Raw genomic sequence first — 72,089 nt, 5'->3', positions numbered from 1 at the left:
CGGGCAGAGGGGTGTGGAGCAGCCTAGGGTACAGAGCTCTGGGGGAGAGGCCCGCTAATGAGGGGTGCTCTCCTGTAGCCGTATGTTAAATGCTAACTAGGCTGTGGTAGGCAAGCTTTGCCAGCTGCTGTCATCTTCAGAAGATAGACGCAGCAGTGAGAAATGTTTGTTTGCTTTTTAATAAAATGTTTAAAAACATACAGCAAGGAATGTATATTCACTTTTTAATAAAATGTTTAAAAATACTGTGGCTGGGAAACTTCAAAGCAGACCCTGTGCTGCATGTCTGCTCCTCCCCAGGCCTCTCGGCTTGGGGGTAGTAAAAATAATTTAAAGAAAAAAAAACCCAGTATATTTTCAGTACCTTACCTAACAGCATTGGTTCCCCGCGCGGGTGTTCTGGAGGATGAGAGGGGTGGTCTTCTCCCAGCCTGCTACTCTCTTGCTTCCTGCCTCCACGTTTATACACACACTTTACCACCTGATCGTTTTCTGCCTCTTGCTGCCACTTGTAATCTTCCTTCCTTCCTCTCGGGTTAAGAGTAGCAACAGGTGACAGGCTGTGAGAAAGAGAGGCTGCCTAACGAGCCCGGAGCAAATGGGAAGAAACTGGCCACAGCCCTACTTTCCCAAGCTCACTGCTAAGACATTCCAGCTAATGGCTAATGCAAGAAAATGGCCAACACCTAAAAACATTTTTTAAATGTTTTGGGTTTTTCTTTCTTTTACTTTTTCTTTCCTTTTTTTTACACATTTAAGCTAGCTCAATGCAGATTTATTATCATAGCGATTTGCAAGTCACATTCTAATGAGTTTTTAAGGCCAGAAAATATGGTAAAAATCACTTAAAATATCAATTCCTTCCATGCCTTAGTTTAACAGGTAGGCTTTATATTTTGCCATTTCTGTATTTTATGTGTTATGTACCTGTCACATAATCCCTCTAAACATTTACAAAAGACTCCAGACTTAATAGCTTCTCTTCTCATAAAGGGGCACCAACGTTGTGTTCAACTGTCAGGATATGATCCTCCTACTCTTTTCCAACCAGCAAGCAAGGAACAGTTTCATACTCTCTTAGCTTGTGATCTTAATTGGCAAGTAGCAATGGCTGACTTTATTGGTAATATCAGCTTCCATTTACCCGCCTTTAAGCTCCTAAGCTTTTTAAAAACTGTGCCTGTTAAATTTATATCTATTGTTATCACTAAACCCTTACTTCATACCACCACTGTTTTTATAAATGGTTCAGAAAAAACTAAAAAGACAGCTATAGTGTGGCAAGATGCCATGCAAAATTGGCAACACACGATCCAGGAACATTTTAAAACTACACAATAGGCAGAGTTAGGTGCCCTAATATTGACCTTCCAAACTTTTCCTCACCAAGACATAAATATAGTTAGTGATTCTGCTTATGCTGTGTATAGTATTACTTGGTTAAATCATGCACATGTGAAAGGCATTACTAATGAATCTCCTCTCTACTAGCTTTGGTTCTTGCAGCGCAAGAGCTTCCCTCTGCCCGTCATCACTGTCTTTACATCACCCATATTCGCTCTCATTCTGGGCTACCTGGTCCCTTATCAGAAGGGGATGCTTGAGCTGATGCTCTGGTATGGCCACAAATGTGCTTTGCAGACTTTCCAGTATTTTTGTGAGCTCAAACTGATCATGCAGTTTTTTCATCAGAATGCCTGCAGTCTTAAACAACAGTTTCATTCGACACTTGCTCAAGCTCACATAAGTATTAAAACTTGGCCTGATTGCCAATGGCATTCTCTTTCCTTTTTCCTTAGGATTTGGTGCCAACCCATGAGGTTTGGTGCCCAATGCTATCTGGCAAACTGATGTTACTCAGTATTCACCCTTTGGATGTTTTAAGTTTCTCCATATTACCATGAACACTTACAGCTTTGTAAGTGTCTTATAGCGTTAATACATGGTACTCCCTAAACAGGAGAAAAAACTATAAATGCAATTGCACATTTGTTTAAATCTATTATGACTTTAGGACTTCCACAAACTATAAAAACTGATAATGGCCCTTACTGTCTTAGTGCTCGACTTACATATGCATTGCAACTTTGGCACATAAAACATAAAACTAGCATCCCTTATAACTCAACCAGTTAGGCCATTATTAAACAAGCTCATCAGTCTCTTAAAATACATCTTAATAAACAAAAAAAGGGGGAATACGGGGCTCTCTCCTTGAGAACAGAACCTATTGTTGGAGAATCGACCAACAATGACAGTGATGATGTGGAAGGCACCTGACATGACCTGAGGAAAGCTACAGAGATTGAATTAACACACAACTAACCATCTTGCTGCCATGGAAGGCCCTTCAACTGCAGAGAACTGGTTTCTTATGTATCAGGTGGTAGTTGGCAAAACATCTGAGAAAGTAAGACAGACATGGATATTGGGGTGGCTGGTAATTCTTGTCCTATGTCAAGTGGGATCAGCTCAAGAACATGTTTATTGGAGTTGTGTTCTAAATCCCCCTGTTTTTAATGTTACTATATGGTGGGATGCTTACCCACTTTTGTCATCTAATGATACTTCTTGGACAGGAGGTCAATAAATATCCCCGTCTTATCCCTTAATTGAACATTTGAAATGAATTAAACTAAATGACTCTTTGACTTTACTGTCTAGTAATCCCTTTTTGTTTCCATGATAGCACATGAAAAGTGTGTCACTCTCATTCCTCAGAGTATCTTTACTCTCAGCCCAAAAAGGATTCTAAGCTTGCAAATTAGACCTTTATTTTTGGTGTTTCCATTAATTTTACTGAGGTCTTTAATAAAGTTACACAAGTGGCTGACCTTCCCATATGCTGTCTGAGTAGGGACTGGCGATGCAAGTTTGAGTACAGTCCATCCAGTAGTCTCTGTGCAGACAAACCTGCACCACATCAAGGGCTGCTGTTTGATAATGACACTTTACTTGATTGGGGCCCCCATAGGGTTATCTTCTGTCTTCAAATTAGACTATTGGATTTAGGAATCCCTCCAATAGTTCTATCACCTGGTCAGAGTATGAGCTTTCAAGACTAATATTACAACTAAAAGGTAAACAAGATTTAAGCCCTGCTCATACCTACATTTGGAGACTAGGCTTTCCTTTTTTGAATGGGTTCTTTAACATGGTAAGTACATTACTAATGGTGGCAACTATACCTTCTCTTTGCACAATAATGTTAGGAATACAGTCTTGATTTGTACTATACACCCTTATATACTTCTTTGTGGGCAAGGTGTTCCTAATATAGAGCAGAATCAATCCTTTTATAGTATTAAAATATCTTCCAGTAGCTGGTATGCTACATCCTTGTCTCATCAAAACATTATACAGTTAAATATAACCTGTGTCATGATTTTAATGCAGAAAGCAGAATTGTGGCTCCCTATAAATTTAACACCGAACTGGGAAGGGTATTCCACCTTGCAGTTATTTAGAAAAGCACATCTGCAAGTGGCTTATCACGACCATTTGTCTTTTCAAATTTTCACTTTTAAGTTTGACTTAAATAAACAACTTGAAAAATGGTGGCAGCAATTACAAACAAACACCCTTCAGCAATTACAAGAAGGCTTTCAATGGTTAAACTCAGAACACTTGGTTGTCTGGGTTAAACATACATATTTGTGTCACGGCCACTATACTTACTCTTTTGTATCTGTTTGCTAGGCATCTGCAAATGGCTCTGTGGTATCCCCATCCCATCTACAGCCAAGGAAGAATAGAAGCTACTTGCATGGGATGACCAACATGCTCTAAGAAGCAAAGAAGTGGGAGATGTAGGGGGCACACAGCAACATATTCATGTTTATATACATGGCACTTGAGGTCAGGCATGTAAAAATAATGAGGCACTGTGTATGTTATTTGTGCATGGGAATAAAACTCCTGACCCTGAAAACAGGACAGGGAGTGGAGAGTGTGGTATGATAAGGAATGCCGAAAACAGCCTCCTGAGAATGCAGTTTGAGTGTGTACAAGGTCACAGGTGCCTCAGCAACTCACCTCAAATGACCATCTAGTGGATGTTTGTAGTTAATACAAGCCCTTTCAACAAATACTTGGTGGACAGATGCTGGGGTGGACTCTCTCAGGAGAGCTACGCACTAGCTCTGCTCAGCTAGAACCGTGTGAGTAGTTCATTCTTGGCAATCACTGCAAGCCGTAAGCTCTGCAACTTTAAAATATTTTATATAAAGAAAACATTGATGGTAACATATATTTTCTAGCACATCTTTAGCATCCCATGAAAAAAATAATTTGTTATAAAATTCACTAATAAAACAAAGTATGTGTCATAAAATAATATGAGACTGAATTTGGAAATCTAGCTGTATTTTTCATCCATTGTCTAGCAACATTCTGAAATTAAGCATATTGCTTACTATGTTGTTTTAAATAAATTTAATGTTTGTTTTTTTAAATTTCAGAATTTTGTTTTTGTTTTTGTTTTCCCGCACTAAGTGCTGACCAACTTATGCAGATAGTTAGGTGACACAGTACTTACTGCATAGTTTCAGAATTGTTCACTTAGTTGGAAAAAAATATATAACTTTATTGAAAAGTGATGTTTTAAGTTTTGCTGCCAAGAAACGTTTAAATAGTCTGCTAAACTTTAATTTATTGATAATCTAAAGCACAGATTTTGTGCTGACTAAATTTTATCTATCTCAACTGAAATAAATAATAGAGATTTGCCTTATTTTTTGGTATTTAGCTTTTCAAACTTTCACTAATTCTGATGACTTCATAGTGTCATTGGCTTACAGCTATACATAAGTAGGCATGTTTCATCATTAACTATAGACGCTAACAAACCTCGTTGATAATTCTCACATTTTAAATAAACTTCCTGTTACATTTAAATTTTTTTTTTTTTTTTTTTTTTTTTTTAATTTCATCACATGGCTAAAACAGAGGATATTATAGAACTAGATGAAGGCTCTGTCAAGGTTTTGTTGTTCACTGGTTTTTACATTATTAGTATTGTATGTAATGTATAATGTGTAACATATAGTGTGAGTGTGAATTTAGGTGTGAATATGATCCATAAATTTGTGTATCTGGGCAAAGGAAAATATAACATTGCAGGAAAATCTGCCCTTATTCATGCTAGAGACCCCCTTTTCTTTACAGCAGCTAGGAGTTACATTACGCACAAGACTGTCTGATACATGGACCAAGGAATAGCTTTTCTGTTAATTCATATACTAACATAAGATATTTTAATATTTAATTCAAAAATAAATATAAATACATAAAGGTCATATTTTTTCCTCACTCTCCAATAGCTCCCCTTCTACCTACTAATGCTGACAGTCCATATACCCCAGTATAGTGCCCAGAGCTCCAATTATAACTAAGGAACCTATTATAATAGAATATCAGCTACATCTTAAAACATTAATTTTACTGAAGGTTAAGTAATTGCTAAAGGCATTTGTATAACCTCCTGTTACTTTTCTATGAGACTGTTCAATAGATTTAAATTTAATTAATTTATTAACTATGAATATTTTTTTAACATATAACATTTATTAAACATATAACAAACAATTGGGGACAGCAAGATAGCCAACTAGACACAGCCAGGAGGAACATCTCCCACTGAGAGACTGGGACATCAGAAAGACTGGCGCAATCCCAGCAGATCTCCAGAGGGAAGGCTTTGAGAGCAGATAGAGGGAAGACACTGAGGCTGGGATGAGGGGGGAGGAAGCTGGAAACCCTGCAAGGGGCTACTGTGCACCAGGACTAGCTCTTGGCCCCCAGCGACTCCCAGTGAAGAGGAGAGGTGAACAGGCAAGCAGTAATGTGTTCTTGCCATGGTCCTCTGGAATCCCAGCAGGAGAGGATACCCATTGACCACAAAAGACACTTGAATTTTTAGGAAGAACTGCTCAGAGAACTAGTAGGAGCAAAGTTCCAGCCTGAGAGGAGTGAAGAGAGTTTGGTGCAGAAGCATCTGTAGTGGAGCATCCTATCCTCCTAGGCACAATTCACCCCCATAGGAAATTTTAGCCCTAGGGAGCTGTCAGACCTGACTCTGCAGGCGGTCTTGCCCATGAGAGGAGGTTGGTCTGATCTGAACACTCCTCATCTGCTGACCCCCCCCAGGGCCCCAGCCTGGCCAAATCTACTTACAGTGCAGCCCTGAGGTACCTCCTGGAGGCCTGCACCATAGCTCCTGAGCTGGCAGACCACACCTGACAGGTAAAATGCTCCTGCGGAGAGACCCTAGTGAATATGCCCAGCCCATCCACACTGCCCTCCACTGCAGCCTCCACCATATCACTTTACCTGAATGCACTAGCCCATGGCCACACCCCATATTACTCTGCCAATGTGTGTGTGTGTGTGTGTGTGTGTGTGTGAGAGCACAAGTGAACCTTGCCTTCCCTCCACAAGCAGCGTATGTGTACACAGGCACTGTTCCATGCCACTGCTGCAGTATGGGTACGCCCTGCATCTCCCTTTCCTAGTCACAATGCCACTATCATTGGAGCATTGGCAGGCACAGAGCCTGCAGCACTGCCCTCTTAGTACACTGCCTCTATGCCAAAACTGCTGCCAGTGTGAAAATGTGCAAGGAGAAAAGTGAGATGCTCCTGCCTGAGCAGTCACTACTACTGCCTACAGGAAGGCACACAGAAGGTTTACACAATCCTGTACCCACAAGTACCCCAACTCCATGCTAATGCCACCACCATCATGAACATGTACACGGTCACTGATGGGTAGCCCTGGCTCCCTGAGCTGTGCTATCAATGACAGCCACAGCTGGAAATACACACATGGAGGCCATCACCCTTGCACCCGCTAGCACACTGACACACTGGGGTACATACCAATGAGCATGTACCCCACCACACTGCAGCTGCTGCTGCTGCTGGTACTTATGAACAAGGAAAGACACCACTGCCACTGCCCTATGAAGTGTTTTGATTGGCATCATCTATCAGGCTGTTGTGATCATTAGTCTGAGGGCATCTCAGCCCTCCTAGTGCAGAAGATTTCTAATCTTGAGGAGCCAAAAGGCAAAGCACAGGACCAATATCAGTCCCCAGAGTTAAATCATGCAGTCCAGGAGTCCTGAACTGGGCCTTAGCCCCCTAAAATTTTACACAAATGGAGCCACTCAACTAATCCCACCTTATGTTACAATCAAACATCCAAGGTCATCAAATAGGATAAAAGAAAATAAAAATCATCCAAATGACAGCAACTTCAAAGACTGAAGGAACATCAGCCCAAAAATATGAGAAAGAACCAGCACAAGAACTCTGACAACTCAAAAAAACCAGTCTTCTTTCCTCCAAATGGCCACACTACTTCTCCAGCAAGCGTTCTTTTCTGACCTGAAATGACTGAAATGACAGAAATAGAATTCAGAATATGGATGAGAACAAAGATTACTGAGATCCAGGAGAACACTGAAACCCAATGTAAGGAAGCTATGAATCACAATAAAAAGATATAGTGGTTGAGAGACAAAATAGCCAGTAAAGAAAAAAAATGTAACTGACCTGAGGTTAAAAACACACTGTAAAAATTTCATAATGCAATCACAAGCATTAACAGGAGAATAGACAAAGCAGAAAAAAGAATCTCAGAGCTTGAAACCTGGCTTTCTGAAACAAGACTGTCATACAGGAATAAATAATTTTTTTAAAAAAAAGAAAACCCTCATGAAATATGGGGTTATGTAAAGAGACCAGATGTACAACTCATTGGTGCCCCTGAAGGAGATGGGGAGAGTGTAAGCAACTTGGAAAACATATTTCAGGATATTATTCATGAGACTTCCCCTAACCTAGCTGGAGAGGAAAACAGTCAAATCCAAAAGTGTTGAGAGCCCCAGCAAAATATTTCATGATAAGATATTCTCCAATATATAATCATCAGATTCTCCAAAGTCAAAATGAAAGTAAAAATATTAAAGACAGCTATAGAGAAAGGACAAATTACCTACAAAGGGAAATCCATCAAGCAAACAAAAGATCTCTCAGCAGAAATTCTATAAGCCAGAAGAGATTGGGGACCCATATTTAACATTCTTAAAGAATGAAATTCCAACCAAAACTTTTATGTCCAGCTAAACTTAGCTTCATAAGTGAAAGAGAAATAAGATACATTTCTTTTTTTTTTTTTAATTTATTTATTATACTTTTAAGTTCTGGGTTACATGTGCAGATTGTGCAGGTTTGTTACATAGGTATACATGTGCCATGCTTGTGGTTTGCTGTATCCATCACCCCACCATCTACATTAGGTATTTCTGCTAATTCTATCCCTCCCCAAACCCTGTTATTCCTCCCCTAGCCCCCCACCCACCAACAGGCCCCAGTGTGTGATGTTCCCCTCCCTGTGTCCATGTGTTCTCATTGCTCAACACCCACTTATGAGTGAGAACATGCAGTGTTTGGTTTTCTGTTCTTGTGTCAGTTTGCCGAGAATGGTGGTTTCCAGCTTCATCCACGTCCCTGCAAAGGACATGAACTCATCCTTCTTTATGACTGCATAGTATTTCATGGTGTATATGTGCCACGTTCTCTTTATCCAATCTATCAATGATGGGCATTTGGGTTGGTTCCACATCTTTGCTATTGTGAGCAGTCCCAAAATAAACATACATGTGCATATGTCTTTATAATAGAATGATTCATAATCCTTTGGGTATATACCCAGTAATGGGATTGTTGGGTCAAATGATATTGTTATTTCTAGGTCCTTGAGGAATCACCACACAGTCTTCCACAATGGTTGAATTAATTTACACTCCCACCAACAGTGTAAAAGTGTTCCTATTTCTCTACATCCTCTCCAGCATCTGTTGTCTCCTGTTTTTTGATGATTGCCATTCTAACTGGATTGAGGTGGTATCTCAATGTGATTTTGATTTGCATTTCTCTAGTGGCCAGTGATGATGAGCTTTTTTTCATATGTTTGTTGGTTCCATAAATGTCTTCTTTTAAAAAGTGTCTGTTCATATCCCTTGCCCACTTTTTGATGGGGTTATTATTTTCTTGAAAGGAACAACCAGTACCAGCCACTGTAAAAACACACCAAACTGCAAAGACCATTGACACTATGAAGACATCAACTAACAGGCAAAACCAGCTAGCAGCAAAATGGCAGAATCAAATTCACACATAACAAGATTAACCTTAAATGTAAATGGGCAAAATGCCCAATCAAAAGACACAGACTGGTAAATTGAATAAAAAGTCAAGATCCATTGGTGTGTCATATTCAGGAAACCCATCTCATGTGCAAAGACGCACACAGGCTTAAAATAAAATGTGGAGGAAAATCTGCCATGCAAACGGAGAGCAAAAGTAGCAGGGGTTGCAATCCTAGTCTCTGATAAAACAGACTTTAAACCAACAAAGATCAAAAGAGACAAAGAAAGGCATTACATAATGGTTAAGGGATTAATGCAATAAGAAGCATTAACTATCCTAAATATATATGTACCCAATACAGGAGTACCCAGATACATAAAGCAAGTTCTTAATGATCGACAAAGAGACTTAAACTCCCATACAATAATAGTGGGAGACTGTAACACCCCACTGTCAATACTAGATAGATGAATGAGACAGAAAATTAAGAAGGATATCCAGGACATGAACTCAGATCTAGACCATGTGGACCTAATAGACATCTACAGAAACTTCCACAACAAATCCACAGAATATAGATTCTTCTCAGCACCATATCACACTTATTCTAAAATTGACCACACAATTGGAAGTAAAACACCCCTCAGCAAATATAAGAATGGAAATCATAACAAACAGTCTCAGACCACAGTGTGATCAAATTAGAACTCAGGATTAAGAAACTAACTCAGATTCACACAACTTCATGGAAACTGAACAACTGGCTCTTGAATGTTGACTGTATAAACAATGAAATGAAGGCAGAAATGAAAATGTTCTTTGAAACCAATGAGAATGAAGATACAACATACCAGAATCTCTGGGACACATTTAAAGCAGTGTCTAGAGGGAAGTTTATAGCACTAAATGCCCACTAGAGATGAGAGGAAAGATCTAATATCGACACCCTAATGTCATGATTAAAAGAACTAGAGGAGCAAGAATTAAAAAAATCAAAAGCTAGCAGAAGGCAAGAAATAATGAAGATCAAAGCAGAACTGAAGGAGATATAGACAGAAAAAAACTTTCAAAAAAATCAATAAATCCAGGAACTGGTTTTTTGAAAAGATCAGCCAAAACCACTAACCAGACTAATAAAAATATTCTTTTCAGTCAATAAAATGCAGAGGACATTCATTACCACCAGGTCTGCCTTATGAGAGCTGCTGAAAGACACACTAAATATAGAAAGGAAAGACCATTAGCAGACTCATACTACAAAAACACTCTCAAATACACAAACCAGTGACACTATAAAGCAACCACACAAACATGCCTGCAAAATAGTCAACTAACAACTTGATGACAGGATCAAATCCACACATAGCAATACCAATCTTGAATATATATGGGCTAAATGCCTCCAAATAAAAGGCACAGAGTGGCAAGCTGAATAAAGAAGCAAAATCCAATAGTATGTTGTTTTCAAGAGATCCATCTCATGTGACAATCGTAGGCTCAAAATAAAGGGATGGAGAAAATTTGCCAAACAAATGAAAAGCAGAAAAAGAGCAGAAGTTGGAAAACTAATTTCAGACAAAACAGACTTTTAAGCAAAGTTCAAAATATACAAAGAAGGGCATTACATAATGATAAATGGTTCAGTTCAACAGGAAGACCTAGCTGTCCTAAATATAAATGCATCAAACACAGGAGCACTCAGATAAATAAAACAAGTTTTTAAAGACCTTCAAAGAGACTTAGACTTCCACACAATAATGGGAAACCTGAACATGACTTAAATCCAAAAGCTGTGTTCTTGAAAAAAATAATAACAGAGACTGCTAGCTAGACTTAATAAAGAAGAGAAGAGAGCAGATCCAAATGAACACAATTAGAAACCACAAAGAATATATTACCACTGACCCCACAGAAATGCAAACAACCATCACAGACTACTATGAACTCCTCTATACACACAAACCAGAAATTCTAGAAGACATGGGTAACTTCCTGGACACATACACCCTACCAAGACTGAACCAGGAAGAAACTGAATCCCTGAACAGGCCATTAAGGAGCTCCAAAATTGAATTAGTAATAAATAGCTTGCCAATCAAAAGAGCCCAGGACAAGATGCATTCATGGCAAAATTCTACCAGATGTTCAAAACAAAGCTGATACCATTCCTATGGAAACCATTCCCAAAAATTCAGGAGAAGGGACTCTTCCCTAACACATTCCATGAGGCCAGTATTATCCTTATACCGAAACCTGACAGAGACACAACAAAAAAAGGTAACATAAAGGCAATATCCTTTGTTAACAATGATGCAAAAATCCTTCACGAAGTACTAGCAACCTTAATCTGTCAGCACATCAAAAAGTATGATCAAAAAGTATTTATCCCTGGGATGCAAGGTTGCTTCAACATACACAGATCAATAAATGTGATTCCTCACAATAACAGAACTAAAGGCAAAACCCACATAATTATCTCAATAGACACAGAAAAGGCTTTTGATAAAATTTAACATCCTTTCATGTTAAAAAAAATTTCAACAAACTAGGTATTGAAGGAACATACTTCAAAGTAAGAGCCATCTATGACAAATATACAGCCAAGATCATACTGAATATGCAAAAGCTGGAAGCATTCCCTTTAAAAACTGGCACAAGACAAGGATACTCTCTCTCACCAATCCTATTCAACAGAGTATTAGAAGCCCTTGCCAGAGAAATCAGACAAAAGAAAGAAATAAAGGACGTTCAAATAGGAAGCGAGGAAGTCAAACTATCCCTGTCTGCAAATGACATAATTCTACATCCAGAAAACCCCATAGTCTCTTTTCAAAAGTTCCTTCTGCTTATAAACAATTTCAGTAAATATTTGAGACACAACACCAATGTACAAAATCAACAGCAAGACTGAGATGAAAATCAGGAATTCAGTTCCATTCACAATTCCCACAAAAAGTGTAAAATACCTAGGAATACACTTAACTAGGGAGGCAAAGGATATCTACAACAAGAATTACAAAATACTTTAAAAAAAAGAAAAAAAAACAGATGTGACACAAACAAATGGAAAAACATTTCATGCTCATGGATAGAAAAAAATCAAAAGTGTCAAAATGGCCATGCTGACTAAAGTAATTTATAGATTCAATGCTGTTAATATCAAACTACCAATGCCATTCTTCCCAGAACTAGAAAAACTGCTTTGCAAATTAAATAGAACCAAAAAAAGAGCCTGAATATCCAAGGCAATCCTAAGTAAAAGAACAAAGTAGGAGGCATCATGCTACCCAACTTCAAACTATACTACGGGGCTACCAAAACAGCATAGTACTGGTACAAAAACAGACACATAGACCAATGGAACAGAAAAGAGAGCCCAGAAATAAGGCTATGCATCTGCAACTTTCTAATCTTTGACAAACCTGACAAAAACAAGCAATAGGGAAAAGATGCCCCATTCAATAAATGGTGTAGGGATAACTGGCTAGCCATGTGTGGCTGATTAAACTGCACCCCTTCATTACACCAGATACAAAAATTAACTCAAGATGGATTAAAGCTTAAATATAAAACCTAAAACTATAAAAACCCTAGAAGGCAACATAGGCAATACCATTCAGGACAGAGGAATGGGCAAAGATTTCATGACGAAGATGCCAAAAGCAATTGCAACAAATGCAAAAATTGACAAATAGAATCTAATTAAACAAAATATCTTCTGCATGGCAAAGTAAACTATGAACAGATTGAAAAGAAAACTTACAGAACGGGAAAAACTTTTTGCAAACTATGCATCTAACAAAGACCAAATATCCAGCATCTACAAGGAACTTAAACAAATTTACAAGAAAAAAACAAACTCAGTTAAAAAGTGGGCAAAGTGATGAACAGACAGTCTTTAAAAGAAGACACACATGTGGTCAACAAGCATATATTAAAAAAGCTCAGCATCACTGATCATTAAAGAAATGCAAATCAAAACCACAATGAGATACTATCTCATACCAGCCAGAATGGTATCATTAAAAAGTTAAAAAATAACAGATGCTGGTGAGGTTGTGAGGAAAAGGAAACACTTATACACTATTGGGAGAGTGTAAATTGGCTCAAGCATTGTGGAAAGCAGTATGGCTATTCCTTAAAGACCTGAAAGCAGAATTACCATTCAATCCATTTATTCCATTACTGGGTATATACCCTAAGGCAGCAGTCCCTAACATTTTTGGTACCATGAGCCTGTCTCATGGAAGACAATTACTCCACAGACAGGACAGGAGGGTCGCAGGAGTGAATGGTTTTGGGATGACACATTTCCACCTCAGATAATCAGCATTAGATTCTCATAAGGAAGAGCTCACAACCCAGAACCCTTGCATGCTCAATTCACAATAGGGTTCACACTCATGAGAATCTAACGCCACTGACCTGACAGTAGGCAGAGCTCAGATAGTAATGCTCCTTGTCTGCCACTCACTTCCTGCTGTGCAGCTTGGTTTCTAACAGGCCATGGACCAGTACTGGTTCATGGCCTAGGGTTTTGGGACCCCTGGCCTAATGGCTATGAATCTTTCTACCATAAAGACATATGCACATATGCTCCTCCTTACGAGCACTATTTACAATAGGCAAGACATGGAATCAACCTAAATGCCTATCAATGGTAGATTAGATAAAGAAAATGTGGAATACATGCACCATAGAATACTACGTAGCTATAAAAAAAGAATGAGATCATGTCCTTTGCAGGAACATGGATGAAGCCAGAGACCATTATTCTTAGCAAACCAAGACAGGAACATAAAACTAAATACCACATGTTCTCACTTTTAAGTGGGAACTAAATGATGAGAGCACATGAACACAATGAAGGGTACAGCAGAGGTTGGGCCTGAGAATGGAGGATGGGAGGAGGGAGAGGAGCAGAAAAAATAACTATTGAGTACTAGGCTTTGTACCAGGGTTATGAAATAATCGGTACCACAAACCCCTGACGTGAATTTACCTACATAATAAACCTGCTTTGTACCTTTGAACCTAACATAAAAGTTTAAAAAGAAAAAACAAAAGACATTTTTCAAAAGAATACATAAAAAAAAAAAAAAAAAAAAAAAAAAACAGCCAAACTTTAAATGTAAATAGTAGAATAAATGTAAGTCTCACAATGAAAATGTTTGAGTGAAACAAAACATTTTTGTTTAAAACAAAAATATTTAAAACATTTCATTTTATTTAAAATATTTTTGTATAAAACAAATAATAATCAGATTTCACTTTGAGTAATTTTTTTTTAGATGGAACTGTGTTGGCTAGGCTGATCTTGAATGGCCTCAAGAAATCCTTAGCCTCCTGATTAGCTGGGTCTTCGATCACATACTACCACACCCAGGCTCATGAGTAAACTTTCTAAATAGTGAAATTAGGCCACTTCTCAGAGAATATGTATCAACTATATTGTCACAAGCTCAGTTGGCATTAGAGTTAAATTAAAAGGGTAGAATTTAGTACTAGAAAAATCTGTGGGTGTTATCAGAATAAAGGATAATAAAAGTTAATTTTCTAAATAAATAGTGTTTGTTTCTTGATAGAAAATGTTTACACAGATTAACCTTTTAAAAAAAGTTTTACTATTATGACACAATTCAATAATGGTCTTAAAGATACTTAGGGCTTATTAGATTATTTATCCTTATACCACATGTTCTCAGGTTATGTTAAACATTTTTAAGCTCCTCTGTTGATAGCATTTGGTCAGATTTCTCACTCCCCTTGTATCATTACATTGGCTCCTAGTGATGTTAGCCCATTTTTAGTTAAGGTTTCCAATTACCAGAGAGCTGGGAAACAAAGTGACTAATCTTGCTACGCTAAATACATTTATCTATCAGTGGATATTTGGCTCTTAGTTATTAGGCCTCCTTCTTTCTAATACAATTTTCAGCTTTTTGTACATGGGCTTGTGTCAGTTATTTTATGCTGGTTTTATGAGACAAGGCTTGTAATGGCTATTTTAGCCACTAGAGAATTTTTTCTCATCTCATTTCAGAGTCTAAAGCTGTTTCCTAGGGATTTGAAATTGTTACTGTCTCAACTCTGGGTAACTGCTAAAAAACTTAATTCATTTAAAAAATATTTTCATATTGTTGATAAAATGAATTATAATGATTTTTGTGTTTTTTTCAAAAAGTAACACGTTCTTTATTTTCAGTCTTGCTAAGACTTTGAATGATTCTGCTTTTTGTGTTTATGACTATTCTTATTATGCCAAATAGCAAGGCAAGTACTTACACAGAAAATAATTATGTTTTACTGTTCCACATATGAAGAGAAAATATTTAAAACACTGAAGTCTTAGTAGTGGGACAGTGAAGCTTTGACTGAAGACTAAATAGGGACTTAGATTCTCATCTAACAGATCCTTGCAACACAAGCAAAGTTCCATTGACTGTAGTAATAAAAGAAGTGAATATTTATGTAGCCATTTCTCTCATAGCCAGATATATTAGTATTTGATTCTCCCCTGCTGAAATTCATCATTAAATGGGTATATATGACCATATCTCATAATCTGGCAACTTAACCCAGGGAATAGATTATGTATAAAATAAGTTGATTTATTAATCAACATATCAACTTCCAAATATCCAAAAGTAGTTATCTATATTGTGGTGAGTTTTCTATAAGAATATTTGAGCTTTACACAGATGTAGAAAATTTTAATTTCCAGCCCTTCTCTTATAAATATTTGAAACAACAAGTTTTAGTTTTACACTAAACAACATGTAACATTTTCATTTGCAAACGTATCTTTGTAAAACAATATGTTAAACCAATACCTCATGTAGACATAATAATCCGCAGTTGGGTTGATAAAAATTTAAATGCTTTGACTTCCCTCATGAATGTGAATGAAAACTTTATATGGAATATAAAACGGAAACTAAATAAAGATTTCCTTGTTCAGTTGTTTTTCTTATGCATGATAATTAATAAAAATGACTAGTATATAATGCATTTGAAATTAAAGAAATGTTAATGCATATAAAAGCAATAATTTCCCCCAATATCTTATAAACACATTGTTGGAAAATAAAAATTCATTGTGTGTTTAACAAGTCATAAATGATGAGAGGATTTTCAATATGGATGAGTCTAATATTTATAGAAAATTGTTATTTTATATACGTATTTATTTCTCTGCTTCTAGAATAATACAACATTTCCTTAAGTAAAGCATTTAGAATTTGAAAATAAGTTCTTGAGAACAAAGTGATTATTTGACTTGTATTTTGAGTTTAAAGGGTAAAAGCTCTGTTTCAGACCACAAAATATATATATATATATATATATATATTTTTCCCATATGCTTCTTGGACATATTATTGTAATTCAAAAAGAGGCTGAAAATAGAGGTATAAAACAGTTTCTGCTTACATGCTGTGAAATTCTCACCACAAGATCTTAAATTGAACTTGCTCAACAGGCAGAGAGAACCGTCTTCTTCTTTAAAGACATACGGACTTGTTCAGTTAGAGGAAAAGGTCTAGCAGTATTTTCCGAAAGGGGCACGTTGAGTGCCATGTGATTCTTGCTCATATGGGCTCCACCCCTATCATCAGAACATGCCAAAGGAGAAGAATATGTGCATGTGACAAGAGTCAGTTAAAGAACAAGCTACCCTAACAGCCTGGAACAAGTATCTAAAAACAATAAGATCATTTGATTTGTACATTTTGTGATCTGAAAGTCCAAAACAACCACCAGTGCTTAGAGCATTAAATATATTTCTCAGTCTGCTATATGTTAAACTAGAAATAAACTTGCTTTCACTTTGAAACAAGGTTTAGGACTTGTGTAAAATTTCTGAGTAGCAATGTGCTACTCCAGTAGCAAAGTACTTTCATCTAAAGGATAGGGAAATATTTGCCTCTATTATTTAAGTTTTCTGTAATAAAAATGTATTCCATTTAGCCCTTGAATACAGCAAAAGTGTTTTAATAAGAAATATGCATTTTTAACTCTAATAAGACTTTTAAATCATAATAAGCCTGTTCTATATTTGGTAGCTACTCCGGCTAAAGTACTGTTTCAATTCATGCACTTTCAGATGTGGTAACTAAAAGAAAAGATCAGTTAGCTCAAACTGAGAATGTTTAAATGTGTCCATGTGACACTTTTTAGGTACTAACTTGCTTGGATTCCGCAACGTGATGGGATAGTTGTGAATTCACAAGAGGAGAAGAGTATGTTGAAGAATTTAGACAAATAAAATGATTAGACAGGACAATCTGAATGTGAGGTACCACTAGAAAGAGATGAAAAATGCCATCATAACAAAATGCTGTGAGCTACTACAAGATACGTAATATAAAATTAACCCATGGAAAAGTGTTGCAAGTAGATTAAATCATCATAAAAACAGAAGACAATCTTGGGTCTAACATGGAAGAAGGATGGTTTACTATTCATTGGAGAAAGCTCATAGAACTCTGACTTAGCCTTCAAAAGTGATGATGTAAGACCATTCTGCCAATGCAGCCAACTTCTCCCTGACCCCTATGCCTCTCAGATCATAAGAAGACAATGCCTTGCCCCACTGCTTATAAGTTGCATGGCTCACTTCCCACGCTGTAGCTTTGTGGCTGCCTCTGATGAAAGAAACTTATAGGACTCCTTCGACACTCAGCCTACAGGTAGACAGAACGCTGCTGGCTCACATTTGCTTGCTAGCTGGCTGTGGGTGCTATAGTGTTATGGGATGGCTGCCCAGATTCTACAACAAAATGGCAGTTTGGAGTAACCAGGTAAATCACGAGAAAATGTTAATGCCCTTTGGAGGTAACTTCAACTGATAATAGAAAGGAGACAGGAAGAAGCCAGAATAAATTCTTTTCTCTTCTCCTCCTCCAGAAAGTATAATATTTTCATTGTAGCCAGCTGTGATTTCTTGCAAAGCTGTGACAGCTCTGCAATGCAGCACTTTGTATCTCTGCCTTGCTCTCCTTTTGTCCTCACTTTTATTTCCATAAGATCGCACTCACCCACTCATACACATATTTAATAAAATTAGCATATCTGTCTTACCTCAGGTTCTCCTTCTAGGAAAAACTAAATAATCAAGAAAGGGATTTTCAGGAAAAACAGAAAATAGCCCTTTCCTTTTGGAAGTATTTCTCTCAATTATGTACAAACGAAAGGGACAAAATTATGAAATAGAACAAGTAAGCAATTATGCAAACAGTAGAATAAAACAAAACAAAAGAACACTGCACTGAGCCATGAAACTCAACAGTTGTTGCAGGAATTAAAATATAAGCCAAGTTGCTTTACTTTGGATCAGAGCTTGACAGCATAAGTTAGCAAACTTGAGAAAGAATCTGCGAAGGTTCTTAAGAAAATTCCAGGTTCCTAGGACTTTCGGGCATTATACTGTATATGTTTCAAAAGTAATTAACTGTCAAGTAAATAGAATCTAGTGATGACTTTTAAAGATATTACTATGAACATGAAGAAATGGATGAGAAAAGACAACTATAAAATAAACCAATTGAATTATTTCAGACAACATTGCACAATGATATAGTAATGGTGGTGGTGGGTATATGTGCATGGTGATTTAAAAAGCTGAGCAAAGGATATGAACAGACACTTTTCAAAAGAAGACATTTATGCAGCCAATAAACATATAAAAAAAAGCTTATCATCACCCAGCAATCCCATTACTGGGTATATACCCAAAGGATCATGAATCATTCGATTATAAAGACACATGTGCATGTATGTTTATTGTGGCACTGTTCACAATAGCAAAGGCTTGGAACCAACCCAAATGCCCATCAGTGATAGACTGGATAAAGAGAATGTGGCACATACACATCATGGAATACTATGCAGCCATAAAAAAGGAGGAGTTCATGTCTTTGCAGGGACATAGATGAAGCTGGGAACCAAGATTCTCAGCAAACTGACACAAGAACAGAAAACCAAACATTTCATGTTCTCACTCATAATTGGGTATTGAACAATGAGAATACATTGACACAGGGAGAAGAACATCATACACTGAGGCCTGGGGCATGGGGAGGGCTAGTGGAGGAGTAGCAGGGGGTAGGGGGATTGGGGAGGGATAGAATTGGGAGAAATACCTAATGTAGATGACGGGGCGATTTATGCAGCAAACTACCACCATGGTACATGTATACCTATGTAACAAACTGCACGATCTGCACATGTACATCAGAACTTAAAGTATGATAATTTTTTTTAAAGTTGTTTCTGTCATCTCCAAATTTAAAGTAGACACTACATTCCCATAATGTGCTTACAGCAGACCAAAACGTCTAGATTGCTTATTTTCTGTATGTAAAAAGCCATGTATGATGAGGATTTCTGCTTTTTCTTCCTTCTTTATTTTTATACAAAGCACTTGCTTGAAAGTATACAAAGGCTTGAAAGCAGGCCAAAATATTTTCTATGAAAAATTATAACGTGATAATTTTTCCTAGAATGTCAAATTTTAAAGTAATGATAAATGCTTTCTTAAAAAATTGAGTGAAGTCACAGACATTGAGAATTAGCCAATTCCCATAATGCAATAAAGCTATCAAGGTAGAGGGTAAGAAGGAAGAGCTCTCCAAAAACAGACAAATTACCTTGTATATATACAAGGGCAATCTTTCTGATTGCTTTGCAATTTAAAATACACCTTTAAGACTTCACTGCAGCTATGGTTCTGGCCAGTTACTAAAGCAGCCACAGAATAGAAGGAAAAAGCAAAGTAATCCTTATTTAGTTGGAAGACACCTGGCAGAGTGCTGTAACTGAACACACCCAAATAGTCCAGAAGAATAAACAGATACACAATAGTGAGAAATTATCTGCTACTCTACGGAGCTGTGGCAGAAAAACAAAATAATTGAAAAAGATTAAAGTTGCAGCCAGGATAGCACTAATATCAGAAGTATTGAGTGATGGAAATTTTATTCATTGCAACAAAATAGATTCTAGAAGAGAGTCGGAATAAAAGACAGAAACATATTTAAGCTTCACAAAGAGATATCCATGGCTTGTATTTAAAACTAGGCAGCTGAATCTACTCATTACATGCATTCAGCATGAGAGTCTACAAAGCCTTCTTAAGTACTATGAATATAAGAAAAACTAAGAATGATTTTAAAAATAGTTCGAGAACACTCTTTATAAGAACACAAGGGGAATAAACATTCTATTTTCCTTTTCTAGAAGAATAAGTGTTAGTGAGATTACTTATGATGATTAGAAAAGTTAACATCGGCTGACTATCATGCACTATTTAAGATTTGCTAATCTTGATTAAACAATTCTGTCTTACAATTCAACTGTCCCCAAGGATTAAATGTATGATAGTCCTTAAAAATTCATGTAAACGTTTTGATTGAATGTTTTCCCTATCGTCAACTGAATTTACACTAAAGATATAGAAAGTTTAGATATAGCTAGAGAGATCCAAGATGGCTGATCACTAGCAGCTCGGGATTGTAGCTCCCACTGAAAGCGCAGAGAACGAGAGGATGCTATACTTTCAGATCAATTTTTGTTGCTCAAGCACCAGGGGATTCCCAGCGGAGGCGCCCCACGTGTCGCCAGCGCGACTCTTGAGGCTGGCGAGGCGGTTTTGCCGCTGCCTTGGTGCGGCGGTTCTCGGTGCGGAGTCAGAAAAGCACCATCAATCTTAAAGCCGCTGTTTTGGCCGGAGCAGAGGGTTGCTCAGATTTTAGCGCCGGGAATCAACAAGTTGGACGCCTATTCAGAAACTCAACTATAGAGACGGTAATTATAGAGACCACAGATGGATGAATTTATGGCGAAGGGAAGAAACCAGCCTGAAAAGGCTGAGAATACCCAAAATCAGAACGCCTCTCCCTCTGCAGGGGATTACAGTTCCTCATCAGCAACAGAACAAGGCCTGATGGAGAAAGACTGTGTTCCATTAGCAGAAACAGGCTTTAAAAAGTGGATGATAAGAAACTTCTGGGAATTAAAAGAACGTGTTCTAACCCAATGCAAAGAAACAAAGAACTTTGAAAAAAGGTTTGACAAAATGTTAACAATAACACACAATTTGGAGAGGAATATAAGTGAATTAATGGAGCTGAAAAATACAACACGAGAATTTCGCGAACTATGCACAAGTTTTAATAGCCGAATTGATCTAGTATAAAAAAGGATATCAGAGGTCGAAGACCAACTTAATGAAATGAAACAAAAAGACAAGATTGGAGAAAAAAGGATGAGAAAGAACGAGCAAAGTCTCCAGGAAATATGGGACTATGTGAAAGGTCCTGATCTACGTTTGGTAGGTGTACCTGAGTGTGACGAGAAGAATCAATCCAAGCTGGAAAGTATGCTTCGGGATATTATTCAGGAAAGCTTTCCCGGCCTAGCAAGGCAGGACAATATTCAACTCCAGGTCAGAGAACACCACAAGGATGTTCCTCAAGAAGACCAACCTCAGGGCACATAATTGCCAGATTAAATGAAGGAGAAAATACTGAGGGCAGCCAGAGAGAAAGGTTAGGTTACCCATAAAGGGAAGCCCATCAGACTCACAGCAGATGTCTCAGCAGAAACCCTACAAGACAGAAGAGAGTGGGGGCCAATATTCAACGTCCTTAAAGAAAAGAACTTGCAACCCAGAATTTTACATCCAGCCAAACTAAGCTTCATAAGCGAAGGAAAAATAAAATCTTTTGTGAACAAGCAAGCACTCAGAGATTTCATCACCACCAGGCCTGCTTTACAAGAGCTTCTGAAAGAACCACTACAAATAGAAAGGAACAACCAGTATCAGCCTTTCTAAAAAATACCAAAAAATAAAGAACATCAACATAATTAAGAAATTGCATCAACTAATGGGCAGAACAGCCAGCTAACATTAAATGACAGTATCAAACTCACATATAGTGTTATTAATTCTAAATTTAAATTGACTGAATCCCCCAGTCCAAAGACACAGACAGGCAAAAAAAGCCAAGACCCATTGGTATGCTGCATCCAGATCCATCTCATATGCATGGATACACAAAGACTCAGAACAAAGGGATGGAGAAAATTTTACCAACAAAATGGAGAGCAAAAATAAATAAACAGAAAGTAGGAGTTGCAATTATTGCTGATAAAATATACTTCAAAGCAACAAAGATCAAAAGAAGCAAAGAAGGATATTATACGCACCCAATACAGGAATACCCAGCTATATAAGACTTATAAAGAGACTTGGACCCCCACACAATAATAGTGGGAGACTTCAACATTAATATTTGACAGATAAATGAGACAGAAAGTTAACATCTATATTCAGGACTTGAACTCAGATCTGGAACAAGTGGACTTAATTAACATTTATAGAACTCTCCACTTTAAATACACAAAATATACACTCTTATCAGTACTACATCACACCTATTTACAGGTTTAAATGAAATATTGGTTGGCTGCTTGTTAATTATTTTCTTCCCTCATTTTTTTTTTATGTCTCTATTATTAAACACAATTACAGGTAGACTGCATTTTAGCACGGGCAATAAAGCAACACCCCTGTTCTCTCTCCCTCTTCCTCTTTCTTCTTTCCTTCATTCTTTTTTTTTCTCTTTTTTTTTAAATTCTTTCTCTTTCTCTCTTTCTTCCTCTAAAAAAAAATAAAAAAAAAGAGAAAGTTTAGATATAGCTAAGAAGAGGAAAGAATATGCCAAGGTAGATAATCACACTGGAGAAATGTTAGAAAACTGGAAGCTACCTAAGAACTTTGGAATTGAGGAAGAATAAATAGAACCTTCAAAATGTTGTATATGTCTAACATTTTCTATTCCTTTATTCTACCAGTAGTGACTTTTAGCTCCCTCTATCAAATTATCATAGGCTATAAATAAAGCAGAGATTATATGTCATCCAAGACCTAACCAAACTATAGCAGAATAGGTATACATCAACGAGCACAAACGTGTTTATTCTTGACCTCACCCCATCATCATTTTATGTGGTGACACTTTCTCTCTTTTCACTATATCTTGCAATATTTCCCAATACGTTTCTAGGAATGCTTTTCCAACTCTGCTCATGACCTTCTTTCTGTCAAGAATGGCTTTCTGCCTAAGGTCTTAATATTTTTTCATACCCACCCCTAATAGAATTTCAATGAACCTCTCCAGTTGAGTCACCAGTAACTCATTTTTTTAACAATAATCAGTTTTCACAGCATTCACTACATTTACTAAATTAACTACATTTTCTATTAATAAATTTTAAATTATTTGAGGAATTTTTATGAAATCCCTAGAACTCTACATGCTATTGGTAAATCCTACCCAAACCTTGGCTGAGACACAGCCTTCCAGAGGGACCATCATCACACAGATGCAAAACATAACATTCTTCTGTTCATCTATTCATCAACACCATATCTCACCTGGCTATGATTTCACAATCACCCATCCCTCTTGTAACTTACTCTGATATTAGTAAAATCTGGTTATCTCCCATTTCTGTAAAGCTTCATTCACATTTTGTGCTGACTGAATTCTTGCTGTAACCCTGAAACCATGTTTGTCTTGAAATCCTCTCAAACAATAGCATTCTTTTTCATTCTTGAACAGACCTCAGAGACTGAGTGAGTTATTCCATATTTTCCAAAAAATATGATTTCACTGTAATTCTTTTTTTAGATTATGCCATCATTTGCCTTTATTTGTTGAAGATTTTAGGCTTCTCACAATTGGATCCAAAATCGTTGAAAATATCAACCTCCACATATATCACTCATTCAGAATCTCTGCCTTTCATTTTCTTGACCTCTTCACTTTCTACAACAGGTCAGTCATGTCCTTTCATGAGCAAATTTAGGCTTTGTCATCAGGATTATCATGCAGCCTCCATAATTTCAGAATACCACTTTCTAAATCTCTAGTTAATCTGTACTAGAAATAATACCTTGTTCTATCAGGTCCAAGGAATGAAACATGACTCTCATTTCTGCCAGCCAATGATTTAGTAGGCTTTTCTATATCTGCGTTATCAGAGTACTACACGGAGAGCTTAAACTCTCATTTCCACGAAGCAGTAATGAGAACAATCCCTCTAAGTTTTAATAAAGGTCAACTGGAGAAAATATACTCTCCATTTATCTAACAGTAATGAGAAAAATAACCCATTTCCCTAGCTGAGACAGTGGCCCTAGACAGCCAACTAAATGGAATGACTGACTAACATTCAGAGTCTCGTAAGAAGGTACCCCCAAATGTCTATATTTAAATGAAAAATCACTCATCATTTCAAGAACAAGAAAAATATCAAACAGAGCTTAGAAAGATAATCAGTAGATGCTGGCTGAGTGCAGTGGTTCATGTCTGAAATCTCAGGACTTTCCGAGGCCAAGGCAGGCACATCACTTGAGTCCAGAAGTTAAAGACCAACTTGAGCTATATAACAAGACCTCATCTGGGAGGTAAAATGAGTAAAACAGGAAATTTTTTAGGGCAATTATACCATTTTATGTGATAATTTAATGGCAGACACACTATATATTTGTCAAAACTATTAAAACTTTACAGCACAAAGAATGAACATTAAATATGAAAACATTTTAAAAATCATTTAGGAAGCAAAGGATCCCAGGATGGAATACAGACTGTAACTCCAAAATAATATAACTATGATAAATCCAACTGAATGGGGGATGCTGATCTAAGTAACCTTGCAAATGAATGGCTTTTATAAGACTAAAGGCAAAAAGCACTGTATGTAAACACTGTACTTTAGTTGATTAAGTTGTTACTCGTGGAAGTATGAGTTAATAATTCTGAAACAACTACATATTTGTACTGGAATTAAACAATTAAATGGATAATGCATAATGGGCACAGATATCTCATTTTTGAAGCTCTATCAGCTGAGAAAGGCTAGAAACAGTGACACCCCAAGAGCAAGAAACTCACCTATCACTCAGACTTTTTTTTCCTAATACTTTATTCCAACAAAAGGAACTAGGTCTCCTTGGAGAGATGACTGATTCTCAGGCTGCAGCAGGGAACATATAAATTGAATAAGGAACATTTTATAATATCAGAAAGTTTAAAAGTGCTTTCAAAAAACTTCTACAATAATGTGGGTATGTAAAAAATACACAGGAACCAACTTAAAGCCAATTGCCAAAGCTGGAACAATTCAAGAAACCAAATAAAGCAACATTGGATTATAAATCAAAGTATGAAATATACATTTATGATTCCAAACTGATATAAAAAATATTTGAATAAATACTTAAGTGGAAATAGTTAAATATCCCTTGCAGAAGATTCTAACACAATTTATGTAGATACTTTACTCTCAAGGAGGGTAGAGCATAGCCCTTCAGACCTTAAGTTTGTGCTTCTCATAGTAGACTCCTTCCAAAGAGAACAAATGGAAAAGAGTAAGTTTGCAGTGGAGAAATCTGACAAATACTACCTCAGCCTGATGACAAAGGTCAACATCAATAGTCGTAAATTATGGTGATAATATCTATCTTTGATGTGGTATGATGGGAATGAGACCTAACCTCCATTATCTTCCTCCCTAAAACCTATAACCCAAGGCTAATCATGAAAAACCTCAGTTGAGAGGGAGTATAGAAAATATCTGACCAGTATGCAACAAAACTGTTAAGGTAACCAAAACAGAAATACTCTGATAAACTGTCAAAGCCAGTAGAGCATAGAAGACATGAAAATTAAATGTAATGTGATCTTCTAGATGAGATCATATCATAACATAACAAGGACATTAGGTAAAGACTAAGGAGCTCTGAATAAAGTATGAACTTTGGTTTACGATAATATACAAATATTGATTCATTAATTGGGACAAATGTACCATCCTGATGTCAGATACTAGTAATAGGGGAAACTGGGTATGGATCTTTATTATGCTCTTTTTTATTATAAATCCAAACTATTCAGAAATTAAGTTCATTTTTAAAAACGTATGGCCTATACAAGCACATATTTCCCAAACCTGTGTAATAGTTAACATTTAACAAAAATTGTCACTCCTCAGAGCCAGACAGCCTAATATCATGCTCACAATTGCATTCAATTCCAAACCCAGGATTTTGGAGCACACGTGTCTGTGTGGGGCAACCTGTAGATGAGCAAGGGCTTTCCAACGTGGATTGCACAGCACAATATGCAGAGTAGTTAAAACCACAATCTCTGAAAACAAATCATCCAGTGTGAATCCTAGCTTTATTGCTTACAAATCTTTTGATTTTGATGTTGGTTAAGGAAGGGAGATGGTTTTGCAGGGATTGCCATAGGAGATAAACAATCACCATTGGTTTTTTATATATTATTTTCCTGCAAATACAAATTTCTACAAGGTTTAGTAGCTTTGAAGCAATTTACATTTAGTCCACTCCAGGGGACTTGTTGAATCTCAATTCTTATTTCTATAGCTCAGTATGAAGACTGTTTTTGTTAACGACAGACTTGGGTGTTCTTGCCAATCCACCACTGTACCCAACTCCCCAGTCAAGAAATAAGCTTAACAGCCTCAGTCTCAGCTTCTAGGAAAGTGCAAAGAGGAGTAGTCTGGGATGAGGAGCTACAGTCCTGTCCTTGCCTCAGAGCTGTATTACTCTGGATTACTCTTCCAAATGGAAATTTTTAGGGATGTTAGGTGGGGAATATGCCACAGAAGATTGAGAGGGATATAGTACATAGAAAAGTAAATTGATTATTTGTAAATTGTTAAATTAATAACTGCCTCCAACAGGAAATAAGGTTCTGAAGGTTCAGGAGAACATAAAGGGGCCATCTCTGAAACGTAGGATTCAGATAGCCACATCTGAAATTTGTATTATTCAAAACAATAATAAAAATGTAGGTACTCTGACCAGAAGATATTAGAACTAAAGCTAAGCAGGCAAAAGGAGATGCCCACTACCATTCCTTTGTGTTATCTCAAATTTTATTCAACAAAAATTGTGAAATCCAAGCCTTAGATAATTCATTTCGATTCTTTGGGGAAGTAGGAACTGAAAAGCCACCTGCTTCTATTTACTCTGCTCAAGTTTATACTACTACCATACATCTGAAAATAATCAGTTTTTCACACCACTCCACTGACTCTCAGGAACAATATGAGAACTCATTAGGTTACAGCTGTGAATCACATAAAGTATTTATGAGCATAGTGTCATTTAAATGTAATTTACAGTGCTATTCTCATCGAATAACTTTTGGTGTGACCTGTGTTCTGAAAATTTCCACTTGTTCCACTTAATGATAAAATGTCATTCAAGCTGCAATTGAAAAAGATTTAAAGCAAATGTTAAACTAAATAAACTATAGGACTTATTTTCTGAAATGACAGAGAAAAAAAGAGCAATGAAAATAATTCTAGCATGGAACAAAAAAAGATATAAATTTGTAAAATAAATAATTTTCAATAAAAATTGTAAAGCAGAAATATGTGTATTTTCACACACAGCCCAGAGATCACATAAATGCCAAAAGAAGTAACAGTTGCTGAAATAAATGTGTTGTTTATGAAAAGCAAAGTAGTAAAACAAGCAAAATAGATGCATAAAATTGGTAAATTTTCAGTGTATTAGTGACTGCTGCCTCAGGGCAGCTATAAATTACAAACATGCTTTTAAACTTTCTTTAGTATTCGTGAATATATTCCGGGTCTGTTCTTCCTTCTACCACTCTTGTGATTTGACCCTTTGCTGATTTATAATCTTCTCTGTAGTACATAAATCAAAGGGTAGCCGATACTTGGATGGAGAAGATTCATATAAAAAATAAAATATAATTGTGGATAAGATACTAACTTTGGGAGTATCGTCATTATAAGACAAGCCTATTAAAATATAAGATTTTATTTCATCTCCTCTTATCCAAACATTTATTTTGACAACTATAACACTTATTCTTTTACTTTTGCTGTTTCAGAAATGGACGCTGACACACACAGACTGAAAGTTTTCAATGACAGCCTCAGTTAATCTGACCATACCTTCTCCATAGGTTTATAATGCTGCAGTGAAAATCTCTAATGAGATATAGAAAATAGAAAAGTCATAGATTAAAATGATTTTTAGTATAACAATGAATCTTTTGGCAGAACAATCATTTTGTTGTGTAAATCTGGAGGCATAAACAGCCTATTCTCTAGAGCTACAGAGAACAGAGCAGAGCAAAGCACCTCTTAATGAAGCTACCTGAAAGTGTCTGAGCCCTAAAGTTCTTACCTGGCATCCATTCATGCAATTGCAATTAGGATTTAAAGCAAATATCTCAAGAGCTGTAAGAAATGTTTAATTGGCTTTTAAGCAGATAATCAATATCTCAAAGTGAACTTTAAGTAGTTTTCAAAATTGTAGATTGTAAGAAAGCAGTAAGTTAAAGCTAACTCCATAAGCTAACTCCATGGTTAATGCATTCTTCTTAAGACCTACAGGAATCCCCCTTCATAAGGATGCCTCAACTTAAAATGAACTCAAAACCAGGCAAATGACAGAACAAAAGATCGAGAACAAAATTAAGAATAATAAATATAGTCACTTTAACAATGTAAGTAAGAAGGTTTAAAGTTATAACAATATACTCAGACTACGGTGTGGTTATAAACCTATGTTATCTATAATATGATTAAGAAAAATGATAGAAAATTTCACGTATGGAATTTGTCCTCAACAACATCTTTTTTAGTCTTCATTAAATTAAAAGTAAGTAGAATCTGTTTGGTTGTAATGGCAGAGAAGGCCTTTTTCGCTTATAGAATGCATAATCTGTATTTCCTGACTGATGACAGAAAGTCTATAGGTTTGATAGAAGGAGTGGTGACTTATTCCAAAGTCAAAGACTCTAGATTAGTGAAAAGATGATCACAGATGGAAATAGTAGAAATGATCTATGAATTACCTTTAGCATCAAATAATGGGGAAAAGCCACCAAATCATAGCTAGAGCCTACGGAGAAGCTTACTTCTCTGCCTTAAGAACATCCCCCACTGTCCACTGCAGGTAGAACAACTCTATTTTTTTTTTGACCACTTTTAGGACAATAGATTATGGTAGATTAATGGTGCCAAAATGGAATGTATTTATGAAAAGTATTATCTAATAATGAGATCCTTTCGAAAATACCTATTCCTGTTAGTGGACCCACTCTTGTGAGTGCACACAGGTCAGTATACTGTCCTGAAATTAACAAAGATAAAACAGACTTTAGCTTTACTACATTCTCCTGTGACCTTATGCTTCAACTTTCTTATAGTTTATTCTATATGATTTATATATAGTTTATTATGTTTAAGAGGAAAAATGCAAGACTAAGATAAAAGCTACTTAATCTCCTTTAAATAGCTAACCTTTTTGTATGTCAGTAATTTTATCATCACTTTTGACTTCAAAAATAATCACGGTCATGCACAGTTAATTTTTCCAGATAAATTACCTATTGCATACAGGTATCATTATGATGGATCTATCACACTCATTACATCAAAAACTGGCATAGAATATAGAAATGTATGGATTAATATCTGATAGAAACTGTAAAAGAAAATACATTTTTAAAATCCAGTAGTTTTACCACTTCTCCCTCCCACTTACAAATATGCACAACCAATAGCCATGTTGGAAAAGCAACTTTTAGAATGACATTTTAAATTCATCGAAATAGAATTTTTTACAATTCTCTCTCACAGCCAACAACCATATTAAATCAATGACCGCTCTTCTATGTTGATTCTTCCCTACTCCACTGTAAGTTCTTGAAGGAACCAAGTCTCGTGACTGACTCAGAATCATTTAGTATAGCACCCTAGTTGTTACATAGGTATAACATAAATATTTATTGAGATGACAAATACAAAGGGCATATGTATATGGTTAAGAGACTCACCTCAAAATTATTTTTTCATTAAAAAGCGGCATTTTAAAATAATTATTAAAACAGTTCTATTGTGAAAGATGACACATTCAAGAAGGCAAATAAAACAATTGCAATGCTTAACAAATTATAATAGCGAACACGATTGTAATCAGAACCCAGGCTGAAAAACAACCTGCATGTCAATTCTCAAAGTGTAACTTCACTGATAGCCATTTTTTATTTATACTTTTATCACTTGAGTACAACTGTAAACACTACTGTATAATTTTCTCTTTATTCACTGGATATAAATAGAATGGTACAGTATACATTCATCTGTGTCAGACTTTCTTTATTCAGTGTGAATTATAAGGTTATCCACGTTATTGGATTTAAGTAGGCCATTATTTTGTTTCTGAATGTTCCGTTTCCTGAATGTTGAATAGTATATATTTCATTTACTTATTTTATTGTTGATGAGTATTTGTGCTATTTCCAGTGTCTGGCTTTTGTGCATTATGCTGCCATGAACATTCTTGTGTACACCTCTATATCTATATTCAGAAATAGAACACTGGGACATGTAGAATACATAGGTTTACTTTACTAAATACTACTAAAGTTATCCAAAGTATTTTGCAATAATTTTGAAAAAAAAAAATTTACTTCCACCAGCAGCTCCTTTTGCTCTACATTCTCACCAATTCTTTACATTGTATGAATTTTTTGTTTGATTGATTGCTTAGTGATAGCCATTCTTGTAGATGACAGTTGAGGTTTTCATTTGTAATTTCCTGATTAGAAGTGTGAACAGTTTTTCAAATGTTTATTGGCCATTTAGATATCCTGTTTGTGAAATACCAATTCAAGTATTTTGTCCATGATTCTCCTGAATCATCTCACTTTGTCTAATCATTTCTGGGTGCTCTTTATAAATTCAGCATATGAGTCCTTACTCTGTTCTGCATGTTAGCTTTTCACTCTATTAATGATATATTCTAATGAGCAAAATTTTTACTTTTAATACAGACTAATTTGGCAATCTTTATTTCATGATTAGTGTTTTCTTTTTTTACTGCTAAAAATCTTTTCTCCCCTAAGGTCATATTATCTTCAAAAGATTTATCCTCTATTTGGTCTTACCTGCAGTTATTCTTTTGAAGTGTGAAAGGGAGAAGTCATGGTATATTATTATTTTTTTCCTATATTGAAGTAACATCATATACTGGGAAGACCATGTTTTTCTTCCTGCTCTGCTGAACAAACTTTGTCATGAATTAACTGTTCATAGATGTGTGGGGTATATGTATGGACACTCTTCTTTGCTCCAGTAGCATATTTTTCTCTATCTTTGTGTTATACCATAATACACTGAAAGCTGAATATTTATAATAAATCTTCATATTTTCCATAGTAAGTTCTCTCATCTTAGGCTTCTGTAATATTGCCTTGCCTATTCTTATTCATTTGCATACAATATTATACTGATTCTGCCAATTTCCACACAAATATTTGCTGGAATTTTGATTTTTTCATTGCACCTATAGATCAGTTTCAAAATCAGGGATATATGTACATTATAGAATCTTTCAATCCATGAATTTAGTATATTTCTCTATTTACTTAGGTTTTCTATAACTTTAGCAATACTGTTTTATAATGTTATTTGTAGAAATGAAAATTTTTTCTTAGCATTATTCCTATGTAGTGTTTTACCAACATCAAAATGGTATATTTTTGTTTTATTTTTAATTATTTGCTTGTTGTACAAAGATAATTGAGTTTTGTGTATTGGTCCTATAAACAACTACTATAACTTTACATTAATTTTAACCATTTATATTATTCTTGATGTTTCTACATATACAATAAATACAGCAAAGCTTATGTTACCTTTTAAAAATATTTTTTCTTTTCATGTAGTGTTACAAATTCTAATAGATTGTCACATAAAAATGGTAAGAATATACATATCTTGCTCTAAATCTCAAAAAGAAAGCTTTCAGTAATTCATTAAATGTGAATTAATATGAATTATTACCGTAGAGCTTATGTAAACATCTTTTATCACATTTAGTTATCTTCTATTCCTTTTTGCCGTTTCTTTTCTTTTTGTTTAGAGTTTCTGTTATGAATACATGCTAAATTTTTATCAAATGCTTTTTCTGAATTTATTTAATTCATATTTTTAAAATTTACTCGATTTTTTTAAGTGATTAACATCAGTTGATTTTTAAATGTTAAATTATAATTGTTTCCTGGAATAAATAGTTGTGTATTCATGTGGGGGACATACAGTTGATCAACTTTGTCTTTGAATTTGAGTCTTTCAGTCATGCATAGTTAATGTAGTATTAATGATTAAGGGTTTAAATCTTCTATTTTACTCTGTGATTTTTATTTATTAGTGTTCTATAATCTGTTTATAGAGTTTTTATCATTTTTCCTTTTAATTTGGAAATTATCTGCTCAGTTAATATTCCTTTGAAGGCTTTCTTTTGGCAATTACAACAAGGATTCTTAACAAAATCTAATTCTACCCAGAACTTTTGCATTATCTGGATAATCCAAGGGCTTTGAATAATTGTATTTCCATTTACTTCCTTCAAAACATATATGCTATTTTTCTTTATATATACTATTTTGTGATGAACTATGAAATCTAGACAATAGATGTACATAATCAGAATTGGTTTAGATTTACCACATAGTAACTTCTATGTTGACTTTCATTTTTTTTCTGCCTTCCCATTTTTCATCCAGTAAAATTTCCTTCTACATGAAGAACATGTAGAAGTGTTTTCATTAGTGCAGCACTTCTGTTGACAGATAATTGTAGTCCGTCTTTGGAAAATACTTGGGTGTTATTTTTTTAGAGGTACTTGGCTAGCTTTAAGTTGCTGGAATACTAAGTCAGTAGTTTTTTGTTTATTACACCATCTTCCAGATTCCTTTGTGTCTAATAAGAAGTCAGATGTTTGTTAATCTTTTGAAAGTAACCCATCTTTAACATGTATTTATCTTAAAATTATCTGTCTCTCAATTTGATTTCTTGTAGTTTTACTATGAGGTAGAAATTTCTTTAATTATATTGCTTTATATTTATTACATTTCTGAAACTATTAATATTTATTATGGTCTAAATTTGTTCTCCAAAATTAATGTTAAAACTTATCCACCAATGTTATAGTAATTAGATGGAGGATTTCAAGGAGGTGATTAAGTCATAAGGGTTCCACTCTGCTGAATGGGAATAATGATACTAAACAGGCTTCACACTGTATTCATCCTTTCTTCCCCTTCCATTCTCCTGTTACAGGAGGACACAGCTTTCAAAGTGCCATCTTAGTGGCAAAGAACAGCTGTCATAAGACACAAAACATGCCAGTGCCTTGATCTCTGCCAATCTAGCCCCCAGAACAGTGAGAAATAAATTTGTTATTAATTACCTAGCTATGGGTTGTTTTTATATAGAAGCAGGAATGAACTGAATAAACCAATATCTTTTATCCATTTGGGAAAGTTTTCAGCTGTTACATAAATTTTTATTGTGACCCACTTGCCTTCATTTCTCTTTCCAGGACTCTGATAAAAATACATTCTAGATCTTTCTACCGTATCATCTAGATCTATAATCCACTAATCTTTCCTTCCAGGATTATTTCATGCCTCTGTGTTTCCTTATGTTTTTTTCTCTTTTATTTCCAGTTTGTTAAATATCTCTTCAGGTATTATGATCCCATGTTAAGCCCATCCACTGAATTGAGTTATTCATCTTAGCTACTGTTGTTTTTCAGCACTAAAATTTATACTTGATTCTTTTATAAACCAGCCTTGTAAATTTGTGTAGTTGCTAGTTTTCTTTTTTAATCTCATCTTAACATCCTGGAGTATAGAAGGCATATTTGATTTTTCTAAAAATTTCAATATCTGAAGATGTTATGGGTATTTTTTTCTATTTAACATGGTGTTTCTGCTGGTTCACCTTCAGATTGCCTTGTCTCCTTATATATCTAGCTATCTTTGCTTGGGGGACAGAAATTTTGTTATATTCTTCTAGGTAATATTTTTCTTTTGTTTCTGCCAGATGCCTGGGGACACTAGTTATCTAAGATCCTCTTAATACAATTTCTGAGGCAGTTTTTTCTGAGCTTCAAGTATAACTTTAAACTGGGCTATAAGCTGGATAAAAGCTGGTTTACTTCTAGTTCATTTGTTCAATCTTTTTTCCCCATTTTAAAATGCCAGTGGTTTTACAGTACCACTTTAATAGGCTCTGACTTTAACCTTTCCACCATGCCCTAAGGTGCTGAAAAATACTGATCAGCTTTTCAGCCATCTCTTCCAATTTAACATATGACCTCAGAACATAAGCAGCTCTGAAAATGGAGGACCTACTTTTCTAATCTTTCCATATTTCTGACATCCTTTAGAGCTTTAAAATTGGATAGTTATGCCATTTAATTCATAATTACATCTCCAATGCCTACAACCTGATTTTGTGTACTTTTCCCAGTTTTCTTAGAGGGCTGTTATAGATTAACACATCTATTACTATAGAAGGTCCTACTTTAAAATAACATTTTTTTCCTGATTATGTAATACCTGTTGGTTTTTGACCATTGAGAAAGTGTTAAAAAGCACAAAGAAACAAAAGCATTTTTCCATAAAATCCAGAATTATCTACTGCTAGCATTTCACATACAAGTTGTCTTTTTGCTTATGTATGTGTATTTGAGTATGCATATAACCTTTTAAAACTGGCTCATATAATACATTCTAATTTATAGCCTGTTTGTTGGTTAACTCAACATTTTACCAATATTTTTTCATGTTGCTAAGTCATCTTCTAAAATGTCTGTGAGGGTCATAAATGTTTTGTTTATTAAAAACATATGTGATTATAATAAGAATTAAAGTTATAGAAAAATTATAAGGAAAAGAAAAATCGACTAAGCACTATTAACACCAAGTAAGTATGATTGTAAATATTTCTCAAGAGATAGATAAATATATAAATGGACATGTATGTCAATGGGCAGAAATAAAGTTATAAAAATAAGATCTTATTTCACCTACTAATTTCAGGGAAATTATTAAATTTTATCTGAATTTCAAGTCAAATTAATATTTGTTTTCAAGTCAAAAACACTCTGAAGAAATACATTCAAAATTGACAAATTTTAAGTATTTCTTAACGAGAATATATATATGTGTATATATATAAATTATGCAATTACATACACATAGAAAGATTTAAATAATTTTGATAAGATATTGAAGGATTAATTTGACACTTAAGATTGCTCTTCTTCTCTTAGGTATAGGCTAGATTTCCAGTTAGATGGAAATAATTCTGGCACAGAGGTACTTAAGAAGGAAGACCAGACTGCAGGTCTTCAAACAACAACTGCAATGTCAACAATAAATGTCAAATTGTTTCCCCAACTTACTGTCTGGCCTTAAAAATGGCAAGCCCAGGTGAGATTCTTCAGGAATATGTAGGCTCTCAAATATATTTTATACCTATTTTCCATGCTAGTTTAACAAATTAAGACTTTACCTTGAATCACCACCTTTCACAAAATCACGTCTGATCTCTGAGCATGGAGTTCAGCACCTTCCAATGTTGCATAGAATCATGACAAAATCTTTTGTTTCTTCTTGGCCTTTACTTGTCAGGGCTTATGTCATCAAGTATTCATTTTCTGTTGTCTTGTTGCTAATCAATTTTTTCACTGGATTTTAGTGCTATTTGTTTATTTTCCTAGATATGAGATAATGCTGATCCAAGCCACAGTCCCCAAAGCCTCCTTATGTTGATCTTCTTCTAGTTGGTCTCCCTGCCTCTACTCTTAATACACCTGTTCTGTCTTCCTTTGAACAGTCAGAATGAGCATCAAAAAACATTAATCAGATCATCTCTCTTCTACGTAAACTCCTCCACTGGCTCTGCTGGACTTGGCCGCTGCTTCCTTCATGCTTTTCATTCCTGTATTTCCTTCACTCCTGCTGCTTCTCTCCTGTTTCTCCCTCACTCCTACTACATCACAGTGGCCTCTGCCTGTCCTTCAAATAGCACACAAGCTTGAAGCCATCTCAGGGACTTTGCATTTGCCCTTTCTGTTACATAATTATTTTCTGTGAAATTCTACTAGGACATTTTTCTCATTATTCATATTCTAACTTGAAGTCGGCACTGCAGAGCAGTCTTCCTTACCCATCTCTCGAAAGTAGTACTGCTGGTCATTCTGTGCTATTTTGCCATAACACATGCCAGATCAGGAACATATGTATGCATTTATTTACTTACTTTTTACTCACTTCTTTTATGTGAGTCCAGAACAAAGGAGGAAGAGTCTGAAATTACTTGAACCTTACCAGGTGAGCCTACCACATCTTCCTCATTGCTTTAAGGGAATGAGATAGTCCTGAGCCAAAGACAACATACATTATTATTCACAGCAATAGTGTTTGTGTCAGTTTCTGGAGCCCCAGTTCCCACAGGAAGTATCAAAGAGGATCAGTTAACACCTGAACACAAGTGAGTTATAGGAGAAAATTTCTGAGCTTAGGAAAGTCAAAACTTATAGACTGGACTTCAAGCAAACCTCCTCTTTGCTCCAGAGAAATATACTGCGTACACACTACATATTCCAAGGATGTGTGCCTTGGGGCTCAGAAACAAGTATCTTAAAATATGCTGCTTCATACATGCAGAGTTGAAAAAGGAGCCTCAGGTTTCACTGACTTACCCCTTACCCCAAGCTGTCTCTCACAGGCAGAGGATTTTCTAAAGCTCCTGTTTACTTAAAGTCCAGATCTACCAAAGAAGAAAATAACTTTCAGTGCTTCCCCTGAGTTTTCCTTAACTGAACCTATGTTGCAGGAAGGAAGACTAAAGTCTGTCAACAAACTAGGACAGACTTTTGTCACAAATCATTGTCCATTTTGTGGACCCAACAGACTTTGCCCTAGACCATCATATGCTCCTCAAGCCCTGTGAATTCTCCCTAGTAATTACTTATTGACCCTCAACAGAATTCCTCTTCTCTCTCCTCCCTACAACCTGTTTTGCCAGGATCGAAGCCTCCACTTTTTCTGTAACCTTAAGATGGTATGTAAGCTCCAGCACCTCATTGGGAAATTGGGTCTTCATTCTGAAGGCTTTCAGGTATTCAAGTTAAATGAATTTGTATGTCTTTTCTCCAATTAATCTGCCTCTTGCAGTTCCCCTTAGCCCTTACATGTATTTTACATACTGTCATCTTACATTCTACCATCGCGTGTATGTTAGTAATCAATGTATTGCCTTTCACCTCCAAATTTACCTTTCAATACATGTTCTGTAATAATAGATGGAATTCTTTTGAGTATTTCTGTCTTAAAGGGAGTACAATGTTAAGCTGTCTCAGTTGAGAGTGCTGGCTGGCAGGAAGTTGCTGGAGAAAGGGGTTCCCCTTTGTTTTCCAGCTGTAGCACAGAGCAGGGTATCAGCAACCATGAGTGTGAGGACATCTGGTAGCGATCCGATTTAGCTGTGGTCCCAGAATGTAAAAAACTTCAGCAACTTTACAGCCTTGGCCTGGAGACAAACTTTCTATAACTTCCGTGACCAAGACAACTGTTGCCCAGAAGGCCTTTCATCCAAATCAGCAATCCCCCTCTCCCATCCTCTCTGAAGGTCTCTGCCCAGCCTGGAGGGATCCCACAGAGCAGCTATTCTCACTGCAGTCCTTTATGCAGCCTGCCTATGCCCAGGGAATTCTCACTAAGCCTCTGCTGAGCATAGTACAGCTGCCTACAACCCAAACTGTTCCCACCTCTCTGGACACCTCTGCCCCTAATTGCTGATTGCTGGCTTCCAGCCTGCATTCTGGAGAGTTGCCTCCTGCTTGCCATTAAAAGCAATGGCAAAAACCACAATTGTTTTGCATTTTCCTAATGCTAAATGACAAGTTCCTCGAGAAGGTCTAAAATTCTTCAAAATTTGTCTTTCAGTACTTTCCCTCTGATCTATCTATCATCTATCTATCTATCTATCTATCATCTATCATCTGTCAACTATCTCTATTTCTGTCAGCCATTTATCCATCTATATAATGTAGTTACTTTTTATCAGAGTTTAATTATTTTTACATTAAGTTTGCCCTATTTAGCCTACAGTATGATTTTCCCCTTGTTTTACCTGCTACATGATTTACATGTCCTAATTGGATCCACAAAGGTTTAATGCATTTAATCAACTCATGTTGTAAATATATGTGTTGTTTCTAATCTTTCATGACTATTAAGAATAGGAAAAAGAACATATCCAATCATGAATATCTGCATGTGCTTGTGATTATTTCCTCAGAGAAAGTACTTTAAAAAGAAAATCCTACTTCAAAAATTATGTAACTTTTTGCCTTTTGTATACTTTGCAGAAATGACCTCCAGAAAGGATTTAATAAAACAAATAATTTTTTAAATTTTACTTTAGGTTCTGGGGTACATGTGCAGATCATACAGGATTGTTGCATAGGTACATACATGACAAGGTGGTTTGCTGTCTCCATCCCTCTGTCACCTATATCTGGCATTTCTCCCCATGGTATCCCTCCCCAACCTCCCCACCACCCAACTGTCCCTCCCCTAGCCCCCCACAACAGACCCCAGTGTGTGATGCTTCCCTCCCTGTGTCCATGTGTTCTCATTTTTCAACATCTACCTATGAGTGAGAACATGTAGTGCTTGATTTTCTGTTGTGTCAATTTGCTGAGGATGATGGTTTCCAGAATCATCCATGTCCCTACAAAGGACACAAACTCATCATTTTTTATGGCTGCATAGTATTCCATGGTGTAGATGTGCCACATATTCCTTGTCCAGTCCATCATCGATGAGCATTTGGGTTCGTTCCAGGTCTTTACTATTGTAAACAGTGATGCAATGAACATACATGTGCATGTGTCTTTATAATAGAATGATTTACAATCCTTTGGGTATATACTCAGTAATGGGATTGCTGGGGGAATTTCTATTTCTAGATCCATGAGGAATTGCCACACTGTCTTCCATAATGGTTGAACTAATTTACACTCCCACCAACAGTGTAAAAGTGTTCCTATTTCTCCACATCCTCTCCAGCATTTGTTGTCTCCTAATTTTTTAGTGACTGCCATTCTAACTGGCATGAGGTGGTATCTCAATGTGGTTTTGATTTGCATTTCTCTAATGATCAGTGATGACGAGCTTTTTTTCCTATGTTTGTTGGCCTCATGTATATCTTCTTTTGAAAAGTGTCTGTCCATATCCTTTGCCTACTTTTGAACGAGTTTGTTTTTTTCTTGTAAATCTGTTTTAGTTCTTTGTAGACTCTGAATATTAACCCTTTGTCAGATGGGTAGATGGCAAATATTTTTCCCATTCTGTTGGTTTCCAATTCACTCTAATGATTGTTTCTCTTGCTGTACAGAAACTATGGAGTTTAATTAGATCCCATTTGTCTATTTTGGCTTTTGCTGCCAATGCTTTTGGTGTTTTAGTGAAGAAATCTTTGCCTATGCCTATGTCCTGAGGAATAACAAATTCCCATCATGTTATAATAAGTGTGGTTCATAAAAAAAAGGGGAAAAAAAATGCACTGAGATTACCCAACAGCATTTCCCTAGCCTACAGAATATTTACCAAAGGTGAGGCAAACCCATATTACAGCATGTGTTGGACTCTCAGATGTTATTACTTAGAGAAATATAAGTAGTATTGGATGAAAAATTATTTCTAGGTCCTTCTTGACTTCTAAACATTCCACACCCCAGAGCCCTCTCCACTTTTGCTTCCACCAGAACCTCTTCACACCTAATTTCTTCATTCATCAAGAACCTCAAAGGAACTCAGCAGGCTTACAGCTCAGCCAAAGTGTGAGTTTTAAAAACTTATCAGTCAACTTCATCACTATTTGCTATTTTCTTGGGGGAAAAAAACATTCCGAATTTCAAACATATTGCAGAAAGTTAAAACTAAAAAGAATAAAATATTTATTCTAATGAAGCATTGGATATTTATTTCCATGAAAAGGAACATGCTTAAATTCTGAGAATGAGGAATATTTGGTTTGCCACAGAAAATGAAAACTGGAAATTTTTGGATTATTAACCTGGAAGACATGGGTTATGGCAGGTACCAGGTTTAAATCAATAGATGTCTCTTTAAAGTGTAATAACCTAGCTTGTGCTAGGCTAACTGACTCCATCTTAGCTGTGAGCCTGACATGCTCCAACTTAGCTTCTCCCTCCCTGCCTCAGCCCCCTCAGGTGCATTACTGGGTCATGCTGCACTCAAAGCTTTGAACTATTAAGAGTGGTTCACACTGTTCACAGTACCTGCAACCATTGTAACCGCATCCTGCTGGGCACATCTACCTGCTGTTGTGAATACCATCCTTGGTAATTGATTGTGTGGAAAGTTTCCCCTGCTACCCACCTTGATAACCATACAACCATATAACCTTACAACTTTTACAACTTCCCAACAATCCTGGGAACCTCCTGCCCCCTAGTTACCAGCTTCCTTATCTAACTTGCTTGTTCTGCTTCTGTAAAATTCCGCTTCAGCTAGGCTCCTCCTCCCCTACCTAAATCAAGGTATAAAGGGAAATCAAGCCCCTTCCTTTGGAGCCGAGATAATCTTGAGTATTAGCTGTCTCTTGGTCTCTGGCAAATAAAGGACTCTTAATTTGGACCTCAGAGTGTGGTGCTTTCCTTCTGACTCTCTTGGTTACAACAAAAGTAATAATAATAGTCCCCTGAATTGCATTTGTAGAGACAATGAATCAAATTATTACAAGCTGTTAGTAAAATATAAAATGAAACTAACTAGAATAAGGCAATGGGTCAAGATGACTATAGACTTGGAAATCAATTTACAAACATCCCGGTAAACCTTAGAGATAATTAAAGCTTCTTCTCAATAATTAACTAGTAAGGCCAGAGCCACCTCTATTAAATAGAGAATTGAAAAGAAGCAAATGTCTATGTTTCAGGACTCTTCATAGTTCCAAATATTTGCTGTTTATTCAAACACTTGTATTCTGGACCTTAACTTTCCTTCCACGCTCACTGTCAGCTCTCAATTTTGGCAAACTCTACTTATTCCAATATATTGGTTGTTTTGCATAGGTAAATGGCTCCCACAAGTCATGCCACAATTACATAATAATTAGGGTTAAACCTGCTCAGTGACTCCATGGCTGCAAATGTTTACAGACATGATACTAAATGATCACCTATATGAACGTTAAAAAAAGTAATAAATCTACAGGCTGGTTGATTTGGCCATTTGTACAGCTGTTGCCTTCATTTTTTGAAATGAGATAATAGTTTTTCCACATTCTTGCCAAATAAAGTATAAAGATTACTGGCTTAATGCTTTTAAAATATTTCTGGTGTCTTCAAGAGTAAGATCCTCCTAAAATGCATGGGGTCATTATGCCTCCACTGTGTTACTTCAAAATTGCACAAATGAGATGGAAAATCTGGTAACCTAATTCCATTCTCAATAGTCTCATGAATCTACTATAAAATCCTGTCAAAGCCTTGGCACTGACCTATTAATAGAACTTTGAAAACCAAGGAGACAGAATATTCTTTTTAACTTGCACTCCTCATTGACAGGAAATAAAAAAAGTTGTGGGTTTTGTTTGTTTGTCGGAGGCGGGGGGTGGCATTTGAGAGCTTCCTGCACTCAGCAACCCCAGAGCTGAGGCAGCTTCAGGGAGACTTCCTACAGAGTGACAGACTCCTTTCTGAGGAAAACAGGAGCGAAAGCTCTTTGGATCTCAGCACCACAGGGTGCTGTACACGGCAGCAGCTTTCAAAGTCTCTCCTATTCTCTTCAAGGGGACAATGTCACTTTAGTGAAACATGACTAGGTAGAAAAGTACAGAGATATCATGCTGCTTTTCGTCTCCTACTCAGCACCTCTAAGGTTCTATCGTACTCCCCTTTTGTTGAGAAAATAAAATTGTTTAATCATATATTGTGAACCCAAAGTGTTCAGAATTCACAATTAGACAACGATATCTGCAGAACTGGGTGAACAATGCCCCAAAGATGTTCACAACCTAATCCCTGGAATTTGTTAATATGCTTCCTTGCATGATAAAAGGGATGTGCAGACATTATGAAATTACGAGCTTTGAGATGGGGAGATAATCCTGTGTTATCCAGGTAGTCCAAAGTAATCAAAAGTGATCAAAATCAGAAAAAGAAGATGTGATCACAGAACCAGAGGTTGGAGTGACGAACTCTGAAAATTAAGGAAGAGGTCATAAGCAAACATAAGCAGGTGGCCTCTCAAAGCCGATAAAAGCTTTTATGCAGCCTCCAGGCGAAAAAGCAGCTCTGCCAACTCCCTGATATCAGCCTCTGAACATCAGAACTAAATGAATATATATATTTTTTGTTTTATGCTACTATTTCTGGTAGCTTGTTAAAGTAGCAATAGGAAACTGACACAAGAACCAATCAGCATATATGGAGCTCCTAGGATGAATTTAGTTTGGTGACTATTTAAAGATTTCATGATGATGATACTCAGGATAAAGTCAAAATGCTTCTAAAATGTCCACAGAGTCAAGAAGTTCCACAGTATTCTGACTGCCCTGAGCTAAATGATGCCTGGAATAAAGGCCAGAGCAGACATCCTTAAAACTTAAAAAGTTATTCTAGATACCATCCCCTCATTAGGTCATGTTACTACTTGAAAAGTCTTTGGCCCAGTAGATTAGTCTTTAAAACACTGATATTAAAGCATGTTAATAATTTGTTTCCAACAAATTTCTTGAACCCCATCTCCTCCTCTAACATCGTGCATGGCAGATGCATCCCTGGAACAAATACACCAGTGCTGGAACAGCTGATTAGAATGCCTGACTTACCTGGCAAATGTCTGCTCTTCCATCCAGAAGTCCAGAGTAAGCATTACTTTTCTAAAAAAGCCTTTCCTAACTTTCCACATCCTTTCCTTAACAGCCTAAATACTTCGCTGAATAAAACATTATCACACTGTCAATGTTATAATATAATGCAATTTCTATTATGACATAATTTGTTTTTTTGTTTTTCTGTGACAGAGTCTTGCTCTGTTGCCAGGCTGGAGCACAGTGGTGCAATCTCGGCTCACTGCAACCTCTGCCTCCCGGGTTCAAGTAATTCTTCCACCTCAGCCTCCCAAGTAGCTGGGACTACAGGCACGTGCCAAACGCCTCGTTAATTTTTGTATTTTCAGTAGAGACGTGGTTTCACCATGTTGGCCAGGATGGTCTCAATCTCTTGACCTCATCATCCGCCCGCCTCCACCTCCCAAAGTGCTGGGATTACAGTCGTGAGCATAATTTATCTTTTTAAAAATCTTCCTATCCTGCTTGATTATGGTTTTATAAAGAATGAAAAGAGAGCAGTCTTATTAACTGCTTGATCTTTAATACTTAAGTTTTGGCACTTAAAAAATATGAATGAATAAAAAATGAAAAAAATTAAAGAGCATAGGATTTAATGAGTTCAATTTGTATGCGTGCCAATAGATTTTCTATGGCAAAAATACCTGACCCTGACCATGGCCCCCAGAGCTCTGTGTAACCTGGCTCCAGCTTCTTCTGCCTCTCCTCTACTCCATTACGTTGCTTCCCAGCTCTGCTAACCATGTTTCAATTACTCAAAATAAAAATTCTTTTTTGTTGTTTTAGGAACTCTGCAAGTGCCTCTGTTCATTATTCAAACCACATCAACTAAATCCACTTCCGCTTCTCATCACACACTTCACTTTGCTAGCTTCTTTCCAGCCAATAAGTCTCACATTAAATAACAATTTTCTTGAAGGCCTATTGTGACCGACCAATCTAAAGTAGCTAGCTATTATTATACTCTCTCACAGCTCATATTCTTTTCCTATGTATCACAACTTGCAATTATAAGCACACGTGTTTAGTTGTTAAATTTAGGTCTCTCCCTTGGAAATGAAGTTTGATGAAATCAGAGGCCATGTCAGGTTTCTTCCCCATTATTCTACTATATGTATTGCAAAATTTGCACACAGTGTCAGGGTTAAAAAATATTTGCTCAATTACTGACTAAATGAAGGATACATGCATAAAAGAACATATAAATGACTTAATGGCAAAAGTTTCCCAAGCAGAGAGGGACACTTTGCCATACTTGTTGACATGAAGATAATCAGCTACATGTAGACAAATTGATGAATATAAATCTACCACTTTGTAAAAAAGTGTACTAATCAGCCCATTATAATCTCAGGTTGCAACAAAGCTGCTAGATTTTATGGTATATAGGTAACAATTTAAATAGGAATTATAGCTGAGCAGATTAGATCAGTGTATACACATTCCACACAAACATCAAAGTCTTTGTTCAAGAAAATAAAATGAAGTATATTTGACATTAGATTGCCCTTATGTCTCAACAGTAAATATTGTTTCTGATCTTAAAAGTTCTTTTACGGCCAGAGATTCAGAATAAGTTATTGTTGCTTTCTGCTTTGCACTTAAATATGTTTTCAAGTAATAATAGAATTTGTACAACTGTCTTCATTCACAGCTTGCTTTTATTCTTCATTCATATTGTGTTGTTTCATATTATAGAGAACAACTATATAGTAATGTGTCAATATCTTAAGTTTCAACTTTCTGAAAGCTGTGAATTCTCTAGTCTAGAGAACAATGGCTCTATTTTCACCAGAAAAAGCAGAATAATTTTATCAGGTACAAGTAATTATTTTAGAGTGTTTTTATATAGTGATGATTTTAATTGTGATTTCTATTAAGATCATCTCCAAGTTCTTAAGGTAATTGACAAATCTGTTGTTTCCAAGACACCTTGAATGTATGTGGTTTTCTGGGGCTATTAAGAGACTAAGATATATATAATTTCTGTTTTATATATAAATGAATACATATATACACACATATATGTACATATATATAATTTCTTATATATGTATAGTACCTATATATGTACTATATATAACAAGTTATATGTATGTACTCTATATATATGTACAAATTATATATATGTACTATATATAACAAATTATATATATATGTACTATATATAACAAATTATATATAGTACATATATAGGTACTATACATAGTATATATATATATAACAAATTATATATATAGTACATTTATATATATAGTACAACTATATATATAGTACATATATTTATACATGTATTTATATGTATAATACATGTATTTATACGTATGTACTATATATATGTACTATACTATATTTATGTACTATATATACGTGTTACTATATATAACAAATTATACATATATGGTACATATATATGTACCATATATATATAATTTCTGTTATATATATAATTTCTGTTGTTTTCTGGGACTAAGACTAAAGCATATATATATATATATATATGCTTCACACATAAATTACATGTATACATTGTGGGTGTATATATATATATATATATATATAGCAAGATAAAGACAGAGAATCATAACATATTACTTGCTTTTTATAGTTTTGTTCTCAATGCACATTAGTATTCATTCTCACTTGACGTTCAGAAAAATATTAAGATTTTGTCTCTTCTTATCCTTGTTACATTAGTTATCAATATAAACATCTTTATCACATTGTATCATAATTAAACCACTGCTCAGGAATTAAGAGAGGACACAAACAAATGGAAAAACATCCTATGCTCATGGTTAAGAAGAATCAATATGGGGAAAATGTCCATAACGCCCAAAGTAATTTACAGATTCAATGCTATCCCCATCAAGCTACCACTGACTTCCTCCACAAAATTTGGAAAAAAACACCTTAAATTTTTTATGGAACCTAAAAAAGAGCCCACATAGCCAAGACAATCTTAAGCAAAGAAAAAAAAAAAGAAAAGCTGGAGGCATCATACTACCTGACTTCAAAATACATTACAAGGCTATAGTAATCAAAACATCATGGTACTGGTACTAAAACAAAGATATACACCAATGGAACAGAATGAAAGCCTCAGAAATAATACCACACATCTACAACCATCTGATCTTTGACACACCTTATGAAAACAGGCAATGGGATAAGGATTCCCTATTTAATAAATAGTGTTTGGAAAACGGGCTAGCCATATGCAGAAAGCTGAAACTGGATCCCTTCCTTACACCTTATAGAAAAATTAACTCTAGATGGATTAAAGATTTAAACTTAAGACCTAAAACAGTAAAAACCCTAGAACAAAACCTAGGCAATACCATTTAGTACATAGGGATCGGCAAGGACTTCATGACTAAAACACCAAAAGCTCTAGCAACAAAAGCCAAAATAGACAAATGGGATCTAATTAAACTAAAGAGTTTCTGCATAGCAAAATAAACTATCATTGGAGTGAACAGGCAACCTACAGAATGAGAGAAAAATTTTGCAATCGACCCATCTGACAGATGGCTAATGTCCAGAATCTACAAAGAATGTAAACAAATTTACAAGAAAAAAAACAAACAAACAACTCCATCAAAAAGTGGGTGTAGGATATGAACAGACACTTCTCAAAAGGAAACACTATGTACCCTACAAACATGAAAAAAAGCTCATCATCACTGGTCATTAGAGAAATGCAAATCAAACCCACAATGAGATACCATCTCAAGCCAGTTAGAATGGTGAGAATTAAAAAACAGGAGACAACAGATGCTGGAGAGGATGTGGAGAAATAGGAATGCTTTTACACTGTTGGTGAGAGTGTAAATTAGTTGAACCATTGTAGAAGACAGTGCAGCGATTCCTCAAGGATATAGAACTAAAAATACCATTTCACCCAGCAATCCCATTTCTGGATATATACCCAAAGGATTATAAATTATTCTGTTACAAAGACACATGCACATGTATGTTTATTACAGCACTGTTCATAATATCAAAGACTTGGAATCAACCCAAAAGCCCATCAGTGATAGACTGGATAGAAAAAATGTGGCACATATACACCAGGGAATACTATGTAGCCATAAAAAGAATGACTTCATGTCCTTTGCAGGGACATGGAGGAAACTGGAAACCATCATTCTCAGCAAACTGACACAAGAACAGAAAACTAAACAACGCATGTTTTCACTTACAAGTGGGTGTTGAACAATGAGAACACATGAACACAGGAAGGGGAACATCACACACTGGGGCCTGTCAGGGGGTGGGGGGCTAGGGGAAGGATAGCAGGGGTTGGAGGATAAGGGAGGGGTAGCATTAGTAGACATACCTAATGTAGATGACCGGGAGATCGATGCAGCAAACCACCATGGCATGTGTATACCTATGTAACAAAGCTGCATGTTTTACACATGTACCCCAGAACTTAAAGTATAATAAAAAAATAAAATAAAAATAAAACTGTATCGATATTGTTCCTAGTTATCTATATTCATATGTTTTTTGTTCCCACATCAGCAAGGATTCTGATTTACTCATCTTGGTATTAAAAAATATCTACAATGCCTGTTATACAAAAGGACTTAATAATACTTGCTAAACTGAGTAGACTAGAGTAGGAATTGGTGTTATTAACAAACTTTGAAATTAGAATTAGAAATTAGGCTAAGTTTTTAATCCATTTATAAGGTTCAAAATGATGGCTAATAAAATCAGGACTAGAAGTTACCTAGCTGATACTCTGAGTAAAGCTTTTTCTACTAAATAGTGTATCTGAACATCTTGTGACATAAATTCATATGTTTATATATCTCTAAGAATTAGAATTATCCCTAAAATTAGAAAACTAAGAAGGCAAATGACTTCAATTCAAAATAATATAATGTATAGGTATATAAAATACTATCCCTTTGAATAGTAGTTAGTTTTGAGTTACCACAGTTGTTCAATCGTGGGCTAGACAGCTTTTCAATACTGATATTAGAGGGAGGACTCAAACATGGTTGGGCTAGATAACATTTGAAGTCCATTCCAACAGGGAAAGTCCATGGCTCTATTTTTTTATACTTGTATTTCTAATGAAAAACAGTAGCCTTTTATATTTTATCTACAAACCTCTTGTGATGAATTAAAAATTAATTAATAAAAAAATATATTGATAAGAATTGGTATTGTTTGACTTGAGGAATTTAAGGACACCACTGCAAAATGGTTAAGAGTGTGAGATCTGGAGTTATCCCTGCTGAACTTCGATTTAGTATCCTAGGCACATAACTTCTGTAAGATTCTATTGCCTCAACTGTAAATTCAATATAATTCCACATGGTGCTCTCAGGAGTAAATAAAATAATAGCTATAGCATGCTTAGCAGAGTGTTTGGCCTGGCATATAATAAAATCTCAATATATGCCATTTATCCTTCCCACCCTGGTTCTTCAGAAGTAAAACTGAGATTGTCCTAGATCAGAAATATTAAATAAGAGTAAGGGTACCACCCCTCTCACACTTATACAAAACATTTCCAAGCAATTATAGCACAGAATCCTGAAGAGTCAGCCTCGTTTTCAGAATCCTTTTTAGCATACCCTTCTAAACAGTCACCAGCAGCTAAACAAAATTGGCAGAGAAATTAAAAGCTACTTGTGCTGTCTAGACTTGATGGCACAAAGATTACTTGTGATTTTCTAGAACAAGGTAGCGACAGGACCAAAGTATTGTAAATATGATGCTCATAATGAAACAGGATCATAATATTATAGATATGATGCTATCATTTAGCTTAAAAAATTTAAAATACAGTAAATACACACACATGCGCTCACACACAGTACGTTCTAAAGAACAGAATCCTCCCCATTGTCCATGTTGAAAAAAGAAGTAATTGTCCCTCTTCACTATTCTCAACGCCTGAAGTCACAGTGATAGTATTTCTGAAGGAGTGGGCTGTTGGTTGAATGAGAAAGGAAAACTGTAAGCATTTAGCACCAATTCCATCACATCCACAGTATGTATATCTTACTATCATGTGGCAGCAGATACACGGTGTGAATAGGTTATTTTGGGTCTCAACAATATAACCTGATAATTGAATACATTTTTTAAGTTAGGTTGATTTGATTGTATTTGCCATAGAAGATTTAGAATGTGACAAAAAGTAAATTAATCTTAATGTAATATATCTCACTTACTTTTATCATCATCTATCTTTATTAATCTTATGGAAATCTGTTGGTGAACAATGGGTACAAACTGAATAAGAAGATTGGATGATTTTTATTTAAGGTGCAATTGCTAACAATTTATATGCATTTGACACTTCAAATGAAAGGGCAAACAGTGCTCGTGACTGAAATTAATGTACACAGACAAGAATAATCTGCTCTCTTTATCCTCTTATTGAAGCTCGGCTACACCTTATGTCCTCTTGATGGTTGGCTATCAGTCATTTGAGTCATGCATCTCTTTCATACAGATGACAGTCAAGCACCTGATACACTGGATGTGGGAATGTATAAAATCTGTTATTTCAAGTTGACCATCCAGATAGATTATCAATATTCATTTTGTAATATTCTTCTGTGAGCTTATTCTGCTATTTTGAATAGAGAAAATTATGAGAGATTAAATTTTCCATCTTCGTATTGCTAGTTTATTAGTAGCAGTTCTGGATGAAATAAAAGATACAGCTCTTTTGATAGATTTTATCAAAGTGTCACTCAACAAAAAATATACAAAAAGGCATTTTCCAAAACCTCACTGACAGTCTTGTCAAAGATTTTTGATGTCTACTAAGTATTTAGGTAAATATATTATGCCTCATTATTTTAATTTAAAATTTTCCAAGAAAATTAAACATCTTTTCACATATTGTCCTTTTATGTCTATTCTTTGCCTATTTTTCTGTGGGCTATTAAAATTTTTAAAATATTTTAATTAGTCCTCTTTATATTTTAAACAATTGAATCAGTTTTAAGTGCAAAATCTGAGGTTTTATAACACATGATATAGAATTATTTCTGTCACTAAGAATGCCCTCATTCCCATTTCAAATAGTTTCTTTCTTATTCCCCTTCCCAAGCAATTATAGATTAAATTTTCATAACTATAAATTAGGGTTTTCTTTAATTGTATTTATTTATGTTATTTTTATTTATATACTCATTTCTATAATAATAGTTTTGTGTTCTAAAATTTTGTACAGATCTGTCTCTAAACTTTACCTCAGGACTCTTATGGTGGGAAAAAACGGAGGTTATGAGACTTCACTGCCTAACAGAGTCCTGGAACTCCATGCTGTTGATAATGTAGTAAACATAAATTATTTTGTGAGGAACTGGATCCTTCACCTTATACTTTAACATGAAAATAGATAAAGCCAGTTTTATTTATTTTCCTCACCAGATGTACAAGCAAGCATCTATGGATACGCTTTTCACCCAGTCTGGCTTGTCTTGTTATTTTCTGAACACTTATTTTAATAACCAGTTAGGTTCTCAATGCTAATAACATCTGATTAATCAATATTTTTCTTTTATATTCTGTGCATTTTCTGTCAAGTCTAAAAATAATTTGCATCTCCACATTCTCAAAATTGTTTTCATATGTTTTTACAATTTATATAGCTTTAGATTTTATATTAATGTTCATAATCTCTTTTTAGACAATGTTCATGGTGAGTTACTTACTGTAAGACATTTACTTTTGTCCATAAGGTATCTAATTATTCCAGAGTCAGTTTTGAAAACACTATTTTGCTTCTTTGAATTACCTTCACATTTTTATTAAAATTATGTTTAATTTTATGTATATATGGGTTTATTTCTGAACATTCTATTCAGTTTTAGTGATCTATATGTCTATCCTTCAAAAATAATAAGCTATCTCGATTATTAAAACTTTATAATAAGCCTTCAAATCAGGTAGTTTTTAAATTGATACATAATACTTGACTTATCTATTAGGTATGTGTGATATTTTGTTACATGTGTAGAATGTGTAATGATAAAATCAGGGTATTTGGCGTAGCCACCACCTTGAGTATGTATCATTTCTATGGGCTGGGAGCAATTCAAGTCTGCACTTCTAGCTACTTTGAAATTTAAAACACATTGTTGCTAACATAGGGGAAGACTCCAGGACATTGGTCTAGGCAACAATTTTATGGCTAAGACCTAATCTGCTGTTGAACATTGGAATTTACATCTTCTATCCGACTATATATTTGTACTCATTAACCAATCTCTCTTCATCCCTTATACCCACCTGCACATTTGTATGCTTTCTTTTGAAAAAATGTCTATTCAAGTCCTTTGCCCACTTTTCAATAGGACTATTTGTTTTGTGTTGTTAAGTTCCTCTTCCCAGCCTCTTGTATCTTTCTACTATCTACCTCATGAGATCAACATTTTTAGCCCTCACATATGAGTAGGAACACACAACATTAGTCTTTTTGTGCCTGACTTATTTTACTTAACATACTAACTTCCAGTTCTGTTTATGTTACTGCAAAAGACAGAATTTTATTTTTTTATCTGGCTGAATTGTATTTCACTGCATATATATGCCATATTTCCTTTATTATCCATACATTGATGGACACGTAGGTTGATTTCATGTCTTTGCTATTATGAATAGTGCTGCAATAAACATATGAGTGCAGGTATCCTTTTGATATGCTGATTTTCTCCCTTTGGATAAATACCAAATAGTATGATTGCTGTATCATATGGTAGTTCTATTTTTAGTTTCTTGAGAAATCTCCACAATACTTTCCACAGCAGCTGTTCTAACTTACCTTTCTACCAAAAGTGTACAAAACATTCCTTTTCTTCATATTCTCACAGGCATCTGTTATTTTCTATCTTTTTCGAAACAGCCATTTTAACTGAGGCAAGAAGATATTTCATTGCGGTTTTGATTTGCATTTCCCTGATAATTAGGGGTGTTGAGTATTTTTCATACACCTGTTGGCCATTTGTATGCTTTCTCTGGAAAAATGTCTATTAATGTTATTTACCCACATTTTAATGGGATTAGTTTTTTGTTGTTGAATTCCTACATATTAGTCCCTTGTCTGCTGAATGGTATATAAATATTTTCTCTCATTCAATAGATTGTCTCTTCACTCTGTTGCTTCCTTTGCAGCACAGAAGACTTTTAGTTTAATACAGTCCCATTTGTCTAATTTTGTCATTGTTGATTTCTGTGCTTTTGAGATCTTAGCCACAAAATTGTTGCCTAGGCCAATGTCCTGGAATGTTTTCCTTGTGTTTTCTTCTGGTAGTTTTATTTTGGGGTCATACATTTAAGTCTTTCCTCCAGTTTAAGTTGATTTTTGTATATAGTCAGAGACTGGGCCTGGTTTCATTCTTTCACATGTAGATATCCAGTTCTTTCAGCACCATTTATTGAAGAGTTTGTTCTTTCCCTAATTATGTTCTTGGTAGCTTAATCAAAAATCACTTGACTGTAAGTACATGGATTTCTGATTTCTCTATTCAGTTTCTTTATATCTGTTTTTATGCCAATATCATTCTGTTTTAGCCCATATAACTTTGTAATATATTGTGATGTCAGATAGTGTGATGCCTCCAGTTTTGTGCTTTTTGCACAGAATCGCTTTGGCTATTCAGGCTCCCATTTGTTCCAAATAAGTTTTTGGATTATTTTTTCTATTTCTGTAATAAATGATGCTCGTATTTTCATAGAAATTGTACTGAATCCATATCAAACGAAATATTATATGATCTTTCATAGTCGATTTCTTTGGGCAATACAGTCACTTTAACAATATTAATTTTTCTGATCCATGAGCATGAGATGTTGTTCAATTTGTTTGTATACTCCTCAATTTCTTTCATCAGTGTTTTGTAGTTTTCCTTCTAGGAGTCTTTCATCACCCTGGTTAAATTTATCACTAGATATTTTACTTTTTGTTGCTATTATCAATGGAATTACCTTGATTTATTTTCTCATAAAGATTATTATGTGTATAGAAATTCTACTCATACTGTATGTTGATGTTATATCCTGCAATTTTACTGAATTTTAAAATCAAATCTAAGAGGTTTTTTAGTGGCATCTTTACATTTTTCTAGATAAAAGATAGTATGATTGGGAAAAATGGACAATTTGACTTCTTTTTTCAAACCATTCAGTATGTAAGCACTGAGAGGAATGCCACTGAATTTCTTGAGCTCCAAAACATAGTTCAGATGGCATTTTCAATGTCCAAATTCAATGAAACCATTGATATGTTTCTTACTGTAAGCATTTTCCTTTGAAAATCACTAAAACACCAGAAGCAATGGCAACAAAAGCCAAAATAGACAAATAGGATCTAATTAAACTAAAGAGCTTCTGCACAGCAAAAAAACAATCATTAGAGTGAACCAGCAACCAACAGAATGGGAAAAAAAAATTGCAAGCTACCCATCTGACAAAGGGCTAATATCCAGAATCTACAAAGAACTTAAACAAATTTACAAGAAAAAAAAAATCAAAAAGTGGACAAAGGATACGAACAGACACTTTTCAAAAGAAGACATTTATGCAGCCAACAAACATGAAAAAATGCTCATCATCACTGGTCATTAGAGAAATGCAAATCAAAACCACATTGAGATACCATCTCACAGCAGTTAGAATGGTGATCTAAAAATAAACAACAGTTGCTGGGGAGGATGTGGAGAAATAGGAGCACTTTAACACTGTTGGTGGGAGTGTAAACTAGTTCCGCCATTGTGGAAGACAGTATGGAGATTTCTCAAGGACCTAGAAATAGAAATTCCATTTGACCCAGAAATCCCATTACTGGGTATACACACCCAAAAGATTATAAATCATTCTATTATAAAGACACATGCACACATACGTTTATTGTGGCACTGTTCACAGTAGCAGATACTTGGAACCAATCCAAATGCCCATAAATCATAGACTGGATATAGAAAATGTGGCACATATACACCATGGAATACTATGCAGCCATAAAAAGGATGAGTTCTTGTCCTTTGCATGGACATGGATAAACCTGGAAACCATCATTCTCAGCAATCTGACACAAGAACAGAAAAACCAAAGACTACATGTTCTCACTCATAACTGGGTGTTGAACAATGAGAACGCATGGACACAGGGAGGGTAACATCACACACTGGGGTCCGTTGCGGGGTGAGGGGCTAGGGGAAGGATGGCAGGGGGTGAGGGGATTGGGGAGGGATAACATTAGGAGAAATATTTAACATAGGTGACAGGAGGATGGATGCAGCAAACCACCATGGCATGTGTATACCTATGTAACAATTCTGTATGATCTGCACATGTACCCCAGAACTTAAAGTATCATTTTAAAAAAGAAGAAAAAAAAAGTCAAGTTTTAATGATAAGAAAAGATACTTGCTAGAGTTGCTCAACATCATGGTAAACAGAGTGCTTATTTTACAGATATGGAATGTAATACAAAGAAAAAGAAAATCAGGATTCTTAAGGCAGCAATGAGTAGAGTTATGAGGATAGAAGAGAAAAATTATTCAAAAAGATAATTAAATAATTCTAAAGGAGATTATTTCTTCTTCTATCCCTGCATTTCTATGTGAATTTTAGCCAGGGTAGTGGCTTTATATTGATCAATATCTCAAGGTTTGTATAATTCTTGTAGGACACCACCCAGCTCCGCAGGATGTTGTCCTAGCCCACACTGTAACTCTGGTTTCAGTAAGATAGTTTGTATTTTTGTAAGATAAATACTTCTAGATGTGAAATCTGTAATAACACCAGTGATTTACATAGCAGGGGGATACTGATGGCTTCTAATGCATTCTGTAAATCCAGTAGAGGTAGTGATGGCAACATTACAGGCTGGGAAGACCTGTAAAATACCTGCACAGAATAGGTGTATATTTACCCCATGAGGGCAAACCCCTCACCTCAACAGAGAAAGAAGAACAAAGTAACCAGTTTTCCACAGGGAAGATGGATGGGTTGCCTTTCCCCTCTCTTTGAACAAAACCATATTGTGGGATCAGTTTTGGAGTCTGGTATTGGCAAGTTGAACTCTTGGTAATGGAAGTAGCCAGAGGATATATTGCTAAAGGCAGAGACCTAGAAAACAATGTTTGCAGGGTCAATTCCTGTGATAGAGAGGAGGGCAGGACAAGCATAAAAAGCAGATATAAAAGCAACCAGATAAATCACTGGCACAGAAGCTTTCTGGTGATTACTTTCATATGTACCTCCTCTTTCCCCCTTCCCTGACGCTTTTTTTTCCCCTCTGCCACTGGATATAATCTTATCATGTTAATTTAGTACTTCTAGTGTCTCCCCTTATACATTTAAATACACATATCCTGTTCTGATTTCATCATGAAGTGTTCATCAGAACATTCATGATTATATTAATATCTTTTAATCCATAATTTTAAAGGGTAAAGCAATCTGCATACTAATAATATATCTAAATAGGAGATCTAGAGACTTTTTTTTTTGCCAGTTCTCATCACAAAGAGTGTTGCTGTTACTGTTTTTACTTTTAAAAATAATTTTTAAAATTCATTTTCTGTTCTGAAACCATAATTGCCTGGCCCTGCAGTTGAATAGGTTTAATGTTCATCTATACCATGTCCTTTTGCCACTATTTCTCCATTAATCTCTTACTTGTCTTTAATTGGCACAGGAGTTTTCTTCTGAACATCCTTTGAACTCTTATTCTGAAAATGAGAATTTTTTTTCCTAATCCATAGAAGAATGGTCACCATTTCTATTTGATTAATGAAAACCATTTTTTAGTGAACATTCTTCGTTTTTTTATTATTCTTTTTCTCCTTCATAGGTTTCTTTTCTTCATAATTCCTCTTGTTAATAAAGTTCTTCTTCACCTAGTTAATTTCAGAAATCTAATGTCAAGTAGGATAAGACACTACTTCAGGCTAGCAAGGATGCTTTCTGGATCACATAAATTTCTTATGAGAGAGTTTTTGCAATGACTGTTTTTAATTCAAATTTTAGATTCCTTACACAGAATGAAACACACTCCTCACTGCTTACAAGGTTATTTCTGAGCTGCAATATTATCTTTTTCTCTCCATCTATGTTTTTATACATCCTAAATTCCCCCATGCAGTGTTGGCTGCCACAACCAGACAAAAAGCACAAGGACACTTTTTACAGCATCTGTAGTGGAAACCTAAGTGGGTTTGGTTTTTGTTGCTGTTGTTGTTTTGTTTTTCCAATGTTTAGTTCTCCTTCAGTGTCAAAATTCAGCAAAGACATTCTGGTTCCTTCAGAATCTTATCTCCCTCATCAAAATGCTGTCACTGTGCATTTCCTTTTCAGACTCAGAAACTTGATTTTCAAGTGGACCAAAGAAAGTTCTAGCCAGGAGCCCATGCAATCATTTCTACTTCATAAAACCCTGGGTTTGGACCTATATGGTACCGCTCTATCAACTATAGGGAACTCCATACTGCTACATTTTTCTAAGATCTGTAGTCATTATGTTTTCTGTGAACGCCTTCCCTTTTCCTCTTTGATATTCACTGCATTCAGAGTCCCTTTCTACTGGCTACAATAAAGGATGAAAGGACAACTCCCTCTAACTATCACTCTATTTGAAATTCTAATACTGTAACAATATAATAATATGCAATAAAATCCAATTCCATTTAGCTTACAAAACTTTCAAAGATTAATGTTTCTTTAAACTATACCAACATTATTTTTTTACTATTTCATCTTACATGAGAAAAATAATCATTTACTTTTAATCCAACGTTGTCTATTAACATTTTTTTTTTTTAAGATGGGGTTTCACCATGTTGGTCAGGCTGGTCTTGAACTCCTGACCTCAGGTGATCCGCCCGTTTTGGCCTCCAAAGTGCTTGGATTACAAGCGTGAGCCACCACGCCCGGCCTATTAACATGAATTTCCATGACACAACAAGATAGACAAAAGAAAGAAACATTATGGTGAACCTACTATTGTTTCTTCACTAGTATAATTACATATATTCATTTATTATTTTTCCATTTATTTTAAAATGATTAAGAACCTAGTAAATTATGTAACTACATGAGACTTATGGCTCAATAACCTGATCATTTCCCAGAGTGGAGAAAAAAACATGAAAATAAATGCAGCTTAATATGTGTTAAATATGTATCTATATAAAGATGCAACGGGAATACCAAGAAGGGGAAAACTAAGTTAAGAGCTTTTATTCCTTTCTCAACTAGTAAATTATTTTTAAATAACATTAAAATCATAAGTTATTAACTCTTTCAGTGTTAAAATTTATTTGCTGACAATCTGAAGCTCTTGTCAAAGAAGAAAAAACATGGTAGAGACTAAGCTAATGCTACTATAAAAAGATTTAAACTCCCTCTAACTATCACTCTATTTGTAAGAATCTGATGAATGGAAGATTGTAGGTAACACGGTACAAATGAGGGTATCAGAGATTTGTAATTAAAAAATGAGGCTATTTCAATGTTTCTGAAGAATGCTGAGTGGGAATACAAGAAATTTAAAAATTCAGTACTTTTTTGTAAATGCCATTATGTTGCAGTTTCCAGCATAAGGAATGGTCCCAAATGCCTTGACATTTAATCATGTGCACATACAATTATTTTCAAGCCTTATCCTTTCAAATCTTATTTGAGATAAAAAAAAATTTCCTTCTTTCTTCTTTTTCATGCATTTTCCTGTTTATCTGGATGGTTTTCCTTCCCACCAAAGAGAGCAGCAAGTTTTACAAATGTTTTTACATTTTAAAGCCACTAACTTCACATGTATAATAATAAATTCATAGGAGTGGAAGTCCTCAAAAATGGCCCATTCAATCAAATTCTCATTCTTTGGAATAAATATGAAAAATTATTATCCGGAGTAAATCATATGATTTTTAAGCCTCATATAAATATATACAAGGAATTTCTCAGGTGAAGTGTCAGACAAACACAAGTTTTGCAACCATAACTCTAAATACATGAGTTCTTCATCAGGGAATTTCCTTGAATTTGAAAACTAGATTGTATAAGTATTTGCACAACTACATCACAAAAATGCTTGGCATACAGGAACAAAAATTTTGTTGAATAAATTTTACAATTATAGTGATAAATTAGTCTGAAGATATATAACTGACTATCTTAAATGGATTTCAAGGTATAGTCATAAGGGTATAGGGTTTTTATTTATTTTAATTTTAAAGTGAGAAATTATTTTTAAGCTGGTCTGACGTTATAAGAGTTTTTTTTTTTTNGAGAAATATCACTTTGTCAAACATAGGTAGTCTACCAGCTTCAGGCTTCTATACTTCTTTTCCTTCACTAACAAGTTTTTCAAATGGATAGTTTATAACATTCGTCCACTTCTCAACTTAGTACAATTTGTCTTTGCCTTCAACATTATTCAGAAGCTGGTCTTAATGACTTTAAAATTGGCAAGCAAAGGATACATTGATCCATTATTTGAGCTCTGTATATGACAAGATACTGCTTTCCTTATCGCACTCATTACAGCTTCCCTACTTTGACCTCAGGGACTCTCTCCTTCCCTGATTTAATTCCATTCTTTCCTTACTTCCATCCCTGGAGTCAATATTTAAACAGTAGTGTTTCTGAGAGTGCTATCATCACCTTCTTTTACTTTACCCCCTCTTACTAAAAGATGCCATCAACCCTATTATTCCAAACACTACATCTAGGAGACTGCATTGTTTTGGTCAGACTGCTCCCTTTTCTCCACACCTATTCCATAGCTGCTTCTGGGAAAAGTACATTTTCCGGTTCCTTTGATGGTAAGTTTGGCCATATAATTTGTTTTGGTTAATGGAATATGAGCATAAAGACAATTTGCTAAGGGCACACTGAAGCTTCAAGACACATCCGGCACTTTTGCTTACCCCTCCTGCATCTTAGCCATCCACCATGAGAACATCTCTTGGGAAGCCTCTAGTCACAGGATAAGATGGCACATGAAACATCACTGAGATCAACTATAGCATGAAAATAAGTTCAGCCTAGTCCAGTAAAGCCACATCAAATCCACAGACCTGGGAGCAAGAAATCAGTGTCTGTTACTGCAAACAACTGAGCTTTGGGATAGTTTATGTAGCAGTTTTTGAGGAAATTATTTGATAGTATACCATTGTTAATGTCTTTTCAAATATTCTTCTGAATTTTAGACAAAAATATATAACTGTCATTTGAATTTCCCCAACTACATGATTCATAGGTACCTCAAATTCAATGTGTACAAAAATGAACTTACTTTCCAGGTAAAGTAATTTTTCCATGTTATTACCTATTTCAGTAAAGAAAAATTTCATCTATTTTCCAAGCAGAAAAAAATTAAGATGCTATTTTTTTCCTCCCTATTCCTTGGCCTAATTGCAGATTGATTAATTATTAATTCCCTTGACAGTAACATAATTTTATGAATGAATGAATATATTTTCATGGCATTTTACATATCCCTATAAGCTGCCTTACTTTTTCATAAAACAGGGCAGAATATAAACAAATAATCAAAAAGAAATACTGTTGATTTTTTCTCTTCAGTAGCTCTAAATTATTTACCTACTTCTCCAACTACATTGCTACTACATTTGTTTATGTATTTATCTTTTCTTGCAAAGAACGACACATGCCTCCTAATTTGCTCCAAGTTACTTACTCTCCAGTGTATTCTCCACTCTTCTTCCAGGGTCTTTTTTAACAAAAAAAAAAATTGATCTACTTGAAATCCTCACTGGCTAGCTACTTTCAGAATAAATACAATCAAAGGAGAAGATATAAACTCAACTTGCTCTTCAAATATATTAACACATTACAGCTCTATGAAAACAGAAAGCTCTCCTGTTTTTTTTCTTTTTTTTTTTTTTTTAAAAAAAAAACTAGTTTCCTTCTCATGAAAATATATCTAATCCAGCTATACAGTCCAGCCAATACCTGCTCATCTTTCTCAACCCAATTCAGGTGTTATTTCACCTGGGAACCCTTTTGAAATTATTTTATGCCACTTCATTCCCAGTTAATCTGAGTTAATTGTCCACTGGGAATTTGTGCATAAATCTATAGTGACACATATTACAGTTTCTTATAATATTAACTTATGCACCTGCCTTCTGCTTTAGAGGTTTTATGTAAAATAATGAAAGTGTATTTCTTTATATAGATGCTCCTCAGCTCACAATGAGGTTACATCCCAATAAACTCATTATAGGTTGAAAATACTGTAAGATAAAAACAAATTTGATATACTCAACCTACCAGATATCATAGCTTAGCCTAGTCTACTTTAAACATGCTGAGAACACTTACATTAGCTTACAGTTGGGCAAAATCATCTAACACAAGGCTATTTTATGATACAGTATTGATTATCCCATGTAGTTGACTGAATACTTTCCTGAAAATTTAAAACAGAATGGTTGTATGAGTATTTGAAGTATGGTTTCTACTAACTGCATATCAGTGTCACACCACTATTAAATGAAAACATTGTTAGGTGGAACTTACATAAAGTGGGAACTGCCAGTATCTAGCTTCCAGGGCAGTAGTCTTATTTGTCTTTGTATCTCAAGCACCTATGTATACATAGTCAAAAATATTTTAAGCATAAATAAATGAATGAAACTTTGGATAAACAGGTAATGAGTAGGCTTAATTTAAGAGTCCAAGTTCTAAAATAAAACAAAAATTCATCATAAGCTGAAACTCTTTTTCAATTGAAATACATAAATTCAAAAATACCCACCCTAAGAAGTCTTCTTCGACCTACCAAGACATAAGTTGGTCATTCCACACAGGCTTAGCACTTTGTACAAACTTTAATCATCACACCATATTGCTATGATTTGGTTCTCACATCTTACTTTTCCAGTATACTGTGAAATCCCTGAACCCTGAATGTCAGTTTTATAAAGCTTCAATATTCTAAACTGAATGTAGTTAAGTCTGACAGCTGAATTCTATTACTGTATACAGTAATGATCAATGCTTGTTAAATTAGCTAATTCATTCCTTGAATAGTAATACAGCTTTATTATGTGTCATACACAAATCTCCAGAGCTGAGAACAAGACAGAGGTACAAAAGAACAGTCACATACACATATTTACTATGAAAATTTAGCATGTGAAATTCAAAAGAAGAAAGGATGGTTCACTGTACTCTATAGTTAGAGGATGTTTGAAAATTATCTATACGATTACAACTTTAACAATGCCTTCAAGAAACTGAGAATAGTTGAACTGTCCTCAAATACACCAACAGCCCTTGATCTTCTATTATCATTTGAAGTTGGTACAATTGCACTTAATTTTTTATTGGTCTCAATTCAATATGGTCTATAATATTAGGATATCAGCAATTCTCATTTTCAAAGACCATTACTAATCCCACTGAGTTTGATTATTATATTTTATCAGGCTAGCAGGTCTTTTCCTGAGCTCTGCAGGGTTGCTGTTTTTAATATGTCTACATTTTGTGTATGTGCCTTCAAACTCCTCCTATGGAAACTATTTCCCTTGGTGGAGGACCTGATTTTATGAATTATGTTTGAATTTTTTCCACATTGTATAGCATTGTAATACTAGGAAAACTTAATGACTGCTTAGAATTTATAAAGTGTTCCTGGGTTACTTTCTCATTATATACTTTATATTACAAATTATAAGTATTTTATTATTTTTTGAAGAGCACTAAATATCAGTAAACAATTTATATTAGTGTCTTAATTATTTTTGGATTTCTCATTAAAATTTCATTTTACATGCATAAACATTATTACAACCATTTAATAAGAAAACTCTTATTTGGAGACATAGGTGTATAAATAAATAACATTCTTCTGAAACCTGATAAAACATTATTATATCTAACACATACATAATGTCATACATTTCAGTTTTTTCTACAATTAAAATGGTGAAAGAATCATAAATGCTACTCAAAATGCAAATCATGACTTTGCTGCTAACAATCTGATGCATAAAGAATTATTTGAGCACCACTTGTGGCTATTGATACAATTAGGCTACCTATCATGGATTCTTGTTTTTACATTTGTGAATCCAAGATCACTAGAGGAAATTCAAATTCTCAGTCTGTTTTAGAAATAAAATATTCTCACCTTGTATATTCCTTGCAATTATATCAAAAATGTTTAAGGAATTGTAAGAAATGAACTCTCCAGTCATTTTAAGGACTTAATGATTCTGAAAGAATCCTTCTCTACATCATTTTTCGAAGAATCAGAGTGAGGCACACTGCAATGATTAAATTGCATTTTATGCTATTGTCTCCTAATCCAAGTGCCATATATGTCATGTACACTGCACAAGCTAAAATATTATTATCAGACTTACCCACAAGTTCTTCAATTGCATATGTCTGGAGTGCACTAAACTGTAATGAGCTTCACTCTGCTTGGTCCTGATCATCTCTTCAATTAATGATCAGTTTGTAATTACATCCTGTTTTCTAGAGTACTTACCCTACCCACTTTGAAATAATCTGTGAATTTAATAATAATAACCTTTAATCTACCACTTAGTCACTGAGTTAAGATTGTTAAATTCCAAACCTCACTGTTATTAAGTCACTAGAGTTGACACTGATACATTGTTAAATATATTTGTTTTGAAGAAAGCCATCATACTCTGTAAAATATCAAGATAGAACTATTTTTAAAGGATGTTATTTTTCAGAAAAGATGAGTTATTGAAAGTGTTCTCACTCATAGGCGGGTGTTGAACAATGAGAACACATGGACACAGGGAGGGGAGCACTACACACTGGGGTCAGTTGGGGGGAAATAGGGGAGGGAGGGTGGGGGGTGGGAAGCTGGGGAGAGATAGCAAGGGGAGAAATGCCAGATGTAGGTGATGGGGAGGAAGGCAGCAAATCACACTGCCATGTGTGTTCCTATGCAACAATTCTGCATGTTCTTCACATGTACCCCAAAACCTAAAATGCAATAAAATAAATAAATGGGAAAAAAAAAAAGAAAGTAACTTGTTCTTTATAAAGACGCTGGTTGATATGTAATTCCTTATTTCATAAGTGATACTGAATCCTGTACCAAAACATGATTGATAGACTACAAATATCTTCTTGTAATACATAAAAATTTCTTTGCTTAAAATATTATTTCTCAGCTTTCTTTTTAAAGTATTCATTATTCTTCTGTTGCTTGATTTAGAATATTACTAATCAGAAAATTGCTAATTAATTGGTCTAGCAGTCACGAGTCTTAAAATTGGAGGTGATAATTACTTCAAAAAATTTCCATTCAAGTTAAAATTATGCCAATAATACCAAAACTCTGGGTAAGCATGATAAGTGTTTCCATTCCTCCTAGCAAGTCTGGAATGAATTAGAAATTTACAGGGATGGCCCTTTGAATAAAATTACCACTAACATTAAAAAAAACAAAAACAAAAAAAACCTGACAAGTCCGTGGCATTCTGGTCCCTGCTTCCACACTACAAAGTTACTTCTGAAACTCTGTAAGGATTGTAAGACATATTTTTGACCAACTCATTATCAAAGAGTACCACAACTAGAAACCCATTAGGTATCAATTAATTTAAATCTGTTAGCATATAAAAAGCCTGATGTCCCAAATGATGGAATTTCCTGCTTGAAATTGGGGAAGTATGATTGGTACAGAGCAGGAATCAGAATCCAAATCTAATTCCTAGAATTTCTTGGCAATGATGGTGGGGCTGAGGAACAGTTGATTGAGACAAAGCAAGGATCAGAACAAAATCATCCAATTCTCATTCCAGTCATTCCAGTGTTCTTTTCAGTCATATGATGAGACATCATGTAGGGAAAGGGAGAGAATGAAATTTAGCATGAGTGAAGAAGATCCTATCAGAAAATTTGGCAAGGTTCAATTAGAAAGTCATGCTCTGCAATGTCTTCCAGCATTGGCAAATGGAAAGGAGAGGAAATGAAATCTGATGAAAATCTGATGCCTGCCTTTTTTGTGTATGTTAAATTTTCTCTTCGGATATTTATGTGATTTCTCTTAATCACCGAAAGTTTTTAAATTTGCCAAAACATATCCTAGTGTGGGTCCTTTTGTCTTTTATATTTTTCTACTTAAAAGAGTCTGAGAGTTTGAAATGTCTTGCTATTTTTCCAAATAGAAAAGTTTTAATATTTTTTATCATTGCTTCTCCTCGCTTTCCTTTTTTGAATATTGCTGACACTTCCAACACTACTTTCTCATTTTCAGAAAAATCTATGATGTCATCAATTGTGAGATTCAACTCAATTTAAGAGATTTTAAAATGCAAAACAAATAAAGCAATAGGAATTTCCATATGGTATAAACTGTTAGGCACATCTCACTTTCAGAGTTATTAATATGTAAAAAATATTGTTTCTGGACAATAAATAAGTAAATTCTGGGTTTAAATAATTCAACTTTATAGTCTTCTAATTCCAAATCCTTTATAATTCTAAATTCTGTGAGCATATTTCAGGATCATCTTTAAAAATTTATTTTTGAGAGTAAAAATCACATATATTTATAGTATACAACATCATGTCATGATATATGTATACATTGTGGAATGGCTACATGAAGCTATTTAATATATTCATTAACTCACATATACATCATTTTTGTCAGGAAACCCCTTTAAACCTATTCTCTTAGCAATTTTTAACTTATTAATTATAGGCACTGTAAGGTACAATAGATCTCTTGAATTTATTCCTCTCATCTAACTGAAATTTGTGTTCTTTGACTGACATCTCCACAATCCACTCATTCCCTGCATCTGGTAACCACCATTTTGCTCTGTTTCTATTAATTAGACTGTTTTAGATTCTACACTTAACTAAGATGATGCTGTCTATGTTAGGGTTATTTCACGTAATAAAATATTCTTCAGGTTCATCAATGTTGCAATTTGTAGGATTTTTTTCTTTTTTTTTTAAAGGCTGAATACTATTCTGTTTGGATATATACCACATTTCCTTTATCCGTTTGTCTGTCAATGGACACCCAGGTTAATTCCACAGCATGGCTATTGTGAGTAATACTGCAACAAACACGGGAGTGCAGTCACCTCTTCAACATACTGATGTCATATTCTTTAGATATGTATTTAGTAGTGGGATTACTGGATCACACAGTCCTTTTATTTTTAATTTTTCAGGAACCTCCACATTGTCTTTCATAAGAACTGTACTGATTTACATTCCCAACAACAGTATAAGAGTTTCCCTTTCTTCTTTTCCTTTCCAAAATTTGTATTTTTTCTTATGGTAATAGTTATCATAACTGGTATGAGGTAATATTTCATTGTGATTTTAATTTGCATTTCTCCAATGATTAATTATTGTAAGAATTTTTCATATACCTGTTAGCCATTTGTGTATCTTCTTTTTACAGCTGTCTACTCAAGTTCTTTGCCCACTTTTAACTGAGTTATTTTCTTATGACTGAGTTGTTCGAGTTCCTTATATATGTTGTATTTAAACCCTTATTAGATGTGTGGTTTACAAATGTATTCTCCTATACATAGATTGTCTCTTTATTCTGATTGTTTCCTTTGCTGTGCAGAAGCTTTTTGGATTGATGTAATCCAGTTTGTTTATTTTTGCTTTTATTGCCTGTGATTTTGGGTTTATATCCAAAAAATTATTGCCCAGATCAACGTCATGGTGCTTTTCCTCTATGTTTTCTTATAGTAGTCTCACAGTTTCAGGTCTTATATTTAAGTGTTTAATCCATTTTGAGTTTATTTTTGTATACAGTTATGAGACTAAAGTCTGATTTTATTCTTTTCATATATATATGCTGTTTTCCCAGCCCCATGTATTGAAGAGACTGTCTTTTCCGTATTGTGTATTTGCAGCATCTTTGTCAGAAATCAATTGACTATAAATGAATGAGTGATTTTGGGGCCTTCTATTCTGGTCCATTAGTCTCTACTTCTGTTTTTATGCCAATACCATGCTGCTTTGATTTCAAAGTTATCTTCTAAATAATCAAATTTAATACAATAGTTAATCCACTATAATTATAGACTGGATTTTATGATATGCATTTTTAAATTTAGTAATCATGGTTTTAATTTCCCCAGACTGTGGTTTTCTCAATATTTAAACATTTTGATTTTATTTTATGTTCTTTAAATACTACTCTAATTATTTAATATAATATTTGTAAGCCTTCTTGTTTAAAGTTATTTGATTTGAGTGCTCTGAGGATGACACTGTTTAACATTAGGGTAAATTCCAATGCATCGTAACTCATTTAATATTGGTAATCACTAGGTATGTCAGTAGTTGTTTTCACATGTCAGTTTTGTCTGTCTCAAAAAAAACAGAGTAAAATATGAAAGCAATACAAAAAGCAAAAATAAAACAAATATAAAAAGATTCAAACTTATTTTATTATTATGTTTTGAGACCAAGATCCAGTGTGGATGCCATGGTAGATAGATAGGGGTTTAGGCAAATAAAAACAGGTGCAATTTCAGAGAAATGTATTTTTGTGAGTCAGAAGCCAATGTTTCAATGCTTCTTAGTTATTTTCAGCAATTTTCACAGTCTCCTGAATGCCTGCCTCTGTGCAAAGTCTATATGACCTCCATGGGATTCTTTACTTTGAAGGTTCTGGCGCTGAGCTAATACCCTGCAATTCATCTCCCAAGGCCCTGTCACTGCTCCAAAGTCCATCCTTTTATTCACAGTTCACTCTGAATTAGGAGATGTTACAGGGATTCCAGCAAAGTTGAGATTAGAAAAATTGAGGAATCTCTTTACTCATTCTGCTGGGGCTCCCTTTCACAGTATGTATTCTCTCATTTGTAACATTTATTGACAATAAGCTTGGAAGTGTCATGTGAATGAGTGGAATACCTCTCTATGTCTTGGTGTTATAGAATGGCTTCACCCTTAGTAAAGCATTAATATGTTTAGTGGGAAATAAAGAGACTTTTAAAATCTTTATGGCTTCAGGATATCATCTTGCTCTGTGTATTCAAATTCTAGGCTATATTTTCCATCTTTCAATCTAAATTGAAAATGTACCATACAATGTTTGGCATAAAATTCTTCATGCCACCAAACATAAAGAGACAACTCCTTGATAATATGGTTTCCATCTTCTCAAAGTCATCACCCAGAATATAACAAATGCTCAATAAACTCTACTTTTGTATTTATTTTTATTTTATTTTATATTTTTGAGACCAAGTCTCACTCTGTCACCTAGGATGGAGTGCAGTAGCACAGTCTCAGCTCACTGCAACCTCTGCTTCCTGGGCTCAAGCAATTCTCCTGCCTCAGCCTCCCAAATAGCTGGGAGTACAGGCATGCACCACTACATCTGGCTAATTTTTGTATTCTTAGTAGAGAGGGGGTTTCCCTACGTTGGCCAGGCTAGTCTCGAACTCCTGACCTCAAGGAATCCAGCTGCCTTGGGCTCCCAAAGTGCTGAGATTACCTGCATGAGCCACGGCTCTAGGCCTAAACTCTATTTTTGACAGTTTATCGTAGTTGAACCTACTGTGATGAACTGGACCTACTATGATCTTTCATACCACTATGTGGCCTATTCAGCCTGAAATATATTTCTCCATTTTTTGCCTAAGAAGTATATTCCTGCTCATCTTTCTAGACTCAGCTCATATATCGTTACTCTGTGAAGTCTCTTCTGGCCCTTCTAACAGATTTGGACTCCCATACACCTCTTCTTATAAAACTTCTTTAATAGTCCTCTAATGTTTTTATATGCATTTTTCTTCCATGCGTTTCCATTTTCACCATGCATAAAAAGACATATGGTGGTCAAACAGTGGGGCCAGAAATCTTAATACTTCCTCCATCATAATCTTTCCAACCTATTTTATGAATTACATAGAATCCTAGAAGTATTCTCTGAGTTCTGCTTATGGTACTCCTCAGAGCATAAATTTTGTCATTACACAATTTAATACAAATACTGAATGCTAAAAACAAAAGGTACACATTTCAAATAATAAAAAATGAAAAAATGAAACACTTTGAATGCAAAAAAAAAATATTTTCCACTTGAGAGTTCTCATCAAAACATTTCTTTGACAACCTCATTTTACTTCTTCCAGAGTCGTCTTTCCACTTCCTTGTATATCCTTTTCCCAAATTCCCAATCAATTACTCAGAGCTCTTGAATTATTATTCAGTTATTTTATTACTGTTATTACTAACTCTACTATGTGCCTCACACCTTCTAAGTATTTTATGTACATCAATTTATTTAATTAGACCTGAAAACAATCTTTAAATGTTGGTGCTATTATTATTCACACTTTAAAAATAAGGAAACAGAGGACAAAGGGGAGATATTTCTGCCCTTATAAGTCTTTCCAGAGTCCCTCAAATTATATAATAATATCATTCTACTACTTATCATTATTATTAATTACAGTAAATGTATCAACATTTTATTATAATTATAGAATTTGTTCGATATTAAGATATTGTTGCCTTATATTTATATAGTGCTTTATCACTTAGAAAACACTTTTACATACTTGCTCAACTAATTTTCACAATGACATGGTAATACAGGAACATCATATCCACGTGAAGGATGAATAAGCTGAGCCCTAGAGAGGTTAAGACAGAGTACATTTGCAAATTTATATCAAGCCTTGTTTTTTTGATGTTGTAGTTGTTTTGTTTTCTTTTGTTTTGTTTTGTTTTTTGTTTTGAGGCAGTCTTGCTCTGTCACTCAGGCTGGAATGCAGTGGCCCTATCTCAGCTCACTGCAATCTCTGCCTCCGGTGTTCAAGTGACTCTGCCTCAGCTTCCCGAGTGCTGGGACTACAGGTGCCTGCCACCACATATGGCTAACTTTTATATTTTTATTAGAGATGGAGTTTCACTATGTTGGCCAGGCTGGTCTCAAACTTCTGACCTCAGGTGATCCACCTGCCTTGGCCTCCCAAAGTGCTGGGATGACAGGCATGAGTCACCTTGCATGGCCCCAAGTTTTTATGCCAGGACACCATGGTATGTTTAAATTGGGCACTGTAGTAAACTAGATATTTTCTCCCAATTATTACTACTCTGTTGTACCTGTAAAAGTAAATTTTACCTTATTCGGAAAGAGGGACTTTGCAAGTATAATTAAATTAAAGATTCTGAGATAGGGAGATTATCCTTAATTTACCTGATATGTGCTTTTCTTTTTTTTTTGAAGTTACAATGAGCTAAGTTTATTTTATTATTGAAGATTGTTTTTTCCCATTTATTTTATTGCATTTTAGGTTTTGGGGTACATGTGAAGAACATGCAAGATTGTTGCATAGGTACACAAATTTACCTGATATGTTCTAACTATTCTCACAAATATCCTTATGAGAGGGAGGCAGACAGTTTTATATACACAGAGGAAAAAGTGATGTGAAGATAAAGAAGGCAGCCATTTGAAGATTCTGGCTTTGAGGACTGGAGTTATATACACAGCCATGAGCCAAAGAATGCTGGCAGCACCAGAAGCTGAAAGAAGCAAGGAACAAATTCTCTGTAGAGCCTTCAGAGGGAATGTGGCCCCACAACACTTTGATTTCAACCAATGAAATAGATTCAAAACTCAGACCTCCAGAAGTATCAGAAAATAAAGGTATGTTGTTTAAAAACACTAAATGTGTGATAATTTGTTACAGTGTCATAAGAAACTAATACAGGCATTTACTGAAATTATCGTAGATCTTAACTGATTAGCCTCATGATGCTAATTTAATGAGTAGAGTTTTCTCTTCGTTTTGGGCTAAAGTCCAAAGAGTTAAAAGAAATATAATAAAGTTTCTATGAATTTAAAATAAATCTCTTATTTTTCCCATGATTTCACAAGAAACAACATCAACAACAGGCAACCTTGTTGCTATTATTCTGGCCCAATTTCCTGCTGCACCAATATTCACCCAGTCATAATGCACATCAAATGCATATATAATTGGCACCTCTCTTTTGCAGTGTCTTTCTGGCCTTAATTTCTCTTTTTTAGCTTTCTCCCTCATTATATGATTTCTATGTCCTTCCACCATTCACCTTTCTTATAATTGAGTCCTCACACTTCCTAAGACATTTACCTCTTCTTCCAAACTTGATTCCCATCTTTTCCATACTTTCATGTCACATGATGCTTTAAATACTTCCACTCCCATCGCCTTATTTCTTGCTGCTGGAATTTGTATGGGGTCTTAGACTTTTCAGTTTACTTTCTTTGCTGAGTTTTACTTATCAAGGTTTCACAGCTATTGCTACGAATGCTTTCAAATAGCTTATCATTATAAAAAATTCTTACATCACATTTCCAACAGAGTTGTACGGCATAATTTTTCCAATACAGTTTACATTTCTGAAAATGTGAGAGAGATGCAGTACTTTTATTTGTGACAATCATCACTCTGCTGATACACTACATTCTGTGAGTCTATACCAGCATACTTTTATCTAAATTGAGCTGACACAGCTTCTGATTTAATTTTTGAAGGACCTTAATTTCTCACAACTTTTTTTTACATCCTTTGCATTCAATTACTTTCTAAGTTAAAGAAAGGAGACATCAGAGTGGAATCTGTTTTCGTAGGTCCAAATCATACTCTTTATAATGCAATGTCTGGGCCTGGCCATTGGGATCTGTTGACAGTAGTGTAACAGCCAAGCTAATGATTTAGTGTTCCGGTTCACTTCAGTTTAGGGGATTGATAGCTAAGCAGCAGGGAATCACATTTCAGAGCTCCCTGCCTATCTGCAAATTCATGAGTGGTTCCTATAAGCCACTTGCCTAAATTTTAGTCATATATTTGTTTATTCACAACCTGACTAGTTTTAAAAAGAATATGAGACAACTTGTAGATATAAAATACATCAACAGAGGATAAGACCAAAAAAAAAAAAAAAAAAAAAAAAAAAAAAAAAAACAAAAAAAAAAAAAAAAAAAAAAAAAGGAAAAGCAGATTGATCATTAAGTCAGACACATCATAGGTACACCACAACAACTTTGACGCTAATTCTCTAAGCAAGTCAAAGGGAAGATGATCACAGCTCAGTTCAGTGAGCTCAGCTCTTTTTCATCTGAAAACCAGAAAGAAATTTCTCCCAAAGGTCTTCAAGAAAGATGATTCTGCATAAGAAATGGACACGTTCCTTACATGAGACACCAAAAACTTCCAGAGGGCCATTTACAGAGCTTGCAAATATGTCCTTGATATCAAAATAAAGTATCAACCAACGAAATGCTCTTCCAAGGGAAGTTTAAAATTTGGTTGGTATAATTCAGCTGTATCACCAAGAATATTACAGTTCAAACAACAAATCTGACTCTTCACAAACCACTTATCTATGTTTTTATGCTGTTTTTGCTTGTTGCAGGTAATTTTTTATTGTCTACCTGTTGATATCCATACACTCTTCAAAAACCTAGTCCAAATACTACCTTCAGGCATGTAACATAGTGTATAAGTACCTAGAATATGTAGTCAGAAAGAACTTGGTTGACTCTTTCACATCAAAGTTATGTAAGCAAGTTACTTTCCCTCTCCAAGCCTTAGCTTTCATACCTGTAAAATGAGACTAAAACTCTGTATCATCAAATTGTCAATAGCTTTAAACTTGATAATCAAACATAATAAATATTCAAGAATGAAACCTTTTGCTTTTGTTAGAGTCTTTTAAGAACCTTTTGTTACAGAAATTTCACTAAAGCTATGAAGAACTAAACTATCATGTTTGTTGTGAGAGAGACACTTGACTAGGACTTGGGGTTGATCTTTAGGAAATGAGGCAACCAGTTAGCCAGCAAGAAAATCAGTATCTCAGTGCTACAACTGCAAAGAACTGAATTCTGCCAACAAACAGGAAGCTTAGAAGAGGACCTCAAGTCTCAGATGAGATTTTAGTCGTGCCCAACACCTTATTTTCAGTGTTGTGAGTGTCGATTATAATTATGAATGCATACTTATTTCTAAATAGTAAATGCTATGAAATCTGAGATGGTATTATCACTTTTACAACTCTATGATGCTTAGGAATTGCTTTTGTACTCTGGTAATTTCTTCATGGCTCTAA

This window comes from Cebus imitator, unplaced genomic scaffold, assembly GCF_001604975.1.
Source record: "Cebus imitator isolate Cc_AM_T3 unplaced genomic scaffold, Cebus_imitator-1.0 Scaffold98, whole genome shotgun sequence".
Taxonomy (NCBI): domain Eukaryota; kingdom Metazoa; phylum Chordata; class Mammalia; order Primates; family Cebidae; genus Cebus; species Cebus imitator.
Note: the sequence above shows the minus strand (reverse complement) of the source record.